The following is a 55,309-nucleotide window of genomic DNA, read 5'->3' on the forward strand; positions in this document are numbered from 1 at the left end:
TAACTGGAAAAAGCTATGTGGCTCTTTGTCTCCCACAGTTGCTCACAGGATTGAAATGCCTTGTTGAGTTTACCATGGTTCAGATACTGGCCCTCCGATATGCAAGTCTGAAACTTGATTTGTCACTTCACTAAAGGTAAATCTGTGTGTCTAGGAGGACTCATATTAGCCAAGAGACTGATACATGAAATTAGAATATCAATTTTTTTTTTCTTTTGAGACAGGGTCTCTCACTCGGTCACCCAGGCTCAAGTGCAGTGGTGAAGTCATGGCTCACTGCAACCTCAACCTCCCAAGCTCAAGCAATCCTCCCACTTTAGCCTCCCAAGTAGCTGGGACCACAGGTGCACACCACCATGCCCAGCTAATTTTTTAATTTTTTTTTGTAGAGGCGAGGTCTCCCTATGTGGTCCAGGCTGGTCTCAAACTCCTGTGCTCAAGTGATCCTCACACCTCAGCCTCCTGGGATTATGAGCCTGAGCCACCACATCTGGCCTCAATTTTTTTTTTTTTTTGAGACGAAGTCTCTGTCACCCAGGCTGGAGTGCAATGGCGCAATCTCAGCTCACTGCAACCTCCACCTCCTAGGTTCATGCAATTCTCCTGCCTCAGCTTCCTGAATAGCTGGGATTATAGGCACGCACCACCATGCCTGGCTAATTTTTATATTTTTTAGTAGAGACGGGGTTTCACCATGTTGGTCAGGCTGGTCTCAAACTCCTAACCTTGTGATCCACCCGCCTCAGCCTCCCTAAGTGCTGGGATTACAGGCGTGAGCCACCACACCCAGCCTTTTTTTTTTTTTTTTTTTTTTGAGACAGGGTCTCACTCTCTCGCCCAGACTGGAGCGCAGTGGTGCAATCTCGGCTCACCAAAACCTCCACTTCCTAGGCTCAAGCGATTCTCCTGCCTCAGCCTCCCAAGTAGCTGGGATTACAGGCACATATCACCACTACCCGGCTAATTTTTGTATTTTTAGTAGAGACGGGGTTTCACCATGTTGACCAGGGTGGTCTCGAACTCCTGACCTCAAATGATCCACCCACCTCGGCCTCCCAAAGTGCTGGGATTACAGACATGAGCCACCACACCCGGCCTGGCCTCAATTTTTTAATTTATAATGAGATGTGGGTCTGCTTGAGGGTCGTGAGAAGCCCAATTATAACTAGAAGATTTATTGATGAGCAAGAAATCAGTTGCATTCAGCTAAGATACATTCACAAGAATGTAAGCACCATGATGGTAAAGATTTGTCTGATTTTTCTACTGTTATAATTCCAGAGATGATAATAGTACCTGACACAGTAAAAAAATCTGTTAAACAAATGAATGAATAAAGACAGACTGATGTATCTATCTCCACAATATACAGATACCTGACCGGGCGCAATGGCTCACACCTGTAATCCCAGCACTTTGAGAGGCCGAGGTGGGCAGATCATGAGGGCAGGAGAGTGAGACCATCCTGGCCAACATGGTGAAACCCCGTCTCTAATCCAGCTACTTGGGAGGCTGAGGCAGGAGAATTGCTTGAACCAGGGAGTCAGAGGTTGCAATGAGCCAAGATCGCGCCACTGCACTCCAGCCTGGTGAAAGAGTGAGACTCTGTCTCAAAATAAATAAATAAATATATATATATATATATATATATATATATATATATATATATATATATACAGATCCCTGTCTCAAGATTCAGCCACTAAAGTTCTTGCATCAGGGTATTCTTGTGCCCACTGCAGTACCAGACTGAGTGGTGCCAATTTGCCAATTTTGGCCTTTGAGGTTTTCCTTTTTCTGTGTGTCCAGGACTGAACCTAGTAAACACCTTTAGTCGCCTACCCTAAGCCATTCCCTTCTTTTTTTTTTTTTTTTTTTTGAGACTGAGTTTCACTCTGTTGTCCAGGCTGGAGTACAATGGCGTGATCTCGGCTCACTGCAACCTCCGCTTCCCGGGTTCAAGTGATTCTCTTGCCTCAGCCTCTCGAGTAGCTAGGATTACAGGCGTACACCACCATGCCTGGCTAAAATTTTTGTATTTTTAGTAGAGACGGGTTTCACCATGTTGGCCAGGCTGGTCTCAAACTCCTGACCTCAGGTGATCCACCTGCCTCAGCCTCCCAAAGTCCTGGGATTACAAGCATGAGCCACCACGCATGGCTCTCCCACTAATTTTTTGTATTTTTAGTCTAGACGAGGTTTCACCATGTTGGCCAGGCTAATTTTGAACTCCTGACCTCAAGTGATCTGCTCGCCTCAGCCTCCCAAAGTACTAGGATTACAGGTGTAAACCACTGTGCCCAGCCACTTCTACAAAAGTTATAAAGCCCATAATACATGTCCATTACTTTCACCCTAGATAGTTAAATATCTTTTATAGATGTTAAAAACAAGAAAAATATATTTTCTATTTACCCACACATTTGCCATTTCTGGTGCTCCTCATTCCTTTGGGTAAATTCAAGTGTCCATCTGGTATAGTTTTCCGTCAGTCTGAACAACTTCCTTTAGCATTTCTCGTAGTACAGTTTTAGTGATGAATTCTTTCGCCTTTAGCTTTCCTGAAATATGAATCCATTTTTGGGTTATGCCTTCATTTTTGGAGAACATTTTCACTGGATATAAAATTCTAGGCTGGCAGTGTTTTTCTTTCAGCTCATTAAAGATGTCATTCCACCATCTCTGGTTTGCATTGTTTTTGATGAGAAACCAGCCATCAGTCTCATCTTTAAAATTTTCTCTCAATCAGGCCAGGTGTGTTGGCTCACGCCCGTAATCCCAACACTTTGGGAGGCTAGGGTGAGTGGATCACTTGAGGTCGGTAGTTCAAGACCAGCCTGGCCAACATGGTGAAACCCTGTCTCTACTAAAAATACAAAAATTAGCCAGTGATGGTGGCACATGCCTGTAATCCCAGCTCCTCAGGAGGCTGAGGCAGGAGAATCACTTGAGCCTGGGAGGCAGAGGTTGCAGTGAGCCAAGATCGCACCACTGCACTCCAGCCTGGGTGACAGAGCAAGACTCCATCTCAAAAAAAAAAGAAAAAAAAGAAAAAGAAAAATTCTCTAATCACTGGTTTTCAGAAATTTGATTCTGAAATGCCTTGTGGTTTCCTTTGTGTTTATGCAGCTTGGGATTCACTGGAATTCTTAGATGTGTTAATTTATAGTCTTCAATAAATTTGGCACATTCCAAATGTAGAATAAGAATTACAAAATTGAGAATTGTGTTGCACTAATATATATTACAGAAGGTAAAGAGTGCTTAACTACTATTCACAGGTCCTTAAATTTGTTTTTTGTTGTTGTTGTTGTTTTTTTTTGAGACGGAGTCTCGCTCTGTTGCCCAGGCTGGAGCGCAGTGGCATGAGCTTGGCTCACTGCAAGCTCCACCTCCGGGGTTCATGCCATTCTCCTGCCTCAGCCTCCCGAGTAGCTAGGACTACAGGTGCCCGCCACCACACCGGCCTAATTTTTTTTGTATTTTTTAGTAGAGACGGGGTTTCAACGTGTTAGCCAGGATGGTCTCGATCTCCTGACCTCATGATCCGACCGCCTCAGCCTCCCAAAGTGCTGGGATTACAGGCATAAGCCACCGCACCCAGCCCTATTTTTGTTTTTAACCATGGCTTCAGAGACTAGGTACTGAAAGAAAGTTTGGGAAAATTTAGCAAGAAATAGGTTTCTGACATTTTTTTTAAAAAAGGAAAAAATATAGAAAGTCTGGGAAATGGTAATGTCTGCTGTCCTGTCCAGATTCTAAGCATTATAACTGCATAATTTCCTCCTATCTGGTATCTGTAAAATATCTATAAAAAGAACAAAGGGCCAGGTACAGTGGCTCACGCCTGTAATCTCAGCACTTTGGGAGGCCAAGGCAGGCAGATCACTTGAGGTCAGGAGTTCGAGACCAGCCTGGCCACCATGGTGAAACCCTGTCTCTACTAAAAATACAAAAATTAGGCAGGCGTGGTGGTGCACACCTGTAATCCCAGCTACTCGGGAGGCTGAGGCAGGAGAATTGCTTGAACCCGGGAGGTGGAGTTTACAGTGACACAAGATCGTGCCACTGTGCTCCAGCCTGGGTGACAGAGCAAGACTCCGTCTCAAAAAATAAAAATAAAAAGAACAAGGAAGAAAAGTTGTGTGAATTGATATATTCTGAATCATTTTCTCCTACTTTCTTTTGAACATTTTCTCCTACTTTCATCTTTTCTGTAAGCTTGCTTCTTTAAAAAAAAATCTCCAAGTGTAGATTATAGTTGAATGCTATTTAGGTCATGAATAAGGTCCACTTCTAAAGTGAGACAGACTTGTAAATAATTTACCCAGATGATGTGTTCTGGATTGAACCCTGTTCACAAGGTGTCTGGCCAGGCAGATAAAATGCTCCAAGCAAAGTGCAGTGGGGTTTACAATACTGATTATCCATACTCTAATGATTCCTGATTCTATGACTATTGAGCCATACCTCATTGGTTGGCAAACAAGAATCATTACACATTTATTATTCATGAGGAAGATCAATGCTTCATGCCAAAGGTCAATGAATAAGAGAACGGTCCTGTGTAAGGGCAGGATAAAACAACTTTAGGGCCCCATTAGGCCATTCGCAGCTGTTCTTCCTAACCCAGAAATAGTTGGAATCCTTATATCGCCAGGTAGCCAGAAAGGAACAAACATTTAGAGGGTGTCCTGTTATATTCTAGGCATTCTACAAAGGGCTTTACAACATCATTTAGTATTTACAACCCTAGGAGGAGGAAGCTATTATTATTCACTTCATTTTACACACAATCACACTCAAATTCAAGTACCTTGTCTAAAATCACACAGCTGGTAACTGGCAGCACGGAGATTTGCATCTAAATGTGCCTGGCCAAAAAAAAAAAAAAAAAAAAAAAAAAACCCTGCTTTTTCCACCACACAAGTACACTTAGCTCCACTTTCCTAAAAGGACTTACTGAGTCAACTACCCTTTGGCATCATGCCAAAAGGCTGGCATTCTCTAAGTCACTTGTATGGATTGGAAAATCCATAATCCCTGTCTGAGGATAAGTGTGTATTCTATCTATGAGGGAAGAACATAAATGAAGAGATGTGGACCATTTTTTTTAAAGTGAAGGCAAGTTTAGTTTGTTTTTGTTTTCGTTTGATTTTGTTTTTTAGACAGAGTCTCACTCTGTCACCCAGGCTGGGGTGCAGTAGCACAATCTCGGTTCACTGCAACCTTCACCTCCCAGGTTCAAGCCATTCTCCTGCCTCAGCCTCCTGAGTAGCTGGGATTACAGGCATATGCCACCACACCTGGCGAATTTTTGTATTTTTAGTAGAGATGGCATTTCACCATGTTGACCAGGCTGGTCTTGAACTCCTGACCTCAAGTGATCTGCCCACCTCCACCTCCCAAAGTGCTGGGATTACAGGCACGAGTCACCACACCCAGCCTTGAAAGCAAGTTTATTAGGAAAGTAAAGGAATAAAGAATGGCCACTCCACAGGTAGAGCAGCCAGTAGACCATTTTCAAAGTATTGGGATAGCGCTCATCTCAGAAAGAAATGATGGTATTGTGATGCCTCACCTTTACCAACTAGATTCACCAACCAGTGAGATCTGCCTCAATCATCGTAGAATCAGGAATCATCATCTCAGAGTCATTCTGAGATGATTCATCATAGAATTGGGAATCATCTCAGAGTCATTATCAGAGTCTCAGATCATCAGTATTATAATCCCTATTGCACTTTCCTTGAAGCATTTTATCTTCCTGACAGGACATCATCTGTTCCTGTGAGTAGAAAAATCCTACGGTCTCTGCAATTCTCCTTCTGTGAAGAGGCCTGGATGGAGGCAGCTTCCTGCAGCCTCTCAGGGTGGCAGGGATCTCCTAGCATGTTCATTGTGTCACGGGATCCTTCAGGTGTTGCTTTTCCAGCTAGAAAGCTCTGTGACCAGTGGTGCCTTTGCCTGAGTTTTGATCAGGCCCGCTAGAGTTGTTCCACTGACGTGGCCTGGCAGGCTGTGCTCAGTTCATGCTACCAGCCAGGATTCCACGTCTGCCAAGGGTGAGCCAGGCACGGAACAGCGAGTGGTGTGCAGGCGAACGAACGCAGGGTCTGGCCACTGCGCACAGCCACACACACCAGCTGCTGCAGCTGGGCAGGCAGCTCCAGGCGCCGGCAAAGGTGCCAGTTCCATGCAAGTCTGCAGCTGGATCTGATGAACCACAAGCGGCTTCTGCTGTAGGCACCTGTGTCTGGACAAGAGGAATGCAGTGGTGCCCGGAAGTTTGAAGATATCAGAAACCGCAGAGCCCCAAAGAGGGTGTCACAGCCCTGGCTCAGGGAGCCCCTAGGTCTGGGCTCCCTGAAGGGCCACAGCACTTCTCTCCTTCACATCACCTGCAACGTGGCAAGTCGCGGGGGCGTGGAGAGCGGAGGAGGGCGTGTTTCAGCCCTGTTTGTGTTACTGCTCTTTCAGTCCCGCCATTCAGTGGGTCCTGAGTTCTCGTCCCACATCCAGGAAGAATGAGGTACACGGGCAACTAGAGGGTGAGCAAGGCTGAGAGGAGCCTTATTGAGTGACAGAACAGCTCTCGGGAAACTTGAAGTGGGTAGGTAGCTCCTTTCCACAAGCAGGTTGTCCCAGTAAGTGTCCAGCTCTCAGTGGAGAAGAGACCCAGAGTGGGTAGCTCCCTTCTTCAGGCAGGTTGTCTTGATGAGTTGAGGAGACCTGAATTGGGTAGCTCCTTCCCACAGCTGGTAGTCCCAGCGTCTGTGAGTCCGGCTAGGCTCAGAAGGGAGGAAGTGCATGCTGATTGGTCCATGGGTGGCCATGGGCTGACCCGGAAAAATCACCATAAGTTCTCACTCCGGGCCACAGACTTCACCCCCCGGGACTGACAGCCCAGCCCCTGGGCTTCAGGCCTGCCTGGCTTGATGGTGGGGCTTTACCGGGGACCCACCTCTTTCTGCCCAGGAGCCTGTCTGCCTCCTGCCACCATCAATCATGTCGTCCCCAGCGCCTGGGCTGTTCCTGCAGAGGAGTACCGGCAGCCCACACCGAGTGCCCTCAGCTCCCCCACTGCACGCCGCCAGCCTCCCTCCTGTGCTTCTCAGTGCCTAAAGTCTAGAGGGGGCCAAGGTGGCAGGGGGCTGGCATGTCAGCAGCGCCCCAGGCGCTGTCTAGCTGGGTCTAGACAGCGCTTGGGCTCAGCCACAACTTTGCTCCACCCCAGAGTGGGCTCCAGGAGCAAGGAGAAGCCAGGCAGCGGGAGCAGGCACTTCCAAGCCTGTGGGGCAGGGGGTCTTCCCAGCCCCCGAGAGCACAGGGATGTCCAGGTCTGCAGCTGTGGCTGGGTGGTTGCAGCCGTGCCGGAAAGCGTGGGGCTCCCACTCCGCCAACTCAGAAGAGCGTGGGGCTCCGGCCAGCTCCACGGAGCACGCAGACCCCACCGTGCCTCCCACACTACAGCTGGCATCTTCGCAGTAGCCGCTCCAGACAGGCCACTGCTGCCATCAATTGTTTACTTGTCTTAAACTGCAGGTGTTCATAACCCATATTGCAGAGCTCTACTTATCAGTCCTATCCTTGTGACTGGGGACAGGGATGCAAAGCAGAGGAGAAAGGCTTACGAAGAGGAAGAGGTTGAGGAGACTGGAACTGTCAAGAGCACTCCCTGTTGTAATTAAAACAAGACGTGTGCTAGTGAAACAATTTGTAAGAAGTGGACTCAAGTGTTTTGATTGTTTACACATTTTTGCCCAAGTTCCAGCCCTAGGAGAATATTTCATATAACATCTGTTTTCTTAGAGAGAATAAATTTTTTTCTTGAGACGGAGTCTCGCTCTGTCGCCCAAGCTGGAGTGCAGTGGCGCGATCTCGGCTCACTGCAACCTCCGCCTCCTGGGTTCAAGTGATTCTCCCGCCTCAGCCTCCCGAGTAGCTGGGACTACAGGAGCACGCTAGGACACCCAGCTAATTTTTTTTGTATTTTAAGTAGAGATGGAGTTTCACCATGTTGGCCATGATGGCCTCGATCTCTTTTTTGTTTTGTTTTGTTTTGTTTTTTTGAGACGGAGTCTCGCTCTGTCGCCCAGGCTGGAGTGCAATGGCGTGATCTCAGCTCACTGCAACCTCCGCCTCCCGGGTTCAAGCCATTCTCCTGCCTCAGCCTCCCGAGTAGCTGGGATTACAGGTGCCGCCACTATGCCCGGCTAATTTTTTGTATTTTTAGTAGAGATGGGGTTTCACCATGTTGGCACTATGTTGGTCTTGAACTCCTGACCTCGTGATCCGCCCATCTCGGCCTCCCAAAGTGCTGGGATTACAGGCGTGAGCCACTGCACCCGGCCACGTCTGTTTTTTTTATTTACCATTTCTGCCAGAAAATCTATGAGGGTCATAATTTCACAGTAGTACGGTAAAAGATTTCTTGACTTCAAAGTCAGTAAACCAGCCAGACATGGTGGCTCACGCCTGTAATCCCAGCACTTTGGCAGGCAGAGGCAGGCAGATCACTTGAGGTCAGGAGTTTGGGACCAGCCTGGCCAATATGGCAAAAACCCGTCTCTACTAAACATACAAAAAATTAGCTGGGGATGGTGGCATGTGCCTGTAATCCCAGCTACTAAGGAGGCTGAGGCAGGAGAATCGCTTGAACCTGGGAGACAAAAGTTGCAGTGAGCTGAGATCGCGCCACCACACTCCAGCCTGGTGGACAGAGCCAGACTCCATCTCAAAAAAAAAAAAAGTCAGTAAATCTCAGCTGTATTTCTGACTCTCTTTCTTTTTTAATGAGGTTCTTTTTTCCTTTCTTTTCTTCCTTTTTTTTCTTTTTTTTTTTTTTGAGACGGAGTTCCGATCCTGTTGCCCAGGCTGGAGTGCAATGGCACGATCTCGGCTCACCGCAACCTCCACCTCCCGGGTTCAAGCGATTCTCCTACCTCAGCCTCCTGAGTAGCTGGGATTACAGGCATGTGCCACCACGTCCGGCTAATTTTTTGTATTTTTAGTAGAGACGGGGTTTTTCCATGTTGGTCAGGCTGGTCTCGAACTCCCGACCTCGGGTGATTCGTCCGCCTTGGTCTCCCAAAGTGCTGGGATTACAGGCATGAGCCACTGCTCCTGGCCTTTTTAATGAGGCTTCTAGTCAACTATCTGCCACTTTCTAGCTGGGTGACCTGGGACAATACCTTCTCTGGGCTTCAGTTTTCTTAGCTTTTAGATGAGGGATGTGGACTACAGAATTACTTTCTATGCTTCTAAGATAACAGAAATCTCAACAGTAGAGGATGTAAGACTTTGAAGAAAACCCTTATACTTCCAGATCATATTCATCCAGACCAGTTTTACTTAAACGGCTGGTTTTATTACCAGTTTTCCCTGAAGCTCTAGAACGGAAATGTACAATTAATCTCTCCTTTTTGGAGTACAACAAATATTTTCTAATTTAATAGACTCCAGATAAGAAAGCAGGACATACATAAAAAATAAGTAACAATACATGGTAATTAGGATTAAATGAGGCCGGGGCCAGGCACGGTGGCTCACACCTGTAATCCCAGCACTTTGGGACGCCAAGGCGGGAGGATCACTTGGGGTCAGCAGTTTGAGACCATACTGGCCAACTTGGTGAAACCCCGTCTCTACTAAAAATACAAAAATTAGCCGGGTGTGGTGGTGCATGCCTATAATCCCAGCTACTCAGGAAGCTGAGGCAGGAGAATTGCTTGAACCCGGGAGGCGGAGGTTGCAGTGAGCGGAGATCCTGCTACTGCACTCTAGCCTGGGTGACAGAGCGAGACTCCATCTGAAAAAAAAAAAAAAAAAAAAAAAAACTAAATGAAATCTCATTTGTAAAATGCCAAACAAGGAATACCACTCACAGTAGGCACAAAGAAATGGAAGAAATGCTGGTTGCATATTTTGTTTTTCCTCTGCTGTAGTACCCTCCTATAATTAATCTCATAAGGAGACACTAAAATGTACTACACTTCTCTCAGTTCTATGGTTCTGGGTCCCCTTTTGATCTTCTTGCACCCTTCCCCTACCTCCATCATCCTCCCAAAAGGAATGACTCACCCCAACATCCTCCACCTCCAGAATGAGTTTTCAGGTAATAACTTCTGTTGTTGCCAGCAGACTATGCCAAACATTCACTCACACCAGGGCCAGAACCTTGGTCTGTTCCTTGTTCCTCAGGCCAGAGGCTGCTTGGGTGCGGGGTACTCTCGTGTTTCCTTCTTTGAAGCATCCTCTATTTTCCTGGATTCACTGTTAACATTTAATTGCCAGTTGACAAATGGTACAAAGGTTGGTAAGCTGGATTTTGAACTTTAAAATCTACTGCATGTACCCAGAGGCCACAGAGAAAAGAGGGGGTGTCTTATGCTTTGTGCACTAACAGGCAATTATTTACTATGATCTTCCTATTGAGTAACCTCTATACCTAGATTCAAAGAGCTGATACTTGTTTTTTGTTGTTGTTGTTGTTTTGAGATGGAGTCTCACTCTGTCACCCAGGCTGGAGTGCAGTGGCAAGATCTCGGTTGACTGCAACCTCCACCTCCTGAGTTCAAGCAATTCTCCTGCCTCAGCCTCCCGAGTAGCTAGCATTACAGGTGCCTGCTACCATGCTTAGCTAAATTTTGGTGGTTTGTTTTTTTTTTTTTTTTTGAGATGGAGTCTCGCTCTGTCACCCAGGCTGGAGAGCAATGGCACGATCTTGGCTCACTGCAAGCTCCTCCTCCCAGGTTGAAGTGATTATCCTGCCTCAGCCTCCCTAGTAGCTGGGATTACAGGCATGCACCACTACACCCAGCTAATTTTTGTGTTTATAGTAGATACAGGGTTTCGCCATGTTGGCCAGGCTTGTCTCAAACTGACCTCAAGTGATCCACCAACCTGGGCCTCCCAAAGTGCTGGGATTAAAGGCATGAGCCATGGCGCCCACCCAAAAGTTGATACTTTAGGAGGCCTAAGGATGGTTGACTGCACTTTTCAGATACCCTAAGTATTTATAAGGAGTTAAAGGCTTGATCTCTGAGCTGAGTGATAGGCAGTAGTCTTCCTTTTAGACACAGTCTCAGGAGGGGAGAGAGGAAGGGCTGCCCGGAGGAGGTAGGTCACACGGAATGGGTTACGAATCGTGTATCTGCCCCTCAGTTCTAATTGTACCTGTCCTTTTTCTCCAGAAGGCTGGATCCTTTCCGACTAAAACCAGTACCTTAAGGGCTTGTAATATTGAACTGTGAGTCCCCAGAGGGCAGGTACTATGCCATATTTATTTTGGCACTCTCCAAGCACAATGCTTGGCAGGAAACAGACCTTAGTAAGTTTTGGCTATGCCAGACACGGTGGCTCAGGCCTGTAATCCCAGCATTTTTGGGGGCCAAGGTGGGCGGATCACGTAAGGCCAGGAGTTTGAGAACATCCTGGCCAACACAGAGAAATCCTGTCTCGGCTGGGTGCGGTGGCTCACGCCTGTAATCCCAGCACTTTGGGAGGCCAAAGCGGGTATATCACCTGAGGTCAGGAGTGTGGGACCAGCCTGGCCAACACGGTGAAACCCTACCTCTACTAAAAATACAAAAAATTAGCCGGGCGTGGTGGCAGGTGCCTGTAATCCCAGCTACTCAGGCAGCTGAGGCAGGAGAATCGCTGGAACCTGGGAGGTGGAGGTTGCAGTGAGCCAAGATCACGCCACTGCACTCCAGCCTGGGCAACAAGGCCGAAACTCCATCTCAAAAAAAAAAAAAGAAAGAAATCCTGTCTCTACCAAAAAATACAAAAATTTTCCAGGTGTGGTAGCGCATGCCTGTAGTCCCAGCTACTCAGGAGGCTGAGGCAGGAGACTTGCTTGAACCCAGGAGGCAGAGGTTGCAGTGAGACGAGATCCACGTCACCGAACTCCAACCTGGGCAACAGAGTGAGAGGCCTGTCTCAAAAAGAAAGAGAGTATTGGTTAAAGGTTGAATTAAAAGTAGGCTTTTACTGCCCTTTAAATGTTTGGCATCAGTTCTGGGAGCCAGGAATAAATAAATAAATAAATAAATAAATAAATAAATAAATGTATGGCTGACAGACTCCATGGTGGCCTTCGTGATCCTGCCTCCTGGCGTTCATGCCTTTGTGTGATACCTTCCCCTCGAGTGGTGACAGGACCTGTGACTTGATTCTAACCGATATGGTATAAGTGATAGGATGTTACTCCCATGATTATGTCACATGATGTAAGATTCTCTCTTGGCAGGAAACAAAAGCAAAAAATAGACAAGTGGAACTACATCAAACTTAAAAACTTTTGTGCAGCCGGGCGCGGTGGCTCGCGCCTGTAATCCCAGCACTTTGGGAGGCCGAGGTAGGTGGATCACCTGAGATCAGGAGTTGGAGACCAGCCTGCCAACATGGTGAAACCCTGTCTGTACTAAAAATACAAAAAGTTAGCCAGGCGTTGTGGCGGGCACCTGTAATCCCAGCTACTCGGGAGGCTGAGGCAGGAGAATCACTTGAACCTGGGAGTTGGAGGTTGCGGTGAGCCGAGATCACGCCATTGCACTCCAGCCTGGGCAACAAGAGTGAAACTCTTGAAAATTCATGAAGGGAGGAAAATACTCAGTGAAGGGAGTACAGCATAACCAGCCCAGAGAAAGAAACCAGAAAGTTCAGTGCCTCAGTTTCCTCATCTGTGAAATGTATCAAGGAGCCAGACCTGAGCCCCTCTGGGGCAGAGACTATTATTTTCACTCTTATGGCTCCAGCATCTAGCAGAGTGTCTCTCACAGAGTTGCACTTGATAAAGCACTTTTTTGTTGTTGGTTTTTGTTTGTTTGTTTTTGGCATAGGATCTCACTCTGTTGTCCAGGCTCGAGTGCAGTGGCATGATCTCAGCTCACTGCAACCTCCACCCCCTGGGTTCAAGCGATTCTCATGTCTCAGCCTTCTGAGTACCTGGGACTACAGACACGTACCACCATGCCCGGCTAATTTTTGTATTTTTAGTAGAGACGGGGTTTCGCCATGTTGGCCAGGCTGATCTCCAACTCCTGACCTCAAGTGATCCGCCCGCCTCGGCCTCCCAAAGTGCTGGGATTACAAGCGTGAGCCACCGCGCCCAGCTGATAATGTGTGTTTTGACATGACCGTGGTGGCATATGAACAAGACGGTTTGGGACTTGTTTATCCAGGAATAAAGTTCATGTTAGCAAGCAGTGAATCTCCCTCAGTGACTTGGGCTCAGCTTGGAACCATCCTGAGAGGCACATTATTTCTTGCAGAGTGCGTAATTAGGGTCCTCTGAAATTGAAACCAAAATGGAACTCTTGCTTATGCCACCTGCTTCTGCTGAGGGACACACAGCTCTAGTCGCCTCCAGCACAAGATTCATGTGGGGTGGTGGTAATAGTGACACTGCCAGGTCACTTAGGGAAATCTCTCGCCAGGAGATGGGCAACTGGGCCATTGATACAGTGGTACCCGGCCACCTTTCATGAGTGCCTGTAATTAAAATGACATTTTAATTAGGATTTAGATATATGATAAAATGAGACAGAAAGACAAATAAACATGTTTTCCTTTAATTTTTTGGAAATTTTCTTAGCCCCTTATAAAAGGTTTACTATGAAACTAGAAAATTCAATTTGGATAACTTAGTTTCTTTTTCCCTAATTTAGTTTCATTTCTCTTTACACAAATGTCACTTCCTCTCTGTAGCTTTCCAGGCCACTATGCTGCCTCATCACCAAGACTTCACTAGCACTCCATCCTGGCAGAATTAATTGTTTACTGCTTCCTGTAGATCATGTGGCACATTATTCACTGAAGCAGTTATCACAATGTATTTGATTACATTTCTGTTTTTTTCTCTCTAGGTGGCAAATTCTCAGAAGTCAGGAACTCTCCCTGTTTGATCTTTGTAGTCTCAGGACCCAGCATAATACCTGACATATAGTAGGTGCTCAATAAATGAATTAAATGGAATTGAATTAGTATATTGGCTTTACTTATTATTTTGTTTTAGTCCCCTCCCCCCTTTACTGATTCTTTCTTTCTTTCTTTCTTTCTTTTTTTTTGGGGGGGACTGAGTCTTACTTGTTCCGTCACCCAGGCTGGAGTGCAGTGGCACGATCTCAGCTCACTGCAACCTCCGCCTCCTGGCTTCAAGCAACTCTTGTGCCTCAGCCTCCCAAGTAGGTGAGATTACGGGGATGCGCCACCATGCCTGGCTAATTTTTGTATTTTTGGTGAAGACGAGTTTTCACCATGTTGGCCAGGCTGGTCTCAAACCCCTGGCCTTAAGTGATCTGCCCAACTTAGCCTCCCAAAGTGCTGGGATTACAGGCGTGAGCCACTGCACCCAGCCTGATTATTTTCAAAGAATTGGAGATAGAGTGCATCAGAAAAAATTCTATATTCATTATCTTTACTTTCTGCTGCTCAGACTATATGAGCCTCTTAGCCAAATAAAAGCCATTTATGGAACTGGTTTGCAGATGATTCTGAAAAGAGGCTGAGAGGAGAGAGATTAGGGAGGAAAAAACTCCTTGTGGGATAGGGTCAGAATTCAAAGAGAAAATGGAGAATTAAAGACAAATTCAACTGAATTCTAATAAGATCAGGTGTAGAATCATAAACCTGAGGACAACCTAGGTATATAAACGCAAGACATGGACCAGGCATGGTGGCCCACACCTGTAATCCCAGCACTTTGGGAGGCCGAGGTGGGAGGAACGCTTGAGCCCAGGAATTTGAGACCAGCTTGGGCAGCATAGTGCGACCCCATCTCTTCAAAAAGTAAAATATTAGCTGGGTATGGTGGGAGATACTTTTTCTTTTTTTTGTGACAAAGTCTCGCTCTGTCACCAGGCTGGAGTGCAGTCGCATAGTCTTGGCTCACTACAACCTCCACCTCCCAGGTTCAAGCTATTCTCCTGCCTCAGCCTCCCAAGTAGCTGGGACGACAGGTGTGCACCTGTCACACCTCACTAATTTTTGTATTTTTAGTAGAGACGGGGTTTCACCATGTTGGCCAGGATGGTCTCGATCTCTTGACCTTGTGATCTGCCTGCCTCGGCCTCCTAAAGTGCTGGGATTACAGGTGTGAGCCACCGCGCCCAGCCAGGTGGCACATACTTATAGTCTCAGCTACATGGGAGGCTGAGTTGAGAGGATTGTTTGCGTCCAGGAGTTCAAAGCTGCAGCGAGCTATGATTGCACCTCTGCACTCCAGCCTTGGAGACAGAGTGAGACCCTGACTCAAAAAAAAAAAAAAAAAGGAATAAACCCAAACCCAAGATGCGCAGGAGTGGCATTTCAGAAGCTAAGTTCTAGGAGTCATGTGATCCTCCTACCTCAGCCTCCCAAGTAGCTGGGACTACAGATATGTACCACCATGTCCAGCTAATTTTTGTGTTTTTTGTAGAGGTGGGGTTTTGCCATGTTGCCCAGGCTGGTCTCAAACTCCTGGGCTCAAGCAATCCACCCGACTAGACCTCCCAAAATGCTGGGATTACAGGCGTGAGCCATGGCTCCCACCAACAGCTGATACTTTAGGAGGCCTAAGGATAGTTGACTGCACTTTTCAGATATCCTAAGTATTTATAAGGCGTTAAAGGCTTGATCTCTGAGCTGAGTGATAAGCAGTAGTCTCTCTTTTAGACACAGTCTCAGGAGGGGAGAGAGGAAGGGCTGCCTGGAGGAGGTAGGTCACACGGAATGGGTTACAAATCGTGTATCTGCCCCTCAGTTCTAATTGTACCTGTCCTTTTTCTCCAGAAGGCTGGATGCTTTCCTACCAGAACCAGTACCTTAAGGGCTTGTAATATTGAACTGTGAGTCCCCAGAGGGCAGGTACTATGCCATATTTATTTTGGCACTTCCCAAGCACAATGCTTGGTAGGAAACAGACCTTAATAAGTTTTGGCTAGGCCAGGCGCCGTGGCTCACGCCTGTAATCCCAGCACTTTGGGAGGCCGAGGCAGGTGGATCACCTGAGGTCAGGAGTTCAAGACCAGCCTGGCCAACATGGTGAAACCCCATCTCTACTAAAATACAAAAACTAGCCAGGCATGGTGGCATGCGCCTATAATCCTGGCTACTCAGGAGGCTGCGGCAGGAGAATTGCTTGAGCCTGAGAGGCAGAGGTTGCAGTGAGCTAAGATCGTGCCACTGCACTCCAGCCTGGGCGACAGAGCTAGACTCCATCTCCAAAACAAAACAAAAAAAACACCCAAAACAACAAATAACACAATTTAAAAATGGATGAAGGAGGCTGGGCACAGTGGCTCACGCCTATAATCCCAGCACTTTGGGAGGCCGAGGGAGGCGGATCACTTGAGGCCAGAAGTTTGAGACCAGCCTGGCCAACATAGCTAAACCCCCTTCTTTATTAAAAATACAAAAAGTTAGCCAGGCATTGTGGCATGCACCTATAATCCCAGCTACTTGGGAGGCTGAGGTAGAAGAATTACTTGTACCTGGGAGGCAGGGGCTGCAGTGAGCCAAGATCGCACCACTGCACTCCAGACAGAGCAAGACCCTGTCTCCAAAAAGAAAAAACAAAAAAAAATGGATGAAGGACTTAAATAGACATATCTCCAAAGAAAATGTATAAACGGACAACAAGCATATAAAAAGACATTAAGCATCACTAATCATCAGAGAAATGCAAATTAAAACCACAATATCACCTCACATCTATTATAACTGCCACTATTTTTTGAAAGGTGGCCAGGTGTGGTGGCTCGCACCTGTAATCTCAACACTTTGGGAGGCCTATGTTGGAGGATTACTTGAGCCTAGGAGTTCAAGACCAGCCTGGCCAAGATAGTGAGACCCCCATCTCTACATAAAAATACTTTTAAATTTTTTTAAATTAAAGAAAGGCCAGGCATGGTAGCTCATACCTGTAATTCCAGTGCTTTGGGAGGCTGAAGTGGGAGGATTGCCTGAGCCCTGGAGTTCAGGGTTCAATGAGCTAGGATCGTGCCACTGCACTCCATCTAGCCTGGATGACAAACCAAGATCTTGTCACTTGAAAAATAAAAAAAAAATAAAAATAACCAGAAAACAAAATGACAACTGCTGGTGTAGATGTAGAGAAATTGGAAACTTTATACACTGTTGGGAATGTAAAACAGTGCGGCTGCTATGGAAAACAGCAGGGAGATTCCTCAAAAAGTTAAAAATTTAAGTAACATGATCCAGCAATCCCACTTCTGGGTATATATCCAAAAAAAAAAAAAAAATGAAAATAGGGCCAGGCGCGGTAGCTCACGCCTGTAATCCCAGCACTTTGGGAGGCCGAGGCAGGCAGATCACATGAGGTCAGGAGTTGGAGACCAGCCTGGCCAACATGGTGAAACCCCATCTCTACAAAAACACAAAAATTAACCGGGCCTGGTGGTACATGCCTGTAATCCAGCTACTTGGGAGGCTGAGGCACGAGAATCACTTGAACCTGGGAAGCGGAGGTTGCAGTGAGCCAAGATCGCACCACTGCATTCCAGCCCGGGTGACAGAATGAGACTATGTCAAAAAAAAAAAAAAGTGTTCATGATAGAATGGTAGAGAGCAATGGCCCTTGGTCCAACAAAACCAGTCTTAAATCATAAACATTCATAACTCTATCATGTCCCAGCTTTAACAATTTTGTAACCCCTGTTGAGCCTCAGGTTTTGCCAACTGTAAAGACACTGCTATTACTTACTTCACAAGATAGTTGTAAGGGCCAGGCGTGGCAGCTCACACCTGTCATCCCAGCACTTTGGGAGGCTGAGGCAGGAGGAGTGCTTGAAGCCAGGAGTTCGAGGCTAGCCTAGGCAAGTTAGCAAGATCCCATCCTTACAAAAAAATTTTAAAGATTAGCCAGGCATGGCGGCTTGTGCCTGTGATCCTAGCCACTCGGGAGGTTGAGGCGGGAGGATTGCTTGAGTCCAGGAGTTGCGGTTGCAGTGAGCCATGCTTGCTTGGGCAACACAGCAAGGCCCTGTTTAAAAAAAAATAGGGCCTGGTGTGGTGACTCACGCCTGTAATCCTAGCACTTTGGGAGGCTGAGGCAGGAGGATCCCCTGAGGTCAGGAGTTCGAGATCAGCCTGGCCAACAGGACGAAACCCCGTCTCTACTAAAATTTTAAAGAAAAAAAAATTGGCCAGGTGCGGTGGCTCACACCTGTAATCCCAGCACTTTCAGAGGCTGAGGCAGGTGGATCACCTGAGGTCGGGAGTTTGAGACCAGCCTGACCAACATGGAGAATATCCGTCTCTACTAAGAACACAAAATTAGCCAGGCGTGGTGGCACATGCCTGTAATCCCAGTTACTTGGGAGGCTGAGGCAGGAGAATCACTTGAACCTGGGAGGCGGAGGTTATGGTGAGCCAAGATTGCACCATTACACTCCAGCCTGGGCAACAAGAGTGAAACTCTGTCTAAAAAATAAAAAATAAAAAAAAATTAGCTGGGTGTGGTGGCACATGCCTGTAATCCCAGCTACTCAGGAGGGTGAGGCAGGAGAATCGCTTGAACCCAGAGGGCGGAGGTTGAAGTGAGCCAAGATCACACCACTACACTTCAGCATGGGTGACAAAGCAACACTCCCTCTCAAAAAAAAAAAAATTTAGGCTGGGCGTGGTGGCTGACGCCTGTAATCCTAACACATTGGCAGGCCGAGGCTGGTGGATCACTTGAGGTCAGGAGTTCAAGACCACCTTGGCCAATATGGTGAAACCCCATCTCTACTAAAAATACAAAAATTAGCTGGGTGTGGTGGCTCATTCCTGTAATCCCAGGTACTTGGGAGGCTGAGGCAGGAGAATCACTTGAACCCAGGAGGCAGAGGTTGCAGTGAGCTGAGATCATGCCACTGCACTCCAGCCTGGGCAACACAGCGAGACTCTGTCTCAAAAAAAAAAAAAAATAGTTGTAAGAATCAAATGAGACAATTAAAGCAAACCGCCTAAGACAATGCCTTGGCTGATTCCCTTCCCAATACTCTTCCCCTACTCAGTCCTCCTCAGTTACAGGGATTCTCTTTCTCACAAAGATTAAATTCTGCTGTAAAAACCACACGCACATCTCTAAAAGTAATGTGTATACCCTGAGGGCTGGTTTCAAAACTTGGTCATCCTTTAAAACCTCCAAGTACCTAGCACAAGACTCAGTAAAGACATGTTCATCTGCCGACTCACTAACCAAATAAAAGTTTTCCAAATGCTAGACAGTTAATCCCTTTTCTCACGCCATTTTCCCCCCTGCTGTTCAGGAGCTGTATATGCCATTTTAAATATAAATTCCACGCTGGACATGAGATTTCTCATGCCTGTAATCCCAGCACTTTGGGAGGCTAAGGCATGAGAATCCCTTGAAGCCAGGAGTTCAAAACCAGTCTGGGCAACACAGAAAGACCCCTATCTCATTAGCCAGGTGTTGTGGCACACGCCTATAATCCTAGCTACTTGGGAGGCTGAGGTGGGAGAATCGCTTGACCCCGGGAGGCAGAGCTTGCCTGGGTGACAGAGAAAGACTGTCTCAAAAAAAGAAAGGAAAGAAAGACTCCCATCTCTACAAAAAATTTTAAAGATTAGCCGGGCATGGTGGCACATACCTGTGGTCCCAGTTACTCAGGAGGTTGAGGTGGGAGGATCGCTTAAACCCAGGAGTTCAAGGCTGCAGTGAGCTATAATCATGCCACTGCACTCCTGCCTGGGCAACAGAGCAAGACCCTGTCTCTTAAAAAAAAAAAAATAGGCCAGGCGCCGTGGTTCACACCTGTAATCCCAGCACTTTGGGAGACCGAGGCGGGCGGATCACCTGAGGTCAGGAGTTTGAGACCAGCCCGACCAACATGGAGAAACCCCACCTCTACTAAAAATACAAAATTAGCAGGGCATGGTGGCACATGCCTGTAATCCCAGCTACTCAGGAAGCTGAGGCAGGAGAATTGCTTGAACCTAGGAGGTGGAGGCTGCAGTGAGCTGAGATCACACCATTGCACTCCAGCCTGGGCAACAAGAGAAAACTCCGTCTCAAAAAATAATAATTTATATATATATATATATATATAAATGTGGTGGCTCACACCTGCAATCCCAGCACTTTGGGAGGCCAAAGCGGGTGAATCACCTGAAGTCAGGAGTTCAAGACCAGGCTGGCCCACATGGTGAAACCCCCTCTCTACCAAAAGTACAAAATTAGCTTGGCGTGGTGGCAGGTGGGAGGCTGAGGCAGGAGAATCACTTGAACCGAGGAGGCAGAGGTTGTGGTGAGCCGAGATTGTGCCATTGCACTCCAGCCTGGGCAATATAGTGAGACTCTGTTTCAAAAAAAAAAAAAAAAAAAATATATATATATATATATATTATATATATGTAATGTTGGTTGCATCTATCCATTCATGACAATGGAAAAGCATAATGTGATTCACTGCCATGAAAAACATTCAAACTTCTTAGGGTTCTAGGCTTCTTCATGTCCACAAACACAGTCACAGTGGGCTTTTTTAGCCGTCTGTTTTGTTTCGGTTTTTTTGAGAGAGGGTCTCACTCTGTCACCCAGGCTGGAGTGCAGTGGCGCAATCATGGCTCACTGCAGCCTCGACCTCCTGGGCTCAAGTGATCCTCCCACCTCAGCCTCCCAAGTATAATAGCTGGGATACAGGCACACGCCACCACACCCAGCTAATTTTTGTATTTTTTTTGTACAGACGGAGTTTCCCTGTGTTACCCAGGATGGTCTCAAACTCCTGGGCTCAAGCAATTCATCCACCTCAGCCTCCCAAAGTGCTGGGTTTACAGGCATGAGACCCCACTCCTGGCCACCATCTGTTTTTCAGAATAGGTTCTTCTTGTCATAAGGACAAAGCAAAGCAAAAGATCATGAAACTTAAACTGGGCCGGGCACAGTGGCTTACGCCTGTAATCCCGACACTTTGGGAGGCCGAGATAGGTGGATCACCTGAAGTCAGGAGTTTGAGACTAGCCTGACCAATATGGTGAAACCCTGTCTCTATTAAAAATATAAAAATTAGCCAGGCATGGTGGCGTGTGCCTGTAGTCCCAGCTACTCGGGAGGCTGAGACAGGAGAATGATTTGAACCCGGGAGGTGGAGGTTGCAGTGAGTGGAGATCACGCCACTGCACTCCAGCCTGGGTGACAGAGCGAGACTCCATCTCAAAAAAAAAAAAAAAAAAGAAAAGAAAAAAGAAACTTAAACCGGAAAAACAAACAGAAAAAATAGAATGCATTTTAATGAAACAATCACTATTCCACAATTTTTTTTTTTTTTTTTTTTTTTTTTTGAGACGGAGTCTTGCCCTGTTGCCCAGGCTGGAGTGCAATGGCGCCATCTCGGCTCACTGCAACCTCCGCCTCCTGGGTTCAAACGATCTCCTGCCTCAGCCTCCTGAGTAGCTGGGATTACAGGCACTCGTCACCATGCCCAATATTTTTTTTATTATTTTTAGTAGAGACGGCGTTTTACCATGTTGGCCAGGTTGGTCTCGAACTCCTGACCTCGTGATCCACCTGCCTCTGTAGAAGGAGGGATCAGACTATCCCCAAAAGACCACCCCTAACATTCAACAAGTGATTCTCTGCCTTTGCTAGTAATATCCTGTATGTAGAAAAGAAAGCAGAAGTAGATTCTCTGTTGACCTTCCTGCCCTAGGGGGATTCCACGGGTCCTGAGTCACCCTGAGAGATTATGAAACTCAAACAGACGTTTTAAAGATCTCAAAGATCTTTAAAAACCACTGATTCTCAACTGCCTAAGTTACAGCTACTAGTCTTTCCTGACAGTGTTGGCTAGACCTCATAGATGACCAGAAGGTCTTTTCCTCCTCTGCTTCTGTCTGAAATGTCAGGACTTAGGAGAGCTTGTTATATATTTCCTGGTAACAGTAAATTAGACTGCTATGACTAAGCACTAGTGATAGCTGCGTAGCTAAAGCAAAACCAAAGCCATCTTCTGTTTAGGTTGCTTAGTTTAATAGAATAGTGATTGTTTTGGCGGGGCGCGGTGGCTCACGCCTGTAATCCCAGCACTTTGGGAGGCCGAGGTGGGAGGAGCACTTGAGCCCAGGAGTTCGAGACCAGCCTGGGCAAGATGGTGAGGCCCTATCTCTACCAAAAAAAAAAAAAAAAAAAAAAACTTATCAAGGAATCCAAAGCTCTTACCTTCGAAAATTGTAAAAAACATAGTAATACACAAGCACATATTATTTTAGTCACCAGAGCAATGACATCATCACATATTCTGTAAATGTATAATTATTTCAAAAAAAAAGTTAAAGGAAATGAAGCACAGAAGATGAATCAAGTAGGGATTACAACAACTTTCAACAGCAACCGAAGTCAGAAGACAGATATCATCAATGTGCTGAAAGAGGAAAACTTCTGAACCTCAAAATCTATAAACTGTGAAATAAACCCTTCAAGAATTTTAAGATGGGCTGGTCCAAAGGTAGTGAGTTATCTCAGTTGATTGTTCACAATCAGTTACAGATCAAACTCCTTATTTTACTCTCACTACTGCACTTGACTAGTCAAAAAAAAGAATTATAAGATGAATTAAAGACACATTCAGATAAGCAAAACTGAGAACGTTTGGCAAAAGCAGAGCTTTACTAAAGGAAATTATGAAGAATGTACCTCGGGCAGAAGGAAAGGTGTCAAGATCAAGTGTCAAGGAAGATTAGAGATTTAAGAAGGTATAAGAAGGTTAGAAAAGTACGAAAAAAATATGCTGTCATCTCTACAAACTACAAGTATAAAGAAAAAAGATTATTGGGAAATCCAAATAACCTACCTTAGGAAATTCTAAAAGAATATACGAGCTCACATTCCTTTGGTCATAAGAGCAGTGTCATCATCAGACATCAGGTCACCTCTGGAAAATTCCATTGTGAGTTTAAAAGGCAAATGACGTCTATAATTCTAAAACTAGTTCTCCCACCGAAACTCTAGAAAGGATCTTGGGACCTGCAGGGTCTCTTGGATCACACTTTGAGAACTGCTGCTTTAATCTTCCTCCCATCTCCTAAGGCCAGGGATCCTGAGTTTGCTTCCCACTGGCCAGGGAGAAAAGAGCAAGGTCACTTGTCGGGGGGCTGCAGAGGGAATTCCCTTCTTTCATTTGCAAATGTTACTGGGGGACACACCGGCTCCCAGTAGGGTTTCCGCCAAGGCTCCGCGAAGCGCCACTAGACGGCGCCGCTAGCGAATCCCACAGCGCGCCCCGCTGCCCCCACTTTTGTCCTGCGGGTTCACACGGGCGCCCGGAAGAGAGGGTGGTGCCTGGGAGAGGAAACGATGCGCCCCGGGGCCGCGGCCTCATTGGATGAGAGGTTCCACCTCACGGCCCGAGGCGGGGCTTCTTTGCGCTTAAAAGCCGAGCCGGGCCAATGTTCAAATGCGCAGCTCTTAGTCGCAAGTCGACTGAGGTTTATCCGTCACTCGCCGAGGTTCCTTGGGTCATGGTGCCAGCCTGACTGAGAAGAGGCCGCTCCCGGGAGACGAATGAGGAACCACCTCCTCCTACTGTTCAAGTACAGGGGCCTGGTCCGCAAAGGGAAGAAAAGCAAAAGACGAAAATGGCTAAATTCGTGATCCGCCCAGCCACTGCCGCCGACTGCAGTGACATACTGCGGCTGATCAAGGTAGCGGAGAGCCAGAGCTCCTCCCGGGGCGTGGGGTGGAGGTGGCTCCGTTTCCCGGGGTGGGGTGATTCACGTCTTGAGGTCTCGGCCGGTGTGAGAGCCCAGCCTGTTCCCCTTTCTGCGCCCATCCCCGGCCCGGCCGCCATCCCGCCCGCCCGCCCGCCCCATTCCGTTCCCCTGAGCTGGCCGGGCCGGAGCCTCATTTTGTTTTCAATTTTTTTCTCTCCTATGTGCATTCCCCCAGGAGCTGGCTAAATATGAATACATGGAAGAACAAGTAATCTTAACTGAAAAAGGTAATTCAACAGTGGCGGGACGGGGGACAAACGTTCGGTGCCTGTCACCTTCGCCAAGGCCATTACCGTCCCTGCCCCCCCTTCTTGCAGATCTGCTAGAAGATGGTTTTGGAGAGCACCCCTTTTACCACTGCCTGGTTGCAGAAGTGCCCAAAGAGCACTGGACTCCGGAAGGTAACCCCTCTCCCTTTCCAGAAGCCAGAGAGACCGAGTGTTATGTAAGAAGTAGTGTCGGCTGTGTAGAACCACTGACTACACAGACCGAAGTTACTGAGAACTTGGACAGAAAAAATAGCCAGCAAGTGTTCAAACTACTGAGGAAAAAAAAAATTAGATATGCTGCACTTAAGAATACTAGGGCAGGTTAAAAGAGCTGTTTAAGTAAGTATCAGAATGCTGTGGAGACTCGGAAGAGTTTAAGCTGCTTAAGTAAGTATAAGTGCTGTGGAGACCCGGAAGAGTTAGGTATAATGTCATTTGTTGTAATTCAGTTTCATAAAATGGTTCTTGTTTGACCCTAACGTAACAGTTTTTGTAATTGTGTTAAATCACATTTTTTTCTTTAATTTGTCCCAATCTTCAGGTTACAGTCTCTAGCTTCGCCATGTACATGGCCCTTCCGTGTACATGGATGGGCGGGGAGGTAACTAAAAGATCCTTTACACAATAAAGTAGATGATCATGATAAATGAGGTAAGGTCCTATTATCACACACTTCAAACACGGTAGATCAGAAACCCACTATGATACTCGCTTCCTGTCTGTTTGCTAAGGAATATAAAATGGCTAGAAAGTTTAATTTGAAACCTTTGCCTCCATTTGGAATAGTAGACACCCGTTAAGAGGGTGTCAGATGCCTTTTTTTTTTTTTTTTTTTTGGCTGGTCCCTGTTGATTGGTCAGAAGACAGCTCAGCTAAAAGGGGAAGTTGTTTGGGTGGTTGCTTTTTTTCTGACGTCTGTTCCTCAGGCTACAAGAAATGAGCAGAAAACAAGGGATGAGTACTTTTTAGAGTGTGTGCATGTTACGTAATACCTGTTTCTGGGCAATGCTGCTTCTTCTGACTCAACAAATGGGGAGAGCAAATTGAAAATGCATAAATTGGAAGGCAAGTTCTGAAATTAAACGTTGTACTTTGGCCTGATGTTCTGACCTTTATTAAGGAAGCAAGAGTTTGTAAACTTCCAAATATTTACTATTCTGAACTGCCGTGTAAACCTGACGTATTCCCAAGTCAACATACCAGTATACCAATAGGATGTGAATAATGTGTGTGTTGAGTTTAAAACCATAGCAGTTTTGCTCTGGCAAGTAATGAAAGCGTTCTCGCTTCCTGAGTGTGAGCTCCAGCAGACTGCAGAGTGGCCAGTCCACAGTTGTAGCCTGACTTCATTGAGTTCTGATGTGTGCTTTTTGCAAATATATGTTCTCAGAACGGTGAGATCATCCAGCAGTGGCCTGGACTGCACTCACATAAAAATCATGAGACAGTCATGGCTACTTGTTTCTGTAATACATGCATGTGTGTTTTTTAAAACCTATGATAGGCCTCTGATTCTGCAGCTGCAATTTTATGGAATGTTTTCCTTCTCCACATCTCATGTGCTGCTCTTATTACAGGACACAGCATTGTTGGTTTTGCCATGTACTATTTTACCTATGACCCGTGGATTGGCAAGTTATTGTATCTTGAGGACTTCTTCGTGATGAGTGATTATAGAGGTACGATTGAGTTCGGAGCAGAGGGTCTGAAGAGAGTTCAGGGTTATCAATCCTTACAACGACTTTTTAAATTGTACTTCTCTTTCTTTTTAGGCTTTGGCATAGGATCAGAAATTCTGAAGAATCTAAGCCAGGTATGTCTTAGTTTTTGGTTTCCAAATTTGTAAGTTTACTGGATTATTTTAATGATGGAATAAAAATTGGGTCTTGAAAGCAGGCTGAAATGTCACTGAGTGTGTGTTTTACTCTCTCGTAATAGGTTGCAATGAAGTGTCGCTGCAGCAGCATGCACTTCTTGGTAGCAGAATGGAATGAACCATCCATCAACTTCTATAAAAGAAGAGGTGCTTCTGATCTGTCCAGTGAAGAGGGTTGGAGACTGTTCAAGATCGACAAGGAGTACTTGCTAAAAATGGCAACAGAGGAGTGAGGAGTGCTGGCGTAGATGACAACCTCCATTCTATTTTAGAATAAATTCCCAACTTATCTTGCTTTCTATGCTGTTTGTAGTGAAATAATAGAATGAGCACCCATTCCAAAGCTTTATTACCAGTGGCGTTGTTGCATGTTTGAAATGAGGTCTGTTTAAAGTGGCAATCTCAGATGCAGTTTGGAGAGTCAGATCTTTCTCCTTGAATATCTTTCGATAAACAACAAGGTGGTGTGATCTTAATATATTTGAAAAAAACTTCATTCTCGTGAGTCATTTAAATGTGTACAATGTACACACTGGTACTTAGAGTTTCTGTTTGATTCTTTTTTAATAAACTACTCTTTGATTTAATTGTTTGCTGTAAGCATTTTTACTAATTCTTTATTTCTTACACATCTTTCTTGCTGTTGAAGACAAAAATGACCCGCAAACATCATTGGATAAACAGAATTGCTCAAAATAGTTTTTAACCCAATTTGAAGTTTTTATGGTCATGTGTTATGCTAGTATTAACAAAGTCTGAATAGAAGCCAGTTGACCAGCTGACTATCAAGGTTTTATACATAGCAACATGTAAAACCTGACTTTTTTTTTTTGAGACACAGTCTCATTCTATTGCCCAGGCTGGAGTGCAGTAGCACGATCTCAGCTCACTGCAACCTCTGCCTCCCGGGTTCAAGCAATTCTCATGCCTCAGCCTCCTGAGTAGCTGGGACTATAGGCATGTGCCACCGCACCCAGCTAATTTTTGTATTTTTAGTAAAGATGGGGCTTCGCCATGTTGGCCACGCTGGTCTTGAACTCCTGACCTCAAGTGATCCACCCACCTCAGCCTACCAAAGTGCTGGGATGACAAGGGTCAGCCATAGTGCCCGGCAAAACATGGCTTTTTACATTGATGACACCATACACTGCATCTGATGGAATTTTCTTTTTTTTTTTTTTTTTGAGACGGAGTCTTGCTCTGTCACCCAGGCTGGGCAGTGTGGAGTGCAGTGGTGTGATCTCGGCTCACTGCAAGCTCCTCCTCCTGGGTTCACACCATTCTCCTGCCTCAGCCTCCTGAATAGCTGGGACTACAGGCGCCCGCCACCACGCCCGGCTAATTTTTTGTATTTTTTAGTACAGACGGGGTTTCACTGTGTCAGCCAGGATGGTCTCGATCTCTTGACCTCATAATCCACCTGCCTCGGCCTCCCAAAGTGCTGGGATTACAGGCATGAGCCACTGCGCCTGGCCTGACGGAATTTTCAAGAGCTGAAAACCAAGTTAGAAACTGAGGCCCACAGTGAATAAACCCATCATTATACAAGTAAAATGTGGAGATGGGATTATGAAACATTGAAAATCAAGAAAAAACATCTTGTCCCTAAAAACCTCATGCCACATAAGATTTTTTTTTTAATAGAGCCAAGGTCTCATTCAATGAATAAACTCATCATTACACAAGTAAAATGTGGAGGTGGGATTATGAAACATTGAAAATCAAGAAAAAACATCTTGTCCCCCAAAACCTCATGCCACACAAGACTTTTTTTTTTTTTTTTTTTTTTTGAGACGGAGTCTTGCTCTGTCGCCCAGGCTGGAGTACAGTGGCACGATCTTGGCCCACTGCAAGCTCCGCCTCCCAGGTTCACGCCATTCCCCTGCCTCAGCCTCCCGAGTAGCTGGGACTACAGGCGGCTGCCACCACGCCTGGCTAATTTTTTTTCTTTTTTGTATTTTTAGTGGAGACGGGGTTTCACCGTGTTAGCCAGGATGGTCTTGATCTCCTGACCTCGTGATCTGCCTGCGTCAGCCTCCCAAAGTGCTGGGATTACAGGTGTGAGCCACCGTGCCCGGCCAAGACTTTTTTTTTTAATAGAGCCAAGGTCTTACTCTTTCGCCCAGGCTGCAGTGCAGTGGTGTGATCACAGCTCACTGCAGCCTTATCCTTCCGGGTTCAAGCAATTTTCCCACCTCAGCCTCCCAAAAGTAACTGGGACTACAGCTGCATGCCACCATTTCCGGCTAATTTTTTTTATTTTTAGTAGAGACAGGGTCTCGCTAAGTTGCCCAGGCTGGTCTCAGATCCTCCTGCCTTGGCCTCCCGAAGTGTTGGGATTACAGGTGTGAGCCATGGCACCTGACCAAGATAATTTTGAAGGTAAAGCAGATCACTGAAATTAGGGTCTCTTATGTGTACTGAAAAAGTACACATTTTTTTTTACAGGAAATTTGCAAACAGAAAAGCTCCAGTTGGACACAAGTATAAATCAGATAAATTAACATCTCATTTGGAGGGTGAATTTGTAGTCCTGTGTTAATACAATGGATTTTTAGAGCAGAGAAACAATAGCCCTTAAAACTGCCAGGGGGTAAAGAAGTAAACAAATGCTTTCTTAAGGACTGAAATGAAAAAGAAAAGGACCATTTCCCCCTAGATATGTGAACTCCTTTCATTATTCATTACATTGGCCCAAATTCCTAAACCGACTAATTTCCACAATAATGAAAACGGTAGTTGATAAGAACAACTGTAGACTAATGTCCAAGATAAATGTTTTCCAAAAGAAGTCAGATACCTGAAAACAATGCTCTATATCTCTCTGAGTTCTCCAGGAAATCAATACTCAGCTCCTCAGTCAAAGGTAATGTTGTCTGTCCTGCAAGCCTTTGTATCAGTGTCTGTTCCAGCTTCCTAGATTAGAAGGCAGCCATATATAAAAATGTAGCCCTGTATTATATTTAATACAGGAGGGCTTTGGGATTTATTGGTGGCTCAGAGAGCATGCCATGAAAACGGGCTTACAGAGTCAATTATCAGCCAGGGGCCCTATTAGGCAGGCAAGTAACTACATAAGAGAAACTCTGGCAAAAATGAAAGGGTAACTAAACACAAAGAGCCTTGTGGAGAAGTAAGATATTTTGCAAATTGTGTTTTGGAAAGTGAGCCTCTTAGAGGAAAACAACTACATGCTGACTGTGGTTAAATATATGAATAAATTAAATTAACCACCAAGTTACAATATAACTCTTTGTTTCCTCATCTTTCTTAGAACTTAGCCTTAAAGGCCCAGTGTTGTGAAGATGAAGGCTTTCATGAAGTTTTGTATCCACTTTAAAGAAGCCCCTTAAGTGTAAATTTTATTTATTTTAATTTTTATTTGTTTTTATTTGTTTTTTGGTTTTTTTTCTTGAGACAGGTTCTCACTCCATTGCCCAGGCTGGAGTGCAATCACAACTTACTGCAGCCTCGACCTTCTGGGCTCTAGCAATCCTCCTACCTCAGCATCCCAAGTAGCTAGACCACAGGAACACACCACCACGCCCACTGAACTACACTATTTGACTTCTGACTTATTTATTTATGCTTTTGGCATAAGAATGTGCACAAAAATGTTTACTTCTCTTGATTGTAAACATCCTGGGGGCAGGGACTGTGCCCCATAATTTCTGTATCCTCAGGGGCTCATTCCATGCATGGCACATACTAAACACTTCATGAACATTCATTAAATAAATGGAATAAAGCAGTCTCCGTTTTAGGGGGAAACTGAGATAGAAATGAATTATAATGTCATTCTTTACCTATAACAGACACCCATTTTGAGAATCGCAGTTTAATTGAAAAAAGAAAGCTAATAATTACAGGACACTTTCTACATCCCACATGTTATACATGGATTATGTCATTTAATCCTTAAAGCAAAGCCATCGTTTTGTGTATGAGGAAGGTAGGGTGTAGGAAGCAAATTTATTTATTTATTTATTTATTCGAGACGGAGTTGCGCTCTTGTTGCCCAGGCTGGAGTGCAATGGCACGATCTCGGTTCACTGCAACCTCCGCCTCCCGGGTTCAAGCGATTCTCCTGCCTCAGCCTCCCGAGTAGCTGGGATTATAGGCTCCTGCCACCACACCCAGCTAATTTTTTGTATTTTTAGTAGAGACGGGGTTTCTCCATGTTGGTCAGGCTGGTCTCAAACTCCCGACCTCAGGTGATCTGCCTGCCTCGGCCTCCCAAAGTGCTGGGATTACGGGCATGAGCCACCATGCCCAACGCAAATCAATTTATTTTATGTCATACAACCAGGAGGCAATAGGATTGAGATCTGAACTGGGTAGCCGGGTTCCACGTATACCTCACGAACTACAACTCATGGTCTAGTCTCACTAACCATTCATGGTAGTGTTTCCTCATTAAACACTGGTGGTGCTTTAGGGCTAAGACTGTTTCTCTGAAACCTGGAAAAGGTCTTGCCTGTGCTTAGATTCGGCGTCAAGGAACAGGGAGAATGCAGGCTTCCTATCCACTGTTACCTGTCTCAACATGTCTCTGCCAGCTCTGCAAGAAAATTCGACACTTCCACAAAAGACCAGTGAAGGAAACCAAAATGTTTTACCCCAAAACATACTTCTTTGACGTATTTCAAGATGGCTATTCAGAAGGCTGGAAATCAAGAATAGCTGCAAAGCTGCCTTTTGTGGAGCTTTGTATGTGTGGAGAAAATCCGCATTGATGCAGCCCTGCTTTCTCGGAGGCCCTCCCTTGTCCGGATCTAGGAAAGATTAACGGAGAGTCTGACACCTTTGGAGGCCTTTCGAGGCCTGAAAAAGGGCTACCACTTGTGAGGTTTGATCTACATAACAAGACCCACTTTGCTAGCCAGGCCTCCTCTTCTCCCCCTAAACAGGTTAGAAGAGGCCTTCTCTTCCAACCTGTTTTGCCAGGATCCAAGCCCCATTCTTTTATTTTTATTTATTAATTTTATTTTGAGACGGAGTCTAGCTCTGTCGCCAGGCTGGAGTGCAGTGGCGTGATCTCGGCTCACTGCAGCCTCCACCTCCCGGGTTCAAGCGATTCTCCTGCCTCAGTCTCCCGAGTAGCTGGGATTACAGGTGCCCGCCACCATGCCCAGCTACCAAGCCCCATTCTTTCTGTAACCTGAAGATGGTATATAAACTTCTGTACCCCCTGGGGGATGGGTTGCAGTAATCACTCTGTGATTTCCCTCCGCGAACGTTGATAAGTTTGCATATGCCGTTTCTTCTACTAATCTGCCTTTTGTTAGTTGATTTTCCAGTGAACCGTCAGAAGGCGAAGGGAAAGATTTCCTTGGCCTCTACAGCAGCTTTGAGGCAAGGCAAGTGTTTGAGACGGAGTTTCGCTCTTGTTGCCCAGGCTGGAGTGCAATGGCGCAATCTCCGCTCACGGCAACCTCCGCCTCCCGGGTTCAAGCCATTCTCCTGCCTCAGCCTCCGGAGTAGCTGCGATTACAGGCATGCATCACCACGCCCGGCTAATTTTGTATTTTTAGTAGAGATGGGGTTTCTCCATGTTGGTCAGGCTGGTCTCGAACTCCGGACTTCAGGTGATCCGCCCGCCTTGGCCTCCCAAAGTGCTGGGATTACAGGCGTGAGCCACCGCGCCCGGCCATTTGTTTTGTTTTTGAGATGGGGTCGCACTCTGTCACCCAGGCTGGAGTGCAGTGGTGTGATCTCAGCTCACTGCAACCTCTGCCTCCAGGGTTCAAACTATTCTCCTGCCTCAGCCTCCCCAAGTAGCTGCGATTACAGGCGCCTGCCCGGACACCCAGCTAATTTTGATATTTTTAGTAGAGATGGGGTTTCACCATGTTGCCCAGGCTGGTCTCGAACTCCTGGCCTCAAGTGACCCACCTGCCTTGGCCTCCAAAAATGCTGGGATTACAGGCATGAGCCACCATGCCTGGCCAAATTACGTATGAGTTCTGTTGCTAGAAACAAAAATTTGCTCTCCTGAATTTTCCACACAGGCCTCCAAGGAGTTAAAAGACAAAAATCATTTTCCAGTTTCTCTGGCTTCAAGCCTGATTCCCAGACGGGATCCAACACTAATCGCCATCCAAATGCCTGTCAGCAAGATAGTCATGATGTACTCTGGCATATAGTACTGAGGCAGTCTTGGGCAATGTTGTTATAGAATTATGTTATAATTATACTCGGCCTTGTTTCCTGCACATCTCACAGATGCTTATCCACCAACGGAGTGTTAGCTGACAATCATTGTGAACAAGCCCAGACAAAAGGAATAATAGCGGTAACCTGAGGAACTTTGGAAGAAATACACAGCTAAGGTCTGAGAATGTTCGGCCAGTTCAATAGCCTCTTACGGGCGAGTCCAATGTCAGGCGGCATTTCTACCTTCTCCTGTTCTGCCTTTGACCTCTTCGCGCTCTCTTGTCCTGTCCAGAACAATGTCACTTAAACTCCTCTGTTTTTTTTTCTTTCTTTTTTTTTCAAACAGGGTCTTGTTCTGTCACCCAGGCTAGAGTGCAGTGGCACAATCACAGGTTACTGCAGCCTTGAGCTCCCAGGCTCAAGTGATCCTCCCACCTCAGCCTCTGGAGTAGCTGGGATTACAGGCACATGCTACCACATCTGACTAATTTTTGTAAAGACGAAGGCTCATCATGTTGGCCAGGCTGGTCTCGAACTCCTGGCTTCAAGTGATCCACCTGCCTCAGTCTCCCAAGGTGCTGGGATTACAGGCATGAGCCACTGTGCCTGGCCAAAAACATGTAACACTGGGGGAAATTCTTTCAATCCTCCATTCGCCCCGACCCCCACTCCAATACCACCCCACTTTCCAAAAGGGCTCAAAGGCTTAAGGAGCTGAATGTCGGGGTGCTGTTTGTTAGAACTGCGAAGGAGGGGCCTGTCTATCCACTGTCCTCTTGCTCCTCCCCTGAGATGGGAGAAAAAGGCTTGTGTTATGGTTAGGGGCACCATGGTCTCAGCCAGACCAGATGGAATTCTGGGGAAACGTTCGCACCGAAATCCAGGGAAGTGGAGAGGAGAAAGCTCCTGAAGGAAGAATCTAGGTGGTGCTGTGTGTGTGTGGTTTACATTCCTGTCTGTATTTTAAGAGGTTTCCAAGCCGATTTTAATTAACCTCCAGCTGAAACTTGCTAAACAAGTTTTGCAGCCCAGGTTATTGTGTTAGTATTTTTCCGGGTATATTGTCCTAGGTTTGAATTTCATGATGTTTATTATTCTTTCTAACTACAACTCAGTGGGGAAAAGCCCAGGGTACCTTTTAAGACCTAAGTATTTCCTCGTAATGACTTGTAGGAAAGAATGACATTTCCATAACATTTGGACCAAAAGAAGAAGTGAGAATTTAAAGTTGACATTTGCAAGTGATAAAAGCCAAAACCAAAAGTATTATTTTAAAGAATATGCCTTTCTTCTAATGAAATATACACAAGTCTTGATTCAGATGATAACTTTTTTAGAATTACCTTTGAAAACAAACCCTTAGGTTTCTTATGCTCCAACCCCTTGGGGACAGATTCAGAACAGCTTGTTTCTTTCAAGTCTACTCAATCAAGGCCTGCCTTCTAGAGACTTTTTTTTTTTTTTTCGAGATGGCATTTCACTCTTCTTGCCCAGGCTGGAGTGCAGTGGCGCAATCTCAGCGCACCGCAACCTCCGCCTCCTGGGTTCAAGCCATTCTCCTGAGTCAGCCTCCCAAGTAGCTGGGATTACAGGCATGTGCCACCACACCTGGCTAATTTTCTATTTTTAGTAGAGACGGGGTTTCTCCATGTTGGTCAGGCTGGTCTCGAACTCCCGACCTCAGGTGATCCGCCCACCTCAGCCTCCCAAAGTGCTGGGATTACAGGCGTGAGCCACCGCGCCCAGTCTCTGAAGACTATTTTTAATAGGCACCATATGACCTCTCTGGAACTGAGAAGAGCGGACTTTGGGGAAATTAGAAAAGATGTAGAAGGATGCTGCCCCAAGGGCCTTCAGAATAATCACTTGACATCATCTCTGATAAGTTACTCTCTAGGTCATTTATATAAGGCTCTGCCACAGCATACAGGAGACATCTGGTTTAGGGCCATCAAACTGGGAAACATTTGTTGATTGAGGTATATAAGAGCATTCCAATGTACTGAGTTTTAAGGAACTTGGGTTCCAAACCTCAACTTGTATATATACTCTTTCCAGAAATGATCTGCCTGAAAATGCTCCTGAGGTTAAGAGGTCACACTTGGGCTGGGCGCAGTGGCTTATACCTGTGATCCCAGCACTTGGGGAGGCCAAGGCGGGAGGATCCCTTGAGCCCAGGAGTTTGAGACCAGCCTGGGCAATATAGTGAGAGCTTGTCTCTAAAAAAGAAAAAAATTTAAAATAATAATAATAGGAGGTCACACTTGGCTCCTCTTGCCTCTCTCCTCTTTCATAAATGCCCTTCCTGGCCAGATGGAGTGGTTCACAGCTGCACTCTTTTTATTTATTTATTTTTGAGACAGAGTCCCGCTCTGTTGCCCAGCCTGGAGTGCAGTGGTGCAATCTCGACTCACTACAACCTCCACCTCCCAGGTTCAAGTAATTCTCCTACCTCACCCCCTGCTGATTTTTGTATTTTCGGTAGAGATGAGGTTTCACCATGTTGGCCAGGCTGGTCTCGAACTCCTGACCTCAGGTGATCCACCTGCCTTGGCCTCCCAAAGTGCTGGGATTATAGGGGTGAGCCACCGTGCCTGGCCTCGGCTGTACTCTTAACACTTTGGGAGGAGGAGGTGGGTGGATTGCCTGAGCCCAGGAGTTCGAGACCAGCCTGGGCAACACAGTGAAACCCCTGTCCCTAAAATAAATAAAATGCCCTTCTCCCACCTTACTAAAGAAAGGTATACCCCTAACCTACCCTGAATCTTAGCAGAGGGTGCTACCCCCAAGGTGTAAAAACCTCTGGGCACCAAACCAAAGAATTATTCAGGAATGTACCGCTCTCGAGGGAAGAGTTCCCAGAGAGTTGAGACCGCTTCTCAGATTGCTTAGGTAGGAGCATGTACTGGGGTTTTATTTCAAGTTTCACAAAGAAAGAAGCTCCTGAGCAAGTCAGTTCGAAGACTTCTTTCTTGGTAGAGATAAAAGTGATAAAATGAACTATGGGTTACAGAGTCTCAGCAGCCAGGCAGCTGGGGGGAAACCATAACTTTCCAGAAAAAGATTACTCAAACATTATATCAGGATTGCTGATTACGTCCCGGAACAGACTGTAAATTACCTCAGCCCTAAAAGTTCTCTTCCAGATTAAGTTTGGGACAATTTGCTTTCTCAAGACCTGAAAAAAGAGAGCTTTGATCAAAAAAAAATAGAAGAAAGAAAGAAAGAAAAAAGAGAAGAAAAAAAAATGGCAGCTGTTTAATCCAGATTACAAACCGCTTTTTTTTTTTTTTTTTTGAGACAGAGTCTCACTCTGTCACTCAGGCTGGAGTGCAGTGGTGAGATCACGGCTCACTGCAGCCTCAACCTTCCAGGCTCAAGTGATCCTCCACTTTAGTCTCCCGAATAGCTGGGACTACAGGTGCATGCCACCATGCCTGGCTAATATTTTTATTCTAATTGGTTTTTTTTGTTGTTTTGTTTTGTTTGTAGAGACGGGGTTTCGCCATCTTGCTCATGGCTGGTCTTGAACTCCTGGCCTCAAGCTATCTGCCCACCTAGGCTCCCAAAGTGCTAGGATTACAGGCATGACCCACCATGCCTGGTCTGCACAATCATTTACAAGTTAGTCTGATTTGGCTGATTGGTTTGATAGTAAGGACTGGCTTTGTCATTAGGTTATAGAACAGGCACTTTCCATTAACCGAACAAGCTAAATGAGCTGTGCCAAGATTCTGAAGCAATAAAAATAGATTTAAATTACCAGGGCGTGGTGGTGGGCACCTGTAATCCCAGCTACTCGGGAAGCTGAGGCAACAGAATCACTTGAACCCAGGAGGCAGAGGTTGCAGTGAGCCGAGATCATGCCACTGCACTCTAGCCTGGGCGACAGAGCAAGACTCTGTCTCAAAAAAAGAAAAAAATAGATGTAAGCCATGTGCATAATGTATAGTATACCAGAAATCAGATTCTTTGCACCTTTTTTTTTTTTTTTGAAACGGAGTTTCACTCTGTCACCCAGGCTGGAGAGCAGCGGTGTGATCTCGGCTCACTGCAACCTCCGCCTCCCAGGTTCAAGCAATTCTCCTGCCTCAGCCTCCCGAGTAGCTGGGATTACAGGCGTCCACCACCACGCCCGGCTAATTTTTTTTATTTTTTTATTTTTAGTAGAGACAGGGTTTCACCTTGTTGGCCAGGCTGGTCTCGAACTGCTGACCTCAAGTGATCCGCCCTCCTCGGCGTCCCCAAGTGCTGGGATTACAAGTGTGAACCACGGCACCTGGCCCTTGCAACTTTTAAACCTATGATTTTACAAATATAAGACATCTATTTGAAACAGACGGAGGAAAATTTTACAATGAAAAATTTAAAAGACAAAATAGGTGAGGGGGTATATAGCTATTCAAAATTCTTTTAGGGCATATGTGAGCAAAAATGTTTGAACAAAACTGAAATACTACAATCACTGCCTTGACACAGGACTACGATTTCTATTGTTCCTGGGTGGGCGTCGGTCAGCATCTGCTTGAACACATTCAATGATGGGGAAATTACTACTTACCTGGTAGCTCAAAGCACTGTTTGAAAGTTCTGTTTGTCAAAATCTTCAACTAGCGTGGTTGAAAGCTGCCTCAGTTGTTTGCATTCACCCAATTGTGTCCTTAATTCCGCCCTGCTGAAGCAGGAGTACTGCCTCATCCACTGAGCAGGCTTTTGATGATTTGAAGATAAAGTCAGATATCCAGTCCTTCAATCATTCTTTATTAAATGTAATTTCTTGGCAGGGCACTATTCTTTGAAGATCTCTGATCTCCTACATCTAATTAACTCCTACCAATTCTTCCTTAACTCTCAACTTTTTTTTTTTTTTTTTTTTTGAGATGGAGTCTGGCTCTGTTGCCAACTCTGGAGTGCAGTGGCGCAACCTCGGCTCACTGCAGCCTTTGCCTCCTGGGTTCAAGCGATTTTTCTGCCTCAGCCTCCCAAGTAGCTGGGACCACAGGTGTGCACCTCGCCCAGCTAATTTTTTTTTTTCTCTTTTTTGAGACGGAGTCTGGCACTGTCGCCCAGGCTGGAGTGCAGTGGCGCGATCTCGGCTCACTGAAACCTCCGCCTCCCGGGTTCAAGCGATTCTCCCGCCTCAGCCTCCCGAATAGCTGGGATTACAGGTGCCTGCCACCACACCCAGCTAATTTTTTGTATTTTTAGTAGAGACGGGGGTTTCACCGTGTTGGCCAGGCTGGTCTCGAACTCCGGACCTGAGGTGATCCTCCCGCCTCCGCCTCCCAAAGCGCTGGGATTACAGGTGTGAACCACCGTGCCCGACCCCTCAGCTCTCAGCTCAGTGTCGCTTCCTGCAATGTGTCCATTCTACACAGGGAAATGGCAGACAGCAGCAGGTAAAAAAAAATCACAGCCTTTCCTCATACTGCTTGGCCTTTTTTTGTTTTTTAAATTCTGAAGAAAGCCATCTCCTAGCACTTCCACCTACATTTCATTGGCTGCAGTGTGTCACCTGGCAACCCTTAGCTGTAAGGGAGTCTGGGAATTCTAGTATTTTGCTTTCCAGTTTCTCTAGTAGAAAAGTGTGTTTCTCATGTGTGTAAAGTGAGCAAAGTGATAAAGCATATATTCTAAAAAGTAATTTGGGGCTGGGGGCAGCGGCTCTTCCCTGTAATCCTAGCACTTTGGGAGGTCAAGGTGAGAGGGTTGCTTGAGGCCAGGAATTTGAGACCAGCCTGGGCGACACAGTAAGACTCTGTCTCTACAAAAAATTAAGAAAATAGCTGGGCATGGTGTCACATGCCTGTAGTCCTAACTACTTGGGAGGCTGAGGCAGGAAGATTCCTTGCACCCAGGAGTTTGAGGCTACTATTGTTGTGCCACTGCACTCCAACCTGGGTGACAGAGCAAGACCCTGTCTTTAAAAAAACTAAATAAATAAATGAAAAGAAAAGTAAAAAGTAGGCCAGGTGCAGCAGCGCACGCCTGTAATCCCAGCACTTTGGGTGGTCAAAGCAGGAGGATTGCTTGAGCCCAGGAGTTCGAGACCAGCTTTGGCAACATGGCAAGACCCCCGTCTCAATTTAAAATTTTAAAAACCAATAAAAGTAAAAAGTAATTTGGAAGACTGTGAGGTAAACCAAATAATCAACTAACAAAGTAGTTACTTAAAAAAACAAAACAAGCTGGGTGTGGTGGCTCATGCCTGTAATCCCAGCACTTTGGGAGGCTGAGGCAGGCAGATCACGAGGTCAAGAGTTCGAGACCAGCCTGGCCAATATGGTGAAACCTCGTCTCTACTAAAAATACAAAAATTAGCTGGGCATGGTGGCGCGCACGTGTAGTCCCAGCTACTCGGGAGGCTGAGGCAGAAGAATCGCTTGAACCCGGGAGGTGGAGGTTGCAGTGAACCGAGATTGTGCCACTGCACTCCAGCCTAGGCGACAGAGTGAGACACCATCTCAAAAATAAAAATAAAAATAAAAATAAATAAACAAAAATAAAAAACAAAACAAGGCTAGGCTCAGTGGCTCATGCCAGTAATCCCAGCACTTTGGGTGGTCAAAGCAGGAGGATTGCTTGAGGCCAGGAGTTCAAGACCAGCCTGCACAACACAGTGGGACCCTGTCCCTACAAAAATAAATAAATAAATAAATAAAAATATAAATAAAAATAAAAACAAGCCCTCCAAAAACCTTTGACAGTGTGTAAAGCTATGCAATTTTCTAATTGTGTTAAAGTAAAAGCAGTTCACAAAAAATTCAGACTATAAAGAAATAAAAAGTAGTATATATGGCCTAACATTACTTTGTTCTTAAAATTTTCCAGTGACTTTTCTTCCCACCTCCAACTCCAACTGCCCTATTCCAGAATGTCAAATGATTGTGACTTGCAGGTTTTCTAATCAGCACGTAAGTCGGAAATTCTAAAAATACATTTTAAATTGTGGATCACACCATTACATGACTGTCTATAGAGCCATTTAATTTTGAAGGCAAGTTAATTTTAAAAATACTTACACACAAATGTTCAGTTGATTACGCTTAAGACAGTTTTATTCTGGTGATTCAGCATGATTTTTTTCAACAAATTAGGTACTTTGTCTGCTTTGTGGAACATTGGCAGTTTCATTTCCTGTTAAGGAAGCTATCATCAGAACTCAGATAAACCTTTGCCTTTACTATTTGAGTACTGAAAATAAACAAAGAATATAAAACACACATATAGGCTGGGTGCGGTGGCTCACACGTGTAATCCCAGTACTTTGGGAGGCCAAGGCGGGTGGATCACTTGAGGCCAGGAGTTTGAAACCAGCCCGGCCAACATGGTAAAACCCCATCTCTACTAAAAATACAAAAATTAGCCAGGCATGGTGGCACATACTTGTAATCCCACTTGGGAGGCTGAGGCAGGGGAATCGCTTGAGCCCAGGAGGCAGAACTAGCATTGAGCCGAAATCATGCCACTGCACTCCAGCCTGGGTGACAGAACAAGAGTCCGTCTCAAAAAATAAAATAAAATAAAAAATAAAACACACGTATATACTTGGGGACAGAAACATCAAATATGTTTTCTGGATGATTTAAAGGTTTAGAAGGGGATTATTTGTTCTAAATAAAAAAAAATCTTTTAATATGAATTATTTATATGGAAGACTTCTTTTTGAAGCTGTTGTGGCTGATGCTGTTGGATTCATGTCTAACTTGTTTCATTTTATAAAACAGAATCATATCATCATCATAATCTATACACTCCCACCTGTACTCTTAGGGGGCAGTCTGGGGTGGTTCCTAGGGTAACAGGCCCAATTATTCCAGTATACGTTGCATACAGTACCCTAACAACTTTTAGGAAAGGTTTTCATTATTAGTGCTTTGTTTTAGAAAAAGTCCAAAACAAGACCTAATGAAGAGTCCAAAGGATAAGGAAGATGAAGAGAAAGAGAAAGCGCTGAAAAGTAGAATCACATGATTTGCAAGTAGGACAAGGAAAGCGAGCAGGAAAAAAAACAAAGGAGTTGTCAGAACCTGTGGGGAAAATGTGCTGAACAGCAAGGGCTGAGAAATGAGCAACATACTAAACTTTTTTTTTTTTTTTTTTGAGATGGAGTCTCACTCCTGTTGCCCAGGCTGGAGTGCAGTGCCGATATCTCGGCTTACTGCAACCTCCATCTCTTGAGTTCAAGTGAAGCTCCTGCCTCAGCCTCCTGAGTAGCAGGGATTAGAGGCACCCACCACCACGCCCGGCTAATTTTTTGTATTTTTAGTAGAGACGGTTTCACCATGTTGGCCAGGAACTCCTGACATCAGGTGATCCACCCGCCTCGGCCTCCCAAAGTGCCCCCATTTCTCTTATTCGTTTGGAGAACTCCTCTACTGCTTGCATGGTTACCTGGTAAAATGATCAGTCACGATGCCCTGCCTCTCTCCAAGACCCTCCCAAAGAGTTGGCTCAGGGCTGGGCGAACTGGGCCAAGCCAGGATTTCATGGCTAACACTATTTCACAATAGTTCGCAAGCCGGAGGCTGTAGCCTGGGACTGTTGGCTGTCATCTTCCTTGCCTTGAGGGTGCGCCTGCTACAAAATGCAGCTGAAGGGTGGCAGAATACTCTATGCCAAAATATGCCACCATGACGTAAGGATTACTTCAAGCTAAAGGCACTTGAAAAACAGCAGATACAAGAAGGGCATTCTAATCTCCCCTTTGCTTCCTGCAAACAGGAGAGAGAAACTCCCACGTGAACATGCCCTCCCTGTACCAGGAAAAAAGTAACATTCTTCCCTGGGGAGTCACAGCTCTGAGAATCCTGTACAAACATACTTTGTGAAACTAATTCTTACCTTCCTTTAACAAACTCCCCACATAATTTAGTTACTTTTCCACAATTGCCTCTCTTTGTTCAACCTAATACAAAAGCCTGTTGGTTTTGTCACTTCTTTGGGTCTTCATTTCCTTACCAGGGCTCTTGAGTCACATAAAACTTACATTAAATTTGTACGCTTTTCTCCTGTTAATATACTTTATGTCAATTTAATTCTCAGGCCCAGCCAGGACACTAAGAGAAGAGAGTTTTGCCTCTCCTGCACATTCAAGACCTGTGGGAATCTGAGCCAAGCATTGACATAACAGCGCAGCAGCAGTTTATGATGTCTCCCTTTCCTTTCCTTTCCTTTTTCCTTTCCCCTTTCCTTTTCTTTTTCTTCTTTCTTTCTTTCCTTTCTTTTTTCTCTTTCTCTTTCTCCTTCCTTCCTTCCTTCTTTCCCTCCTTCCTCTTTCCTTTCTCCCTCCCTCCTTCCTTTCTTTCTTTCTTTTTTTTTTTTTTGATACAGAGTTTTGCTCTTGTTGCCCAGGATGGAGTGCAGTGGTGTGATCTCAGCTCACTGCAATCTTTGCCTCCTGGGTTCAAGCGATTCTCCTGCCTCAGCCTCCCGAGTAGCTGGGATTACAGGCACCCGCCACCATGCCCAGCTAATTTTTGTATTTTTAGTAGAGATGGGGTTTCACCGTGTTGGCCAGGCTGGTCTTGAACTCCTGACCTCGTGATGCACCTGCCTCGGCCTCCCAAAGTGCTGGGGATTACAGGCTTGAGCCACCATGCCCAGCCTAAATTTGATTTTTTTTTTTTTTTTTTGAGACGGAGTCTCGCTCTGTAGCCCAGGCTGGAGTGCAGTGGCATGATCTCGGCTCACTGCAAGCTCCGCCTCCTGGGTTCACACCATTTTCCTGCCTCAGCCTCCCGAGTAGCTGGGACTACAGGCGCCCGCCACCACACCCGGCTAATTTTTTGTATTTTTAGTAGAGACGGGGTTTCACCGTGTTAGCCAAATGGTGTCGATCTGCCTGCCTCGGCTTCCCAAAGTGCTGGGATTACAGGCATGATCCACCACGCCTGGCCAATTTGATTCTTTTCTTATGATAGAAACTATAATACAGCGAGAATGTTTTTCTTTTTCTTTTTTTCTTTTTTTGTTTTTTGAGATGGAGTCTTGCTCTGTCACCAGTCTGGAGTGCAGTGGCACTATCTCGGCTCACTGCAACTTCCGCCTCCAGGGGTCAAGTGATTCTCCTGCCTCAGCCTCCCGAGTAGCTGGGATTACAAACACCTGCCACCACGTTTTTAGTAGAGACGGGGTTTCACAATGTTGGCCAGGATGGTCTCAATCTCCTGACCTCGTGATCCACCCACCTCGGGCTCCCAAAGTGCTGGAATTACAGGCATGAGCCACTGCGCCCAGCTGGGAATGTTTTTCTAATACGTGATTAAATAGGCGGCTACTCCAGGAACAACATTTACTGCACATAACTTACATTGTCTTGTTTAATCTGTACAAGCAATTTATGAGGTAGATGTGTAAGTTTATGACCTTGGAATGTTGAACCGGTTGTAGACAGATGAAAACAAGTACCTCTGACTCCAAATTCTGTGTAAGAGAATGACTGCCCATGGCCAGGCACGGTGGCTCAAGCCTGTAATCCCAGCACTTTGGGAGGCCAAGGTGGGCGGATCACCTGAGCTCAGGAGTTCGAGACCAGCCTGGCCAACGTGGCGAAACCCCGTCTCTACTGAAAATACAAACATTAGTCAAGCGTGGTGGCAGATGCCTGTAATCCCAGCTACTTGGGAGGCTGAGGCAGAAGAATCGCTTGAACCCGGGAGGTGGAGCTTGCAATGAGCCGAGATCGCGCCACTGCACTCCAGCCTGGATGGCAGAGCAAGACTTTCTCCCCCCAAAAAAAAAGAAAAAGAAAAGAAAACGACTGCCCATAAAGACTCCTCTTCACCCTCTCCCACCAGCTAATAAGCAAACATGTACCATCATATCATTATATCCAGAATCTAAGGGGTAAAGGGCATTCAAGGACGAGGCCTTACATGCTAAACAAACTGTGACAAATTCTCCACTTGAGTCTTGTCAAATAGATTTCCCTAGCAGCAAGATATGTGACTCAGTGTAGGAAAAACTAACCACTGGTGCAGAACACACATTTGCTTAGAAAGCCTTAGGCCAACCTTAATTACCCTGCCTAAGAAAGAGAGGCCTCCACAGGGGGCGGGGAGGAGGGAAAACAAGCTAGCTGTTGGACTGGAAGCTTCCAGAACCACAGCTGTAGCCCTTAACAGGATAGCTGACCTGCGCCTTTCATTTGCTTTGACTTCATGTATGAGTTTAATTCCAAAGTTGCAAATAACAGGAAATGAACCAGTGTTAGCCAGTTAACATCAAAGGTAGAAGGAGACCAGCAGGCGGACTGTTAAAAGAATTAAAAGAGTAAACATTCCGGTGAGTCATTAGCTTTCAATACTCACTAAAACCACTAGAAGCAAAACTGCGTGGGAACCTACAACTGGACACTCCAAGTAAGAGCCTACCTGGAGGCCGGGCACGGTGGCTCACTGCTGTAATCCCAGCACCTGGGGAAGCCGAGGCGGGCGGATCACGAGGTCAGGAGTTCAAGACCAGCCTGGCCAGGTGTGGTGGCTTGTGCCTGTAGTCCCAGCTACTCAGGAGGCTGAGGCAGGAGGATTGCTTGCACCTGGGTGGCAGAGGTTGCAGTGAGCCAAGATCGCACCACTTGCACTCCAGCCTGGGTGACAGAGTGAGACTCCAACTCAAAAAAAAAAAAAAAAAAAAAAAAAAGCCTACCTGGAGCTCTTTGAAACATGCAAAGTTCTGGCCGGGCGCAGTGGCTTACGCCTGTCATCCTGTCATCCCAGCACTTTGGGAGGTCAAGGCACTGCTTGAGGCCAGGAGTTCGAGACCAGCCTGGCCAAAATGGTGAAACCTCGTCTCTACTAAAAATACAAAAATTAGCTGGGCCTGGTGGCGCACGCTTGCAATCCCAGGTACTGGGAGGCTGAGACAGGAGAATCGCTTGAACCCAGGAGGCAGGGGGTTGCAGTGAGCCGAGATCACACTACTGCACTCCAGCCGGGGTGACAGAGTGAGGCTGTGTCTCAAAAAGCAAAACAAAAAAAGAGATTGGACCGTGTGTGTGTGTGTGTGTGTTTTGAGACAGAGTCTCCCTCTGTCACCAGGCTGGAGTGCAGTGACACGATCTCGGCTCACTGCAACCTCTGCCTCCCAGGTTCAAGCAATTCTCCTGCCTCAGCCTCCTGAGTAGCTGGGACTACAGGCGCCCGCCACCATGCCCAGCTAATTTTTGTATTTTTAGTAGAGACTGGGGTTCACCATGTTGGCCAGGATAGTCTCGATCTCTTGACCTCATGATCTGCCCACCTTGGCCTCCCAAAATGCTGGGATTACAGGTGTGAGCCACCGCGCCCGGCCATGTGTGAGTATTTTAACAAACAATCAGAGTACTTTGGTGTAAAGGTGTAGCACAGCAGAGCTCGATCAAGAAGTTTTCTTTTTTTTTTTTTTTTTTTCAGTTGGAGTCTCGCTCTGTCGCCCAGGCTGGAGTGCAATGGCGCGATCTCGGCTCACTGCAACCTCCACCTCCCGGGTTCAAGCAATTCTCCTGCCTCAGCCTCCCGAGTAGCTGGGATTACAGGCGCCTGCCACCTCGCTTAGCTAATTTTTGTATTTTTAGTAGAGACGGGGTTTCGCCATACTGGCCAGGCTGGTCTCTTGGCCAGGCTGGTCTCGAACTCCTGACCTTGTGATCCGCCCACCTCGGCCTCCCAAAGTGCTGGGATTACAGGCATGAGCCACTGCGCCCAGCTAGAAGTTTCCTTCTTAACAGCACCATCTGTCTGAACAAAAGTATACATAATATTAGCCATAAAAATATGTAATGGTGGGCATGCAGTAGTTTTGTTTTTTGTCTAGTTTTATTTCACCTGTCTAATAATTAAAGAGAGCTCCAAGGGAGAAAAAAGTAGATTTCTAACTCCTCTTTATCTCTGAGAATTCATTCTAGTAGAGGAAATGAAGTTTGATGAGACCAAAAACAGTACAAAGTGAAAAATCATAGATTGAAAATGAAGTTAAATTTTGAAGAGTCTGATCTCAAAATGAAAGGCTCACTACTGGAAGGCTGCTATAATTTCATTTTGTAATTTCAATTTGATATAAATTCTGCTCCACCCATTTTTTTCTCATTGTGTGACAAAATATTGGTGTTTCGTTGACATACACTTCTTTTCCTTTTTTCTTTTTTTCTTTTTTTAGACAGAGTCTCACTCTGTTGCCCAGGCTGGAGTGCAGTTGCATGATCTGTGCTCAGTGAAACCTCGGCCTCCCGGGTTCAAGCGATTCTCCTGACTCAGCCTCCCAGGTAGCTGGGACTATAGGCACGTGCCACCACGCCCGGCTAATTTTTGTATTTTTAGTAGAGACGGGGTTTCACCATGTTGGTCAGGCTGGTCTCAAACTCCTGACCTCAGGTGATCCGCATGCCTCGGCCTCCCAAAGTGCTGGGATTACAGGCATGACCCACTGTGCCTGGCCTGACGTACACTTCTTAATCAACAAACAGATTAAAACTTACATATCTGAGTTAAAAACCAAAAGATGAAAACGGTATAGTGGTTCCTCAAAAAATTAAAAATAGAACTACCTGTTGGGTGTGGTGGCTCACACCTGTAACTCCAACACCTTGGAAGGCCAAGGTGGGAGCATTGCTTGAGGTCAGGGATTCAAGACCGGCCTAGGCAACATAGTGGGACTCCATCTTCATAAAAAAAAAATTAAACAATTAGCCAGGTGTGGTGGTGCACAACTGTGGTCACAGCTACTCAGGAGGCTAAGGTGGGAGGATCACTTGAGCCCAGGAGTTCAATGCTACAGTGATCCAAGATTGCATCACTGAACTCCAACCTGGGCAACAGAGTGAGACCCTGTGTCAAAATAATAAAATAGAATTACCATCTGATCCAGCAATCCCACTTCTGGGTATATAGCCAAAAGAACTGAAAGCAGGATCTCGAAGAGATATTTGCACACCTACGTTCATGGCAGCATTATTCACAACAGCCAAGAGGTAGAACCAACCCAAATGTCCACTGATGGATGAATGGATAAACAAAATGTGGTATTGTCAATACAATGGAATATTATTCTGCCTTAAAAAGGAAATCCTAGCTAGGCATGGTGGCGGCTCACGCCTGTAATCCCAACACTTTGGGAGGCCAAGGGAGGAGGATTGCTTGAGCCCAGGAGTTCGAGACTAGCCTGAGCAACATGGAGAGACCCCCATGTCTACAAAAAGTCAAAAAATAAAAAAGGAAATCCTGTCACATGCTACATCATGGATGAACCTTGAGGACATTCTGCTAAGTGAAATAAGCTCATCACAAAAACACAAATGCTGTCTGATTCCACTTATATGAGGTGTGTAGAGTAGACAAATTTGTAGAGACAGAGTTGAAAATAGTGGTTGCCAGGAGTTGGAGGGAGGGAGAAATGGGGAGTTATTTAATAGATACAGAGTTTCAGTTTTGCGAGATGAAAAAGTTCTGGAGATCTGTCTCACAATTTGCATATAGTTAACCCTACTGAAATATATACCTTAAAATGGTTAAGATGGTACGTTTTATGTGTTTTTTACCACACACACAAAAAATCTTGGTTTCAAACATCAGAAACAGAATTTAGGTAACTTGAGGGAAGAAAATTTTGGAAGCCTATCTGACCACTCACAGAATCTCTGGGATGACTAAAGATCCAAACTCAGCCCGTAAGAACATGAAAGGCTGAGAATCAAGAAATGGGATGTTCCCTTGAAGTCTGAGAGATTTGCATGTTCCCTTGACTGGGAAGCAGCCAGTAATAAATCTCAGGTTTGCAAATATGGTGAGAAAAAAATTAGAAAAGAGGAAGCCTGAGCTGAAAGAAGTCAAAGGGTTTAAGCAGCAGGCGCACCCCGCTCTAAATTAGGGACGGGAAGAGACGTGCAATCACAGATTATGAAACAATGAAAGGCAGAGGATGCAATCGTACTCCTAAAAGATCTTCCATTGTAACATAAGTATTTTGATCTAAGTCTGAGTCTGTTCTCATTGTATTAAAAAAAAAAAAGTCCCTCTTTGGCGGGGGCTAAAAACAAAATCTGATTCATATTGAATTTCTTCCCAAAAGTTACACAAAGGGAAGTAATAATGCCAACTGTGAGAATTGAAGTGAAAATCAGATCTCAGCCCAACCAGAAAAACCAATGGGAACAATAGACAATAACTGTGACTCTAATGAAATTCATTTCTCAGCTGAAGGCACTGAGCCGATGTTTCTCTTGCTCTATTCTTAGTACTAAATCGAACTTTTTCCCCTTCAGGGAAACAGCTCCCTTCAGATTTAAACAATAGATATTCACACTGCATTCCATATTTGATGGGTTCTCAGTGTTGGCTAAAATGTCATAACCTCCTCTCTTCCCCCAACAAGATATGACCCACATTTCCTCTCTTCGATGGGGGTCCCAGCTGTTTTAAGGACATGCGTGTGTAGAGTTGGAGTAAGCGGCCTCAAGAGCAGTGCTGATAGAGTGGGCAGGCCCAAATTTGGGAAATGGGTAAAACCTGTAAAAATAGTCTTGCAGGTTTAACCCAATTGCAGGCTAAAATGAGAATTTGACAACAGAAGGCAGAGATGACACCTATACCTATATTCCTTTGTATAGTAATTTATTTTCCTTTTTTTTTTTTTTTTTTTTGGAGACGGAGTCTCTATAGCTCAGGCTGGAGTGCAGTGGCACAATCTCTGCTCACTACAACCTCTGCCTCCTGGGTTCAAGCCATTCTCTTGCCTCAGCCTCTCGAGTAGCTGGGATTACAGGCACGCACCACCATGCCCAGCTAATTTTTTTTTTTTTTGTATTTTTAGTAGAGATGGGGTTTCACCATGTTGGCCAGACTGGTCTTGAACTCCTGACCTCAAGTGATCTGCCCACCTCCGCCTCCCAAAGTGCTGGGATTACAGGTGTGAGCCACCGTGCCCGGCCAGTAATTTCTATCTTATGGAAAATACCTGATTAAACAGGACCTATGGTTGCAAGTGAGAGAAAGCAACTCAAACTAAGCAAAAATAAATAAATAAATAAGTAAATAAAAAATAAAGCCAGGCACAGTGGCTCAAGCCTGCAATCCCAGTGCTTTGGGAGGCCAAGGCAGACAAATCACGAGGTCAGGAGTTCAAGACCAGCCTGACCAACATGGTGAAACCCCATCTCTACTAAAAATACAAAAATTAGCTGGGCGTGGTGGTGCATGCCTGTAATCCCAGCTACTCAGGAGGCTGAGGCAGGAGAATCACTTGAACCTGGGAGGTGGAGGTTGCAGTGAGCCAACATCGCACCATGGTACTCCAGCCTGGGCAACAAGAACGAAACTCTGTCTCAGGAAAAAAAAAAAAAAGGAATGTGTTTGGTCCAAACAACTGGAAAGTCGTTGGATCTGACTTTAGTCATGATTAGATCCAAGAGTAAATAGTCACCAGGCTCTTGTCATTCCATCCCTTGATTATGGAGGAGGAATACAGTCAAACTCATCCAAAGCACATGGAATATATTTCTCAGTGGAAAGAAGGCTTATCAGATGAAGAGGAAATGAGTCCTGGGAAGACAAAAACAGCAAATATCCACCAGACTGCGAGATTTTGAAGATTAAAAACCATGTCAGGCTGGGCACGGTGGCTCATGCCTGTAATTCTAGCACTTTGGGAGGCCGAGGTGGGCGGATCACCTGAGGTTGGGAGTTTGAGACCAGCCTGGCCAACATGGAGAAACTGTCTCTACTAAAAATACAAAATTAGCTGGGTGTGGTGGCACATGCCTGTAATCCCAGCCACTCGGAAGGCTGAGGCAGGAGAATCGCTTGAACCCGGGAGGTGGAGGTTACCGTGAGCCAAGATCACACCATTGCACTCCAGCCTGGGCAACAATAGCGAAACTGTCTCCCCCCCCAAAAAAAAAGCTATGTCTTTTTTTTTTTTTTTTTTTTTTTTTGAGATGGCGTCTTGCTCTGTTGCCCAGGCTGGAGTGCAATGGCGCGATCTCGGCTCACTACAACCTTCTCAGCTAATTTTTGCATTTTTTTGTAGAGACGGGGTTTCACCATGTTGGCCAGGCTGGTCTTGAACTCCTGACCTCTGGTGATCTGCCCACCTTGGCCTCCCAAAGTGCTGGGATTACAAGCATGAGCCACCACACTCGGCTAAAAACCATGTCTTAACGTTTCATCTCCAGTTCTATGCCTGCAATTTACTGACATTCAGTAAGTGTTTGCTGAATGAATAGGACAAGTATATCTGGTATCTTTATACTGAACACATCAAAACGAGCTCATTCCCTAAATGCAAAGGGAATGAGGGAATGAACTGGATTTCCTAGTGACCATGTCCACACTGGCTTTTAGGCTGTTGTGGTATAGACTTTAGCTGGCTACCATATCTCTACTCTCTAATTCTCTCTCAAATTAAAAGAATCCCAGTTTTTTTACTTAGCATATTGCCTCCCAGCTAAAAGACTACATTTTTCAGACTCCATTGCAGCCAGGTTAAGTTACAGTCAATGAGTAAGCTGAAGTATTGGGTGGAAATTTGGGGAAGTCTTGGAAGGGAGGTGGCACATACTCCTTCCTCTCTTCTTCTGTTCTGCTTCTTGGAACTATGATGTGATGGCTGGAGCTCCAGCAATCATTTTAGACCTTAAAGATGAAGACTATACCCCAGGAATGGCAATGTGAAAAGCTGAAACAAACCTGGGTCCCTTATGTCCCTGGAGCTGTCATACCAGTCCTGGACTGCTTACGTATAAACTTCTTTTATTTGAGAAATAAATTCTGTATTTTTGCCATGAGTTTTAAGGTCTCTATTACTCACATCTGAACCCATTCCAAACTGATACAGCTGTGGTCTCCAAATATACAGAACTAAGGGAGAGGTCTCAGACCCCACAGTCCCTCTCCCCTTCCCCTCCTCAAAGCATGAAACCCAGTCTATGAAGAGTACTAGTCCTCTACCTCCCAAAGGCATCCCAGCTTGGACTGCTGTCATGATCTCTTCCTGTGTAACTGAAGGCATCCTCCCAGTTCCTGACTCCTCTTCCCTGCTTCTAGGAGCCAGTGCAGTGCCATGGTGCTTCCTAAAGATTCCCCTTGCCGGACGGGCGTGGTGGCTCACGCCCATAATCCCAGCACTTTGGGAGGCCGAGGTGGGCGGATTACCTGAGCTCAGGGGTTCGAGACTAGACTGGCCAACATGGTGAAACCCCGTCTCTACTAAAAATACAAAAATTAGCCGGGCATGGTGGCAGACACTTGTAATCCCAGCTATTTGGGAGGCTGAGGCAGGACAGTCGCTCGAACCCTGGAGGCAGAGGTTGCAGTGAGCCAAGATCACGCCACTGCACTCCAGCCTGGGCAATAGCGCGAGACTGTCTCAAAACAACAACAACAAAAAACAAAACTAAAAAAAAAAAAAAACAAAAAAAAAAACAAGCATCTATTACGCTCAGATTCTGTGAGTCAGTAATTCCATCACGGCACAGCAGCAGGGACAGGTTCTCACTGCTTATAACATCTCAGCTGGAAGATTTGAAGGCTGGGGACTGACATCACTAGAAGGCTCACACCGTCACAGAGCTGCTGGGTGATGCTGCCTGTCAGTGGGTACCTACACCATTCCTCTCCATGGGGCCTGCATTTCCTCACAGAACGGTGGTTGGGTTCTGAGGGTGACAATGACAAGAGACAACCGGGTGGAAGATTATGACCTAACCTCAGAAGTCATGCAGTATCACTTCGGCTGCATCCAGGTCATTGTGGGGGAGGTCACTAAGGTCAGCCCATATTCTTTTTTTTTGTTTCTTGAGACAGAGTTTTGCTCTGTCGCCCAGACTGGAGTGCAGTGGCGCGATCTTGGCTCACTGCAACCTCCACCTCCCGGGTTCAAGCGATTCTCGTGCTTCAGCCTCCCGAGTAGCTGGGATTACAGGCACATGCCACCACATCTGGCTAATTTTTGTATTTTTAGTAGAAACGGGTTTTTGCCATGTTGGCCAGGCTGGTCTTGAACTCCTGACCTCAGGTGATCCACCAGTCTCAGTTTTCCAGAGTACTAGGATTACAGGCGTGAGCCACTGCGCCCGGCCAAGTCAGCCCATATTCAAAGGGAGGAAAATTAGACTCTACCTTTCGGTGGGAGGAATGGCAAGGTTCTACAAGAATATGTGGAACTAGAAATATTGCTGTGGCCAGCAGGTTTGGTGGTATATGCCTCAGGCTGAAACCACCTGGGCGTGTATTGGGACTCCCTCTGGGATAATGGCTTTGTCCATGGGTACAAATCACCTATAGGAGTATGAAAAACTGGCCACCACTCCAGTCCTTGCAATTACTAATTTTCAGTAGATGATCAGGTGGTAATGACCACATGGCTGTCTTTCATTTAGGACTGACCCATTCAGACCTAGTAAACCCCTCGGGGGGAAGAGAGGGAGCCAGAGAGAGAGAGAGAATATGAAACCGGACTGCCTACTAATTTGGGTATGTGTGTGTTTGACCAATTAATTTCATTACAGCAAAGTGACACTGGTACCTTAAGCTGGTCAAGAGGTCATACCTACTACAACTTTAATATACTAACTTGTGTGTCTGCCTGTCTCACAACCCAGATTAGAAACTCTTTTGAGGACAGGACCCATCTTATCTGGCTTCCCCAAAGGATTTCACGACGTGGCTCCTTGGAGCAAGGGATTTAAATTGCTCTGGCAATTTGCCTCACCCCTTCCTCCCAAGGGCTTTGGAATCACACAGCCCTTGATTTAAGTCTCAATTCTGCCACTTCGTGGCATGTGGCCTTAGATACGGTACTTAATTGTGCCAGACTTTAGTGTCTTCATCTCAGATTAACAGGATTAAATGAAATTATGTCCTGAATCTAGGAGGATGCTCGATACATGTTAGTTCCTTTCTTTCCCATACACGGATTCTCCCCACCCCACCCTTCCCCATTTACCTTATTTATTTCCCATGAGCCCTTCCTCTTCCCAACTCCTCAGGATTGTAATGCTCCAGGACTTCCCTCAGCCCTGCAGGTCTGCTTCCCACAGGGAGTTTCACTGCTTCAACTGCAGGTAGGAGCTGGAAGGCAGGAAGGAGCCAGGGTCCTCCTGACTGAAAGGAACAGGGAGCTGGGCTGCCCTGGGGTTAGGGGTGAGGTGAGTTGCTACAGCAAGTTATATCCCTTTCATTTATTGATCAAACAAATATTGATTGCCTCTCACCAGGTCCCATGCACTGTGCAAAAAGCTGGGGATACAGCGGTGAGGAGGAACCAGGTCTCTTAATCTTTGTAGACTTTTGGAATTTATATTGCTCATTAGCATTTTGTTTGTTTGTTTGTTTTTGTTTTTGTTTTTGTTTTTTGAGACGGGGTCTCGCTCTGTCACCGAGGCTGGAGTGCAATGGCACGATCTTGGCTCGCTACAACCTCTGCCTCCCAGGTTCAAGCGATTCTCCTGCCTTAGCCTCCTGAGTAGCTGGGATTACAGACGTGCGCCACCACACCCAGCTACTTTTTGTATTTTTAGTAGAGACAGGGTTTCACCATGTTGGCCAGGCTGCTCTTGAACTCCTGACCTCATGTGATCCGCCCACCTCGGCCTCCCAAAATGCTGGGATTACAGGAGTGAGCCACCATGCCCGGCCCTGCTCATTAGTGTATTGTATGTGTGGGCAGGTAGGGGAAGATGGGGTAGATAAAAGACTAACAAATAAAATATAATAGAGTGATAGCGCAACAAGGAAAACAAAACTACCTTCTGCTGGTTGGTCAGGACACACCCAAACAAAGGTGAATTTAGGTCAGACCTGGATGACAAGGAGCTAGCCTTGCAAAGTTGTGGGAGCAGACCTGTGCACTGCAAGATGCTCAGCAGCATCTCTGGCCTCTACCCACAAGATGCCAGTAGCATGCCCCTCCTAAGGTGACACAACCCAAAATGCCTAGGGGACACGATGGCCTGACTGAGAACCACTGGGCTAAGGCAAGGGCATTCCTGGCAGGAGAAACCAGCAAGTGCAAGGAAGGAAGAAGGCCCCAGCCTGCCTGGCCTCACCAGCTCCCGCTGCCCTGCCTGCTAGGTGAATCTGTCAACTGTGGCAAAGTAGCAATTGATGCTCAGAGTGGAGAGGAGTAATAAACCAGGAAGTGAGACTGGCCAACTGGGGGTGAATACTTCCTGGTTCAACACTTCAGCTGTGGGCTGCTGGTCTTCCCCACTCACAGTCTGAGACTGAGGCCAGACAGTCTCTGAATACATCAGGGCACACAGTCAAGTAGGTACCATGGGTGAGTCTGGGCTATGTATTGCTTCCCTGAAGAGGACTCCTTGCTGCCCAGGGAACTCAGAGAAGGGCCAGGCAGTCACTTTTCTATCATTTGAGACCAGATTTTTTTTTTTTTTTGGAGACACAATCTTGTTCTGTTGCCCAGGCTGCAGTGTAGTGGCATGATCTCTGCTCACTGCAACCATCTGCCTCCCGGGTTCAAGCGATTCTCCTGCCTCAGCCTCCCAAGTAGCTGGAACTACAGGGGTGCATCAGCATGCCTGGCTAATCTTTTTATAATTTTAGTAGAGATGGGGTTTCACCATGTTGGCCAGGCTGGTCTCCAACTCCTGACCTCAGATGATCCCCTGCCTTGACCTCCCCAAGTGCTGGGATTACAGGCGTGAGCCACTGCGCCTGGCCGAGACCAGATTTTTAGTTGCTTTTAGCAGCTGCCTTAGTTACTGGAAAAAATAAATCCAAACAACTCTAACTCAAATTTATATCCTGTCAATTCATTATCTCCATCATTGGTTTCCTAGAAATAGGTAATGAAATTAAATAAGCCATGAACAGATAAACAATTGAGCCAGTACCACCTGAACTCTCTAAGTATATTTTGATTATACCTTGAGGATGTTCTCATTTAGAGACTATATGCAACTCTATATGGTACAGAAAAGGGTGCTGGGGCAGAGTTCAGATAACAGGGGTGCTGCTTGGGCAACGCAGGACAGTCTTTTTTTCATTATCTTATTATTGTAAAAAACAAAATTTGCCATCTTAGCTTTTTTTTTTTTTTTTTTTTGAGATGGAGTTTTGCCACCACATCCTGCCCATAATTTGTCTTGTGACTGGCTTAATTTCACTTAGCAACAAGTCCTCCTTTTTCATCCATATTGTAGCATGTGACAAGATTTCCTTCCTTTTTAAGACCAAATAACATTCCACTGTATACACATATCACGTGTTTATCCATTTATCTGTCAATGGACATTTGGGTTGCTTCCACCTCATTGCTACTGTGAACAGTACTGCTATGAACAAGGGTGTGCAAATACGCAGTTTTAAAAAACATCTTTGGCTGGGCGTGGTGGCTCACGCCTATAATCCCAACACTTTGGGAGGCCAAGGCAGGCAGATCACGAGGTCGAGAGATTGAGACCATCCTGGCCAACATGGTGAAAACCCGTCTCTACTAAAAATACAAAAATTAGCCAGGCATGGCGGCGCACACCTGTAGTCCCAGCTACTCGGGAGGCTGAGGCAGGAGAATCACTTGCACCCAGGAGGCAGAGGTTGCAGTGAGCTGAGATTGCACCACTGCACTCCAGCCTGGAGACAGAGCAAGACTCCGTCTCAAAAAACAACAAAAAACCATCTTTATTGAGATATAATTCACATATCATAATTCACCCATTTAAAGTGTACAATTCAATAATTTTCAGTACAGAATTGTGCAACCTCACTCCAAAAAGAAACACCATTAGAAGTCACTTCCCACCCCTCCATGTCAGTTTATGTGTCAGCTTGACTACAGTCCCCAGGTGATCAAATACTAATCTAGGAGCTTTGGTGAAGGTTATCCTGTAGATGTGATAAAAGTGCATAATGAGGCCGGGCGTTGTGGCTCACACCTGTATTCCCAGCACTTTGGGAGGCCGAGGCAGGGGGATCACTTGAGGTCAGGAGTTCGAGACCAGCCTGGCCAACATGGTGAAACCCCGTCTCTACTAAAATACAAAAATTAGCCGGGCGTCGTGGCACATGCCTGTAATCCCAGCTACTCGGGAGGCTGAGGCAGGAGAATCGCTTGAACCTGGGAGGCGGAGGTTGCAGTGAGCCGAGATTGGGCCACTGCACCCCAGCCTGGGTGACAGAGGGAGACTCCATCTCAAAAAAATAATTAAAAAAAATACAAAAATTAGCCGGGTGTGGTGGCACGCACCTGTAGTTCCAGCTATAGGTGAGGCTACATCTCAAAAAAAAAAAAAAAAAAGTCCATAATCAGTTGACTTCTATATAAGTGGGCCTGATTCAATCAGGTGAAAGACCTT

General features: G+C 45.9%; 2 protein-coding genes and 1 long non-coding RNA gene across 3 annotated transcripts; 2 read left to right on the top strand and 1 right to left on the bottom strand.

Moving 5' to 3' along the window:
- Positions 1-5,440: 5,440 nt before the first annotated feature.
- On the bottom strand, positions 5,441-23,289 carry LOC134760903 (uncharacterized). Its single transcript, XR_010138976.1, has 3 exons — positions 22,803-23,289; positions 10,084-13,497; positions 5,441-7,678 (listed from the first exon to the last, which is right to left on the bottom strand). It is a non-coding gene; the product is annotated as an uncharacterized LOC134760903 (long non-coding RNA).
- A 126-nt stretch (positions 23,290-23,415) lies between these two features.
- Positions 23,416-26,453, top strand: SAT1 (spermidine/spermine N1-acetyltransferase 1). The gene is made up of 6 exons (XM_002831459.4): positions 23,416-23,652; positions 23,897-23,948; positions 24,039-24,122; positions 25,568-25,669; positions 25,763-25,803; positions 25,929-26,453. The coding sequence occupies exons 1-6, from the start codon at positions 23,587-23,589 to the stop codon at positions 26,097-26,099; spliced, it is 516 nt and encodes a 171-aa protein (XP_002831505.1). The 5' UTR covers positions 23,416-23,586; the 3' UTR covers positions 26,100-26,453.
- On the top strand, positions 23,489-23,947 carry LOC129052902 (uncharacterized). The gene is made up of 2 exons (XM_055078536.1): positions 23,489-23,652; positions 23,897-23,947. The coding sequence occupies exon 1, from the start codon at positions 23,513-23,515 to the stop codon at positions 23,600-23,602; it is 90 nt and encodes a 29-aa protein (XP_054934511.1). The 5' UTR covers positions 23,489-23,512; the 3' UTR covers positions 23,603-23,652; positions 23,897-23,947.
- Positions 26,454-55,309: the final 28,856 nt, after the last annotated feature.

Source organism: Pongo abelii, chromosome X (genome assembly GCF_028885655.2).
Source record: "Pongo abelii isolate AG06213 chromosome X, NHGRI_mPonAbe1-v2.0_pri, whole genome shotgun sequence".
Lineage (NCBI taxonomy): Eukaryota > Metazoa > Chordata > Mammalia > Primates > Hominidae > Pongo > Pongo abelii.

What these genes read in the sequence shown, in the direction of transcription:
- LOC129052902 (XM_055078536.1), top strand. Translation starts at nt 23,513, where the DNA reads ATGAGGAACCACCTCCTCCTACTGTTCAAGTACAGGGGCCTGGTCCGC.
- SAT1 (XM_002831459.4), top strand. Translation starts at nt 23,587, where the DNA reads ATGGCTAAATTCGTGATCCGCCCAGCCACTGCCGCCGACTGCAGTGAC. An exon ending in ACATACTGCGGCTGATCAAG is followed by an intron (nt 23,653 to 23,896) that starts GTAGCGGAGAGC and finishes GCATTCCCCCAG; the next exon opens with GAGCTGGCTAAATATGAATA. An exon ending in AGTAATCTTAACTGAAAAAG is followed by an intron (nt 23,949 to 24,038) that starts GTAATTCAACAG and finishes CCCTTCTTGCAG; the next exon opens with ATCTGCTAGAAGATGGTTTT.